Source organism: Ziziphus jujuba, chromosome 12, assembly GCF_031755915.1.
Source record: "Ziziphus jujuba cultivar Dongzao chromosome 12, ASM3175591v1".
Classification (NCBI taxonomy): domain Eukaryota; kingdom Viridiplantae; phylum Streptophyta; class Magnoliopsida; order Rosales; family Rhamnaceae; genus Ziziphus; species Ziziphus jujuba.
In genome coordinates, this window is record NC_083390.1 from 18,284,521 (window position 1) to 18,356,609 (window position 72,089).

Here is a 72,089-nt window from a genome sequence, read left to right on the forward strand (position 1 = left end):
AGCATCTGTTCATGTTCATGATGAAGCTGCTGCTGTTTTGAACTTGCTGCTGCTGTGTTGCTGCTAGTGCTGCATTGTTGCTGCTGGTTCTGTTGCTGGTGCTGCTGGTGCTGTTGCTGATGCTGCTGGTGCTGCTGTATTGTTGCTGGTGCTGCCGAGCTTGTTGTTGCTGCTGCCGAGCCTGCTATGTTGCTGCCGAGCTGCTGTTGCTGAGCTACTGTGTTGCTGCCAAGGCGCTGCTGCTGCCGAGCTATGTTGCTGCCGATCTGCCGAGCTATGTTGCTGCCGAGTTGCTGCCGAGCTATGTTGCTGCACCTCCATCACAAACATCAGTGTGCAATCCGAAATTGGAACCACTTTCAGTGCTAGATATGCTCATGTCATTAAAGCTACTCTCAATTCTTCCAGAGCGCTCATCGATTGTAAAGATATAAATCCTCCCTTATCACCTCTATTATTTTCTACCTGCAAAACATATGACAGTATTTTAAAAATGATCCCCTTAAAAAACACCTTGCAATTTTGTCGATCTCACTGGCTTTGCGTTTCATAACATCCTTGGTTTCATTTTATCTTGCTCTGCATTATTACCAGCTTGTGCAGCTTCTCTTCATGACTCTCCATCTCAACAGTACTGCTGCATAACCTGTGCAACTGTGACATTTTCCTTGTTCCCAAGAGAGATGTCTCCATCAAAATCAAAAATCAGCTCGAAAGCTGTCAAGCATATTGCTTCTTCATCTAGAGGCATAGAATATTCAAGTCCGAAACCAACCTTTTTCCTCATACACATTCAATCAAGGAATGCCCTTTGATTTCTCGATGCTCCTAATCCAGAAATCATGCCAATATACTAAATTATAGATCTTCAATTGTTAAAAGTGTCCATAATAATATAACAAATAAAAATAAAGACAAAAAGCTTCTTTTTATTTTTAAAAGTGTCCATGATAATATAACAAATAAAAATAAAAATAAAAAACTTTTTTTTTTTTTTTTATGTTTACCAATTGTTTTTGACAAAAGCACTAAAACTTACCTTTACCAAACTTGCTTGCAATTGAAGCAACAAGAACAAACTATGCGATGGATAAAATGTTAAGTGAAAAGAATACTCAAAAAGCATAAAAATATACTGGCATAAAAAATCTGTAGGTAAATATAAACAGTATATGAAGGTAAATATAGTCAAATAAACAGTATACTGATTTATAAATTAAAACACAGTACGTTATAGAGTAATATTAATCCACACCATTTAACGAAACTAAGCCATTAAATCATTAAAATTTATAAATTAAGCTCAATAGCCAACAAAGTAATATCAAATCAGTTTGTAAATTGATGTACGTATATATATATATATATATTTCATATATAGAAATTTTGAATTAACTAAGAAACCACGTCAGCACAGTAAAGATTTCAAACAGAATAGAATAAAATAGCCAATCAGCTCCTTCTTACGGGAATCTAAAGAGAAAGCATCGCATTTTGGAAAATCGCATTATTTTACAATTGAACACCTACTTTATTTTTGAAAAAAATAAAATAAAATGAGAATGCTCTTCCATGAATATAGATATTTATTTTAAAAGGCAAACTAAAAGTAGCATTATCGATATACAAAAGCAACTTTCAAAAAGCAAAAACAAAGGCTTTTGGTAAAAATGGACGGCAAATAATAATAATAAAATAATACTAATAGTGGTAGTAATTATGCAAGAAAGCATGGTGAAATAAAGTAATCTGGTCCAAACAGTACCACGCAAAACACATGTTGTCTGCTGAAAATGGAGATCAACTTTTACTTCGTTCAATGTTGAACAATGTTGTCATTTTCACATCCATTAAAGTTTCAAAACAATAGCATATCCACAAAAATAATATATTAATAAATAAAAGAATGCAAATCCACACGTAGACTAACCATTGAGTCTTTCTTTAATAATATAATATGAATCATGCCCATGTTAAGTCCATGGAGAATTTCCCTTTTTATAAATTGTTAGATTATTTTAAAAGTTAAAATTAAACTATGCATTATTAGTGTTATGCATAAACTACTCAAATTTTATAAGAACCAAATAAACTACTAATACATTTTAAAATCTAAAATCTTAAAATTTCAAAACAATATAAAAGCTAATAAATAAAATCATGTCATCACCTCTACCTAACACGAATTTATATATATATATATATATAGCTTCGCCAGACATAGAATTGCTTTGAAGTGCTAGTCATAGTGAGAGCAAATTAATGGCAGCCTTCATTTCCACTTCGATTCTCACTGTTGTTGCAGTATCCTTCTGGGCTACCTTCATTTTCTGCTTATATGCTGCTGCAGAGTCACCTGAAAGAGAAACAAAGACCCTGCTTCAATCTGGTTGGTGGAGACATGAATATCTCAACTCCACCACCACAACTCCTTGCAACTTGTCTGGTATCACTTGCAATGTTGCTGGAAGCATTACACATATTTCTCTACATAACAATTATTTAGAGAATAAGAAGCTCGGGAGATTTCTCAACCGCTCTTCGTTTCCGAATTTAGTTGGTCTAGATCTTGCTGGAGCTGGACTTGTTGGTACCATCCCACCAGAGATAGGTTCTCTTTCAAACCTCATCCATCTTGACCTTTCAGATAATCAACTTACAGGTCAGTTACCTCTTTCATTAGCAAACCTCTCCCAGCTTGAGCTACTTGATATTTCTTACAATGAAATAAGTAGTTCGATTCCATCAGATTTAGGCAGCTTGAACAATCTTGTTTCATTGAACTTGAGCTCTAACAGCTTGTATGGTCCAATACCTTCATCAATCGGTCAATTGATCAATCTCACTCATTTTTATATTGATGACAACCAAATCAATGGCCAGTTACCTTCTTCACTCACAAATCTCACCCATTTGGTGGAGTTTAATGCTTCTGTCACTGAATTAATGGTTCCATTCCATTGGACATTGGAAATGATGTGTAAAATCAACTTGCAAGTACACGAATCATTTTCAAGTAATAAAATGGAAAAATAGGATTGTCGTAGCCAAGGAATTAAGAATTAAGTACTAAAGATAATTAGTTTTTGATAATATTTGAACTAGCAATTAAGATGGCAATTGAAAATTAATAGACTAAATTAAACAAAAACAAGAAATTAAAATTAGACCAATTTCAAGTAAGAGAGTGAGTTTAATAATTATAAATACTAGGGCATTTGATTTCACCATTAAATATTCCAATTTAATTACTTAAAAATGTAAATTTAATTTACTAGTAATTTTGTTAACCACACCTAATCATAAAATTAATCAAAAGTAGTTTCCATTCACAATTGATAATATTCACATAACCTAATTTATTCCTTCTGGCCTATAAATTAAATCTTGCAAATTCATTAAGCATAGATTAAGCAAATAATATGGCATGAGACATAACTATTTTCCAATCAATTATGCATTCATGTAAATCATTGAAGATCCATAATATTATTCTTTTCCAAGCTCAAATATTATTAAAATCATTCATTCCTTCCGGCCTATGAAAGCATTAAGCATACCAATGATTTCTTAACAAAACATATTACTAATTAAATAAAACTCAACATATATTAAAATAATTAGACCTTCATAGTCAGGGCTACATCATAGCCTTAGCTATGAAATTAGGTCATGGCAAAAATAATTTCAACATCCATAATAAGATAATTTCAACATCCATAATAAGATCATTTCTTAATGTTTCAAACCTGTTTCTTGGAAAAGCTTTCGTCAAAATATCAGCAAGCTAGACCTCATAACTGCAATGAACCAGCTTCACTCCACCATTTCTTTTAGCTTCTCTCACAGCATGATATTTGACTGGAATATGCTTTTAGCTGCAGAATAATGCATATGTGATGGAGCATGCATAAATCTGGAAAGCAAACTCACAGAAAACATAATGTCAGGTCTAGAAGCACATAAATACAGCAAACTTCCAATTAGGCTTCTATAGGTTGAAACTTCAATCTTGGCAGCACCATCTTCAAGTTCAAATTTTTTATTGTAAACCATTGGAGTGTCAACTGGATTACACTTCTCCATGTCATACTTTTTGAGCAGTTCCACAGCATACTTTTTTTGGGATAAGAAAATACCATGACTAAATTGATATATCTCCATGCCAAGAAAGTAGTTCATCACTCCTAAATCTGACATTTCAAATACCTTTTGCATTTCAGATTTAAACTCCAACACACTTTGTGAATCTCCTCCTGTAACAAACAAGTCATCAACATATAGAGAAACAATCAATTTTTCATCATTTGAACCTGACTTCACGTACAAAGTAGGCTCATTCTCACTCCTTTTAAATCCTTTTCCAACAAGATGTGAGTCAATTCTGCTATACCAAGCTCTGGGAGCTTGTTTCAAGCCATAAAGAGCCTTATGCAATTTATAAACTTTGTCTTCCTTTCCTTGAACAACAAAGCCTTCAGGTTGTTCAACATATACTTCTTCCTGCAGGTAACCATTTAGAAATGCAGATTTCACATCTAAATGGTAAACTTTCCAGCCTTTTTGAGCGGCAAGTGTTAGTAGAAATCTGATTGTTTCATGTCTCGCAACTGGTGCAAACATATCTCCATAATCAATACCAGGTTGCTGCACACAACCTTTAACTACCAATCTTGCTTTATGCTTATTTATTGTTCCATCAGCATTGACCTTGGTCCTAAAAATCCATTTCACTCCAATGGCCTTTTTGCCTTGGGGTTTGTTCATCAATTCCCAAGTTTTGTTTTTGCTTATCATATTGATTTCCGTTTTCATGGCCTCTCTCCATATCTCAAACTGATTTGCGTCGTTGAAAGTAATTGGATCACACAATGCTAGGTTGCATCTTTCATATTCATCAGTCAAGGGTCTTGTACCGCGAACATCGGCCAGAGGACTTATAACTCGAACATCGGACAGAGATCTTGTATCTTGGACATCGGACAGGGGTCTTGTATCTCGGACATCGGACAGGGGTCTTGTATCTCGGACATCGGATAGGGGTCTTATAGCTCGGACATTGGACAGGAGTCTTGTATCTCAAACATCAGACAGGGATCTTGTATCTCGGACATCGGACAGAGATCTTATAGCTCGGATATCGAACAGGGATCTTGTGTCTCAAACATCGGACAGGGATCTTGTATCTCGAATATCAGATAGGTGTCTTGTATCTTGGACACTTCTCTCGGATGCATCAATGAAAGGTCTTGTGCCTCGGATGCTTATCTCGAATGCATTAGTCAGAGGTCTTGTACCTCGGATGCTTATCTCGAATCCATCAGTCAGAAGTCTTGTACCTCAGATGCTTTTCTCATATACATCAGTCAAGGATCTTGTACCTTGGATTCCAACAGTATCTTCATCATTTGAACCATTCTCATCCTAAATCTCGTCATGTTCTTGGATAAGATTCTTTTCTGAGGCTTGACCTTCAGTCTTTTCCCAATTCCAAACAGCAGCGTCATTAACTTTAACAGTCCTACTAACAATTAGCTTGTTAGTTTTCAAATGATATACTCTATACCCTTTTGTGTTGCTACTGTAACCAACAAAAATTTCCATATCAGCTTTTTGATCCAACTTATCTCTCTTAATTTCAGGAACATGTGTATAACAAATGCTCCCGAATATCTTCAAATGCTCCACAGTAGGCTTGACCCCATACCACACCTCATATGGAGTTTTAAACTCCAATGCTTTAGTTGGTAATCTATTTAGCAAATACACTGAGGTATTTACTACTTCAGCCCAAAACTTCTTTGGTAATTGCTTCTCAACTAACAAGCATCTACACATCTCCATAATAGTCCTGCTCTTCCTCTCACTAACCCCATTTTGCTGAGAAGTATAGGAAGAGGTCAGCTGATGTTGAATTCCAGCTTCTTTGCATTGCAACTCAAACTTTTGAGCTGTATATTCAGTCCCATTATCAGATCGTATCACCTTGATGCTACATTTTGCTTGATTTTCTACCATGGCTTTAAAGCTGGTGAAAATCTCAGCAACTTCAGATTTTTGTTTCAGAAAATACACCCAACACATTCTGGAGAAATCGTCTATGAAAGTGAGAAAATATCTACTGCCATTGATAGAATTCTCACTCATAGGTCCACATACATCACTATGAATTAACTGAAGCTTTTCAGAGGCTCTCCAATCGCCTTTCGAAGGGAATGGCAACTTTTGTTGCTTACCAAGCTAACACACTTCACACGCTTCCAGGTTTTTGCTAACAGCAGGCATATTCTCCACCAATTTCTTCTCATGCATTTGATTCAAGGAGTCATAGTTAAAATGACCAAGTCTTTTATGCCACAACTTAGATTTATCACTAGTTTTGGCATAAAAAATATTATTTCCCTTCTTGTTCCACTCTACCACAAAGCTTTTATCTTTCATTCCAACATTTAGAATTTCACTTCCATGTTGATCATATATTATGCAAGACTTATCTTGAAAATTCAAAGAATATCCATTTTCAAGCATTTGTCCCACACTTAACAAGCTTTGATTAATTTCGGGTACATATAACACATTTGAAATGAGTTTAGTACCTGTTGAAGTTTCCACAGCCACTTCTCCTTTGCCTTGAACTTGAATAAAATCTCCATTTCCTATTTGCACTTTGGAAACAAAGCTTCTATCCAAGGTCTTGAAGAGATCAGCATCATGAGTCATATATTGAGTGCAGCCACTATCTACCAACCAAGCTTTCTTGCTGCCGTTTTCTACATAACATGTAGCAACAAACAGCATTTCTTCACTTTGCCGTGCTTCATCAACAACTTGTACTTGGTGTGCTTGTTGCACTAGTCCTCCTTTGTTTTTGACTTTTTCATTATGTCCCAATTGTTTGCAAACTCTACATTGAACATTTGGCCTAAACCAACAATATTTTTCAGGATGGTTGTCCTTTTTGCAATAAGAGCACTTCGTAAACTTCTTTCTTTCACCTTATCTACTTGTACCAGCACCATGTTTTCCTTTGACATTACTTCCTCCACCTTGCTGCTTCTTTTGATTATTGTTTGCTGGAGCCTTACCTTTTTGTAATGCTAAAAAATCACTTTCTGAGGTTTATTCTTGTCTTATAGATCTTCTTTGTTCAGTTGCTTGTAAAGCATTAACAAGCTCTAACAAGGAAATCTGATTCAGATCTCTTGACTCCTCCAAGGATGATATCTTTGCTTTGAACTTTTCTAATAAGCTTACCGGCACTTTCTCCACCACTCTTCTATCTCTTAGCTCCTCTCCAAGAATTCTGATCTGGTTTACTACATTCATAAGTCTATCAATAAAGTCTTTTACCAACTCAGAATCCTTTATTCTTAAAGTTTCGAGCTCCCTCCTCAAGTTCAATACCTACATTTGTCTTGTTCTTGCACTTCCCTGGAACTCTTCTTTCAACTTGTCCCAGAACTCTTTAGCTGTAGTGCAAGCCATAATTCTGGTGAACATCACTTCTGAAACACCAGCATGTAAGGCAGATAAAGCTTTAAACTTTTTAGCAACCTTCTCACTACGTTGTTTTATTTGAGCAATAGTGGGATTTGTTGTCAAAGGGGGAGGATTTCTTTCGGTCTCTACTACTTCCCACAAGTCAAAAGCTTGAAGGTAAGCTTTCATTTTTATAGACCACATGGCATAATTTTCTCCAGAAAATATAGGAGGTGATAGAGCAGAAAAATGAGTTGAAGCCATTTAGAAGGAAGGAAAGGTAGAAGGAAGGTTTCTTGTATTTTTTGCTATTTCACTCACAGCCCCTCTAAGATCATTAGGGCTCTGATACCATTTGTTGGATTTTTAAAACAAAAAACACAGCAAAAACGAAAGAGAAAGAAGCTTAAACTAGTGTGGTCTCAACACCCTCGTTCATTATGGACATGGCATATAACCACAAGTTTTCAAAAACAGTAAACCACCTAATTTTCACCTACTACTGCGGTAATCATATTGCCAAAAGACAAGTTATACCTTGGCTACCTAATACAAGCAGTGTTTTTATCAAAAGCTGAAAGTACAGTAACTAATTATTACAAAGCAACTTATGACAGCAACAAAAGTGACATTACACTAACAGAAGCACAAGAAGTATTCTCAGTTTTATGCTATCATCATCAGGTTACTTGAAGGTGCAGATTCAAAAAAAGATTATTTATTTTTTTCGTGGTAGTTATATTTCATTTATATTTTATTATATTAAATAAATAAAAAATGAAATAAAATATATATGTTATATCCATATATATAAACATCACAGACTTAATCATTAATACAATGCCAGTTATCATTTTGCGCCGGCAACATTCCAGCCAGCTAAAAGCAAAAAAGAAACTGAGTTTCTCACCTCCATTTACCATCAATGTACCTTACACCTGGACCCTCGTGGACTGCTGCATTGGGTACTGAGACCACAACATTTCGCAGATCAAACATTGCTGAAGCTTAATAGTCAATGCCCATATAAGAATTGTGGGATTATTGTGGCCCACTGACAAGCTCAAAACTAAATAAGCCCATTGACTCATAGCCCATAAAAGCCTCTATAAATGGCCATGGCTAGAACCATTTCAGATATGACCTTTACCCTATACCACTCTTTCTTGAGTCTCCCGACTCTCTTGGTATATACATGGTACTTGAGCGTCGGAGTGTGATTAGGCAGGGCACCACATCGGTGTCAAGCCTACTCTGTTCACTCTTTACCGGATTACAAATAAAGAGGAGTCCAATTTAGGAAGAAACAGGACAGTTTTTAACCCAAACAAGTTTCAATCGCAGAAACAGATGGCCAGCAATTGGCTGCAAGAAACAGGCACATCAATGTTCTAAGCATACAGAGTAACTCTAGAAACCAAAATTTTGAGAAAAGACCCTTAAGATGCTTCAGGCGTAGAATATTTTCATTGGAAAATAATTCTTTGTTCATGTAAAGGTGAGTTTGAAAAGGATGCTAGGATTGCCACCTGTGAGTTTTGAAAAAAAGAAAAAAAAAATGCACAAACCTTTGGACTCAATCTAAAATGACTCAACATCAGTTTGCAATCCGAAATTGGAACCACTTTTAGTGCTAGATATGCTCATGTCATTGAAGCTACTCTCAATTCTTCCAGAGTGCTCATCGATTGTAGAGACATAAATCCTCCTTTATCACCTTTATTATTTTCTATCTGCAAAACATATGACAATATTTTAAAAATGATCCCCTAAAAAGTACGTTGCAATTTTGATGATCTCCCTGGCTTTGCGTTTCATAACATCCTTGGTTTTATTTTATCTTGCTCTGCATTATTACCAGCTTGTGCAGCTTCTCTTCATGACTCTCCATCTCAACAGTACTGCTGATTAACTGTCACATTTTCCTTGTTCCCAAGAGAGATGTCTCCATCAAAAGCAAAAATCAGCTCGAAAGCTGTCATGCTTATGCCCTCTTCATCTAAAGGCATAGAATATTCAGCTACCTGAAAAAAAGAGTTTAAGGAACCAACCTTTTTCCTCATACACATTCAATCAAGGAATGCCCTTTGATTTCTCGATGCTCCTAATACAGAAATCATGCCAATATACTAAATTATAGGTCTTCAATTGTTAAAAGTGTCCATAATAATATAACAAATAAAAATAAAAAGCTTCTTTTTTATTTTTTACTTTTTTTTTTTTTATGTTTACCAATTCTTTTTGACAAAAGCACTAAAACTCACCTTTACCAAACTTGCTTGCAATTGAAGCAACGAGAACAAACTATGCGATGGATAAAATGGTAAGTGAAAAGCAATACTCAAAAAACATAAAAATATATTGGCATAAAAAAATATGAAGTTAAATATAGTCAAATAAACTGTATACTGATTTATAAATTAAAACACAGTAATTTATAGAGTAATATTAATCCACACCATTTAACGAAACTAAGCCATTAAATCATTAAAATTGATAAATTAAGCTCAATAGATATTTATTTCAAATCAGTTTGTAAATTGATATATGTATATATAAATATATATATATTTTTTATATATAGAAATTTTGAATTAACTAAGAAACCACGCAGTACAGTACAGATTTCAAACAGAATAGAATAAAATAGCCAATCAGCTCCTTCTTTCGGGAATCTAAAGAGAAAGCATCGCATTTTGGAAAATCGCATTATTTTACAATTGAACACCTACTTTATTTTTGAAAAAAATAAAAAAAGTGAGAAAGCTCTTCCATGAATATAGATATTTATTTCAAAAGGCAAACTAAAAGTAGCATTACTGATATGCAAAAGCAACTTTCAAAAAGCAAAAACAAAGGCTTTTGGTAAAAATGGACAGCAAATAATAATAATAATAGTGGTAGTAGTTATGAAAGCATAGTGAAATAAAGTAATCTGGTCCAAACAGTACCACGGAAAACACATGTTGTCTGCTGAAAATGGAGATCATCCTCTACTGCATTCAATGTTGAACAATGTTGTCATTTTCACATCCATTAAAGTTTCCAAACAATAGCATATCCACAAATCCACGCGTAGACTAACCATTGAGTCTTTCTTTAAGAATATGATATGAGTCATGCCCATGTTAAGTCCATGGAGAATCTCCTTTTTTTTATTTTTATAAGCTGTTAGATTATTTTAAAAGTTAAAATTAAACTATGAATTATTAGTGTTATGCATAAACTACTCAAATTTTATAAAAACCAAATAAACTACCAATACATTTTAAAATCTAAAATTTTAAAATTTTAAAACAATATAAAAGCTAATAAAGAAAGTCATGTCACGACCTAACATGAATATATATATATATATATATAGCTTCGTGAGACATAGAATTGCTTTGAAGTGGTAGTCATAGTGAGAGCAAATTAATGGCAGCCTTCGTTTCCAGTTCGATTCTCATTGTTGTTGCAGTATCCTTCTGGGCTACCTTCGTTTTCTGCTTATATGCTGCTCCAGAGTCACCTGAAAGAGAAACAAAGGCCCTGCTTCAATCTGGTTGGTGGAGACGTGAATATCTCAACTCTACCACCACAACTCCTTGCAACTTGCCTGGTATCACTTGCAATCTTGCTGGAAGCATTACACATATCTCTCTACATAACAATGATCTAGAGAACAAGAAGCTCGGGAGATTTCTTAACCGCTCTTCGTTTCCGAATTTAGTCGGTCTAGATCTTGCTGGAGCTGGACTTGTTGGCACCATCCCACCAGAGATAGGTTCTCTTTCAAACCTCATCCATCTTGACCTTTCAGATAATCAACTTACAGGTCAGTTACCTCTTTCATTAGCAAACCTCTCCCAGCTTGAGCTACTTGATATTTCTTACAATGAAATAAATAGTTCGATTCCATCAGATTTAGGCAGCTTGAACAATCTTGTTTCATTGAACTTGAGCTCTAACAGCTTGTATGGTCCAATACCTTCATCAATCGGTCAATTGATCAATCTCACTCATTTTCATATTCGTAGGAATCAAATCAGTGGCCAGTTACCTTCTTCACTCATAAAGCTCACCCATTTGGTTGAGTTTGATGCTTCTTATAATAAAATTAATGGTTCCATTCCATTGGACATAAGAAACCTCAAAAATCTGGTTTCCTTGTCCATAAACGGCAACCAACTCGATGGACCACTTCCTTCAACTCTATGTCAATTGACCAAATTAACTTTGCTATCAGTTTTTTCAAACCATATTAGTGGTTCAATTCCTTCTCAGATAAGGAATCTGACCAACCTTAACTATCTAGACCTTGGGACAAATGAGCTTATTGGACAACTACCTCCAACTTTGGGTCAATTAACTAATTTGTCTTATCTTTACCTTAACTCCAACCTAATAAGTGGATCTATCCCTTTATCAATTGGACAGCTAGTGAACCTGAATTATCTCTACCTAAATGGCAATATGCTGAATGGACCACTCCCAGCGACATTAGGTCATTTGTCCAATTTGAGAAGCCTGACTATTGATTCGAATTACAAAATTAATGGATCCATCCCTTCAGATATTGGAAACCTCAAAAATCTTATAATATTGGGACTTGAGAATAACCAATTAACTGGTCCATTACCTTCTTCAATATGCAGTTTAACCAGCTTACAATTTTTGCACCTTAGTTCGAACCGGCTAAGTGGGTTGTTGCCATCTGGGATAGGGAATTTGAAGAATTTGACAAGATTGCAACTTGGTTCTAATAACCTCGTTGGTCCAATTGTGTTGTCTTTAGGCGGTCTTGAGAGTATAGAACATATTGACTTGTCCAGCAACCATTTCAATGGAAGCATACCGATGGAGATTTGTAACCTTTCTAGACTCGCTTTTTTGGACCTCAGCCACAACTCCATTGTTGGACAAATACCTTCTCAGCTTTTCAACCTCAAAAACTTGACCACCTTGAACCTTGCCTATAACAGTCTCAATGGTAGCGTTCCCTTTATTCTATTTCAATTCAAGAGCTATGCGCTCAATCTCGAGGGAAACAAAGAATTATGTGGTAACTTCACAGGTCTTTCTTCATGCTTTGAGTCAATCCCACCAAGCACTGATCATCAGGGTGCTGTAAAAGAAATTGAACCTCATTCCCACAAGATCAGAAACATTATTGTTCCTGGATCGGTTATCCTTCTCTCGTTGCTTCTTGTGCTATTGGCATTGTTCTACAAATGTTGGTGTAAAAATAAAAACCGCCAACTTGGTGAAGCAACAACAACAAAGAATGGAGATATATTTTCAATATGGAATTATGATGGGAACATAGCATATGAAGACATCATACAAGCAACAGAGGACTTCGATATCAAGTATTGCATTGGTACTGGTGGATATGGAAGTGTTTACAAATCACGACTACCAAATGGTAAAGTTGTTGCCTTGAAGAAACTTCACACCCTAGAAGCGGAAGAGCCTACTTTGATAAAGAGTTTCAAAAATGAGGTGAAAACATTAACAGAAATAAGACATCGAAACATTGTGAAACTCCATGGGTTTTGTTTACATAAAAGATGCATGTTTTTAATCTACGAATACATGGAAAGAGGGAGTTTGTTTTATGTATTGAACAATGATGTTGAGGCTGTGGAATTGGATTGGAGAAAAAGAGTGAACATTATCAAAGGAATAGCGAATGCGTTGTGTTACATGCACCATGATTGCACTCCACAAATTGTTCACCGTGATATAACTACCAACAACATTTTACTCAACTCAGAATTAGAGGCTGTTGTATCTGATTTTGGCACAGCAAAACTACTTGATCCAAATTCATCCACTCAAAGTACCATACTTGCTGGTACTCGTGGTTATATTGCTCCAGGTATGTTTAAAATCTTCATACTGCCTATTCTATTTTCATATTTAAAAGAGGTTTATAAATGCTGAATTGTTAACTTCTTTTGCTCTTCTCGTTAATTGTAGAGCTTGCCTATAGTATAGCTATAACAGAAAAATGCGATGTGTATAGCTTCGGAGTGGTGGCACTTGAAACGTTAATGGGAAGGCATCCAAAAGAACTGTTGTCGACCTTATCATCTTCCACCACACAAAGTCTGTTGCTAATTGAAGTTTTAGACAAACGCTTACCACCCCCGAGAAGTCGGTTGGCTGTGCGTGATGTTGTTCTTATTTCTACAATTGCGTTTGCATGTTTAAATGCCAACCCGAAGCATCGACCAACCATGGAAAGCGTTTCTAAACAACTTCTTGCTTGCAGATCAACATTGGCAGAACACTGTTTCCATGAAATTTCAATTAGGCAGCTCATGAACCCCACAAGTCTAACTAGACTTGACCATGATCAAAACTAGGATTACAAGTTCAGTTCAATGATGATAAACATGTAAAGATGTGTTAAATTTGTATTACAAATTTTCTACAACGATAAGATTGAAATTAATAACATTGCACATGGATCTTAAAACAAAAAAACAAAAAAACAAAAAAAAATTTAAGTCACAAATATTCTGTTTCTTGGGGGCCAAAGCAAATGTTCTATTTGTCCTCCTAGTAGTTCGGCCAAGTAATTTTTTTTTTTTTTTTGTTTTCACCATTAAATCATGATTAATTTTAACAATTTGACTATCATGGTAACTAATGGAGAAATTTCAGATTACGATTTATTCCATTTACATAAGATGAACCTATTACGGAAGTTGCACCTAAAAAGAGAGCACACAGCAACGCCCAAGGGCACAATGCCCAATGATTTAACCTATTCATCATAAAAGGGAAACTTACACAATAATCAAATGATAAGCATACTCGAGAAATGTAGGTACAAGTATTGATCGAGTTCGAAGTTTCGAAAATAACATCCGGCGTCATCACTTTCAAGTTGTATAATTGTAAACAATGAAAAAATCAAAAACATTTTGTCTAATACATTATGCCATATCCAAAAAGAGTTAACCGAGCTACACTCACACCACTTGGTAATTCTCTGTAACCAACTGCGTTCTTTGAGAAAACTTGGGAGGAGTTCCACCTCTGAGCGGGAGGATGTTCACAACCTGCACGTAAGAAGTTGACGTCAACAGTTTATATAAGGGAAAGAATATGACCCGAGTCAAACCAGAAAACAAAAACTTGGGAAAAGATAAATCAGAACATGAATAGCCATTTTATGCATAGAGAAATCTTGTATACAAAGCTTCTAATAGACGGAACAAGTAACATAAGTGATAAATGAAAGTCAAAGTCACAGGCAAAGGGAAAAGATTCGATTAAAATTTATCACGGGATATCATGTCAACGTTACCATGGTCCGTAGTGGCACTATTCAAGAATCCAGACTGAAGGACATGAGATGCAAGAGCATTACAAACCAACAACTTCTCCACTAAATTTGAGACATGGCCAAGTTACAAGTAGACCAAATATTTCAAGCAATAAAAATAAGAAATCTATTTTGAAGTGACTCATTGGAAATGCCAATTTTCTGTAATGCATTGAAATCTAGGAAGTAATTTGATATTGCAAATTAAACATATAGTTACTATATACCAATGCTAAAAAAATCCCTCACTACACAACACTAAACTTAATTAGAATTTAGCAGTGATACATTGTTGACACAATGTTATCAACTCATCGGTTTCAGTTTCAGTAGAAGTAAGGCAAATAGCATAAAAGAGAACTCAGCAGTGTAATTAGGAAGTGAAATCAAACAAGAAGGCAATGCAAACCTTGAGATCACTGAATGTATTGGTAGCAGAGAACCGCACAGAAATTGGGAAAAATATAGATGAATCAGCTGCAGGAACAACAAACTCCATCGATCCACTGCCATGGGTTTGAATCATAAAGAAAACACCTTAGCGCTAGTATACAAAAATATATATATATATATATATTAAATAAATAAATAAAATTTAAAAAAAAATGAGGGAAAAAAAAGTAGACAAAAAGAAAACAGACACTAAGAAGTCCAACAATCACAGACCTGCGGTTTGAGTTATCAATAAGAAGTATAGACCATTCCAAGATGGAATTCCTTGAGTCATATCTGCAGAAGATAAAATATGAAAAAAAAAAATGGATATTGGACTTGCAAAAAGGAGAATGTTAGAGATAGGACATAAAAATTAGTGAAACTGCCCTGCCTCATAAAATATTAGAATCATAAAGTTCTAAGAATATAAACTTAAAAACCCACATGTACTCCAACCTATTGAAAGTGGACCTAGCACCCAATCCATTTTAAAACAAATGAAAACAAAGTCCAACTTTTAAAAGATGATAGTTAATCTCAAATACAAGTTCAAAAACTAAATGCGGGGTAGTTTTCGTTCTGTATTTGTGCTCACTATAGTTTTTTCATCAAACTAAACTTACAAATCTTTCTAGGGCAACATGCAGTTACCAGGATATTCCAAAGAACATTTAACTTAAAACTTAATTCTGCGATCATATCATGCTCTCTTAAATATTTTAATTAACCTACAATTTTATAGCTAAATTTAGGAATTTCAACAAGATTATGATTTTGCAATCCAATACAACCGTATTATCAAATCATGTATCCAATTGTGCACAACAATAATTTTTATCGAAGACAAGTGTTCTCAGTTCAGAAAATATGAGGATCTATTCCAAATCCATTGCCCACAGCCAACATTAATATAACAACATATATTTAATCAAGAACTAAATATGTTACATGACCAGTTGTCATTTATTGCCAAACATACCAGCTGGAAGGAAAAAATTAACTGAAGTTCTCACCTCCATTCACCATCAATCTGCCTTACACCTGGAGCCTCACGGAGTGCTGGAAGAGGTACTGAGACCACAACATTTCGCAGATCAAACATTGCTGAAGCTTCATATTCAATGCTGACGTAAGTTTCACTACCAGAAACAGATGGCCAGCAGTTGACTGCAAGAAACATAAAAATCAATGATCTAAGCAAACAGGACAACTCTATAAACCAAAATTTTAAGATCATTCAACCCACTTGTCAACGGAACCATTGCCTCATCTGTACTTTGCATTCTCCACTTCAAAAGACCAACACCTGATGCATCACCAGTTTGACCAGTCGGAAAAGGCCTATTAGGATCCTTCAGGCCAAGAATATTTTCATTGGAAAATAATTCTTTATTCATGTTGGGGTGTGTTTTGAAAAGGATGCTTGGATTGCCACCAGTTTCAATCTGAAAATAAGGCATGCCATTTCACAATTGTAATAAGACAAAGCATCAAGCACTAATGTTGCGAGTTTAATAACTGCAGCAACAAAAAGCTAGCGACTAAACTTATCTCAAATGTGAGAAAAGGTGACTGACGTTTTTACTTTTAGTCAAGTAAGTGAACTCAAAAGCTGAGGTTACATACTATAATTGACATCATCACTCAATACTACCACTTGGATTTTGCCCATGGAAAGGCACCATTCACACAAGAAATACCTGGACTTGGATATGTGCATCTTCTTGGTTAAGAATTTGCAATGATAAGGTTCCCTGAACATCAAAGTTACCGACTCCGCCATCACGTTTAAGTGTAACATTGAGTTTCTCCTCAACAGTCAAGGTAACAGGATCAGTTGGAGGTGGGGCAGCTGATCTAGACTGTCCTGCTTTAGGCTGCACATCTTCAAGGATTACTTCCCCTTCCGCTTTCAGAGACTCCAAGAACTGGTTAGTCCTTTGTGACTTACCCAACTGCATGCCAAGACCTTTAGGAGGAGCAGTCGCAGCTGAAGGTGCACGACCTGACAAATGGATTAAATGAGATCTTTTAATTCAAGAAATATAAATCTAACCAACTGATACCGTAAAAGGTTAAAAACATCTAATGTCAGAAACAATATGATTACAAATCTTAAAACATTATGCACTTCACTGTGTTCAATACTCCTAAGCAGAGAAAGAAACTACTTCGGAAAGCTTAAAACTTGTAACAAACAGTTTGAAACAATATCAAAATACTAACAGAGTTTATAAATAAAGATCATAAATCAATAATGTCCCACTAATAAATATTAGCCGCAAACCATAAAAATTAAAATCATGCAAAAAAAATAATAAAAATAGGCACATACCTTTTGACTTAGTAGAAAATGAGTCAACTTCAGTGCTCAATCCAAAGTTGGAACCACTTCCAAAACCACTTCCAGTACTAGATATGCTCAAGTCATTAAAGCTACTATCAATTCTTCCAGAGCCCATTGATTGTAAAGACATAAATCCTCCCTTATCACCTCTATTCTTTTCAATCTGCAAAAAATATAAAAACGATTTTAAAAGGTAAGTCTACAAGATGAGTTACATAGTCATGAGCAAAAATGATCCTTGAAAATACCTTGCTTTTGTCGATCTCACTCGCTTTGCGTTTCATGACATCCTTGGTTTCATTTATCTTGCTCTGCATTACCAGCTTGTGCAGCTTCTCTTCATGACTCTCCATCTCACAGTACTGCTTAACCTGTGCAACAGTCACATTTTCTTTGTGCCCAAGAGCGATGACTTCATCAAAAGCGAAAATCAGCTCAAAAGCCGTCTTGCATATGCCCTCTTCATCTAGGGACATAGAATATTCAGGTACCTTAAAAAGACTTAAGGAGCCATTTTTCTCAATTCATCAAACCAACATGTCAACAATGATATAAACAGAAACCTACAATAACTTTTAAACAGATGGTATAAGAACATAAAACAACAGCATTACGAAAATATAAATCCAGACCTATCCAAACAAGACGTATCACAAGTATAACAAGTATGATGCTCCTAATCCAGAAATCATGTCGATACAAAAATGAAAAAAAAAAAAATCATAATAATGACCAATCAATTAGAAAAGGATACAAGCTTAGAAAGCGTTCGTAGAGTGTCTAAATCTTCCAGAATGTTGCTCTGTTTGTTTGTTACTAGTAGCAAGTATAAAGCTTCAATAGGCTGGTAAACATAGCGAACATTTTCTGTCTCGACATATGTATGTTGTTTTCCAGTACCCACCAACTTTGGGAAAGCAGCCAGAAGACCTTCAATTCGGATGCGAGACATATCCACAAATTGCCTGGAAACAAGTACTGCAGAAAAGGAAAAAATAATAAAAAAAATATAAAGCCCATCATGTCAATGTTTGAATAACTCTTATAATGTGATTTCTTGAAAATTAGGTTACAAACATATAAAAGCAGGGATATATATATATATAACAAGTTATCAAATATCTGATCATTGTCTAAACATATAAATAAAATATACATGTAAAAAAATATCTACACATAAAAAGCCCTATCCTAATTCAACCAAATTTTAGATTTTAAACATGTCCTTGGAAGCCGCTATGAACAATAATTTATAGATCATCCAAATGTTAAAAGCATCAATATAACTTGAACTTTCTCTTTATACTAAATTTATTCTCCTTTTTCAACACCTCGGGATACATTCCTAAAACTTAAGATATAAAACAGTGCGTATGTATGTGTAGATCAGGGGGAAGATACAAAACAGAAAACAAGCAATATAAGGAAAAAGCACAGGACTCACCTTTTCCAGACTTGCTTACAACTGAAGCAGCAAGAACAACCTATGTCACGGATGAAAGGCAAATGAGAAGCAATACTCCAAAACATAAAAATATATTAGCACAAAAATCTGAAGGTAGAATATAGTCAAACAAGGAGTATAGGCATTAATTAAATTTTAACATAATATTGTAGAATAATATCAACCAATATTACCATTTACTGAACTCAAATATCATTGTTCCACTAAAAGCAATACTCAAATTAAAAATACAAAAACAAAAAACTAAAAATATTACCATCTTGATTACTGGGAGATAAGAAGCAACAAGCACCAAGTAAAAGGCAGCAAGGATCAAACGGAGTACCAATCACCCTACAAAAATAAAGATTCAGTCAATCTTTTAAAAATTAAAACACGAAATATGAGTAAAGTCAATAAGGCATATGAAACGGAAATATCATCTGGAGTACAATTTTCTCATAAGATCACTAAGCAACTCAAGCATGCACTCCTGCCACTTGCACAAGTTTCATGGCGCGATCCAGACACATTTCCACTATCTAATTCTTCATACTTCACCAAAATCAAAACAGGGACCCATTCCAAGCACAATTTCTCAGAGATAGCTAGATTATCTAAATAGTCAGATTGAAGAGAAGTTTGGACCAGATCCAATAAATTTCACCCTTCCAAATGATTTGCATCAAATTGCTCATTAACTAAGACAAAATCTGTAGGTACTGCGTACAGATCACATTTGAAAAAGGTGAAAAAGCTTAAGGATCTCAGTAAGCCTTGAATAAAATTTGTGAGCAGATATCCCCAAAAAAAAAAATATATATATATATATATATATATATTCCTTAAAAGAAACAACACCATATCCATAGGTACTAAACTAAATCAAGCTAAAAGTAACAGATCTATATGACCAAGGTACCACCAACCTAAATATACACAACAAAAGTAGTGTAACGCATCAAGTTATCGCATGCTTTGATGCTCGGCACACATAAAAGAGGAAAATGTAAGCCTACGCATGGAAATGTCTTTCCCAAAAAAAAAAAAAAAAAAAAAAAACTACTACCGCAAGTGAATCAAATCAAAATATCAAATATCCCAAATTTTTTTCATTTTGGATCGGTTTTTTAAATAAATAAAGGATTTTAGATTAAATTACAAAATTTAAAATTGTTTCCATAGAATTCGAGGTGCTACAAATTTTCCCAATAAGCCCCTGAAAATTGAAATTCGGATCTCATAGAGTTTCGGATCCATAAAAATAAAAAAATAAAAAATAAAAATGGCGCAAATCTGACCTCTCTCAAATGGCCGGTTTCAACAAACCAATTTTTTTTTTTTTCAAACCCTAAAAACCAAATTTCAATTGCACAAAACTAGATCCAGACTGAAAAGTTAAACAAAGAATGCTAAATGAACCAGATCTAACATGTGCGAGGTGAAACCAAACCTGATTTGGTGAGGACTCTGAAAATGATCGCAGAGACTGAAGTAGTAGGAGTAGAATGCTAAACAAATTTGTAGATCCTTGGTTGCCCTTCTTCACATTTATTTATTTTCCGCTTAGTCTCGCAATCTTTCACCCTCTGTTTCGTATTTTATTTTCCCACTGTTTGATTTGAGAATATATATATATACACACACATTATATATCTGACGTGGGTTTATCTTATTGGTTTGTCTATAGCACTATTACATTAATATATACACTTTACTCGCACAACAGCTTCCGATATAGGAAAATTCTATTTCACCCAAAAAAAAAAAACAAAAACGTACATTCTAACTTCATCGAAAAAAGAAAATATATATCAAGATATATAAGTATATTCTAACAATTATTTTGCCCCAAAAAAAAGTAAATTCTAACACTAAACTAATATAAATTATTTATTTTTGAAGTACTTAATTTAATTTATGCAAAAAAAATAAAAAATGATGTAGCAAAATATATATTCGTAACAGGAGAGAGATCAAATACTTACCGAATATAGCACTACAATTTTTTTTTTTTTAAATTTGTTGATGAATATAGCACTGTTTATACATATATATATATATATATATTACTTGCTTAAAGGCTTCCGATATTAAGTAAATTCCAACGCTAAACGAATATAAATCAATTATTTATTTATAAAGTACTTAATTTAATTTAATGCCCAACAAAGAATAAAAACCTCACATAAATATTATAAAAGAATAAAAAGTAGTATTGCATGTACCAATGGTTTATCAAAACATTAAGTACCAAGTGACATGGAGGATATGATTTATTATTATCTTTGTAATTCACAAATAAATATAAAGTAAATATAGGGTAGTGAGTTTTATATCTGGATTAATAACCAATAAAATGATATCACATTATTTTATAAACCAATTGGTGAATTATTATTTAGTACCCCTAGCATTATTGTATTTATACATATATAATTAATCTCCTCCAATTATATCAATGTATTTTCTTTTTTTACTCATCTGTAATAATACTCCTTTAACAATTATAATAAATATTCCTATTCGGTGTTTTTAACCCACAACTTTCTAAATATAATTGTTTCTAAATATAATTGTGAGTAATATAACAATTGAAAATAGAACACTTACATTCGTTTAAAATAATTGAATTAGCTACTTTATAAAGTTACTTTCTCATATTAAATTTTTTGGTTTAAAAATTATATATATAATGGATTAGCCAATATAAGTTTCACTTTAATTGTTTAGTTCACTGTATCTTCCAAATAAACCAAGGGATAATTATTTTTATAATAAATATAAAAGATAACACTTGTATAGGGATTGTTTTCTCATCATATAAAAATCGTATTTTGTATAATATGACGTATTCAACTATCTTCTAAATATATATGTTTTTTATTTTTGAAAATTATGAATTTTTAACTTTTGGTAACTATTCTACTCGATTTTAATTAGTCAAAAGAATATTCGATTTTATTTTTACATTGATTTTCGATTGTGGGCTGAGAAATCTTAAGATTGGGCTTATAGTTGGGCTTTAGTATGGGGCTTGATAATGGGCCATGGATCTGGTAATTGGTATCTGGCAAACAAACCCCCCAGCTATAGCAAGGCAAAAGAGATTAGCCGGCCGAGGCCGTAATCAAAAAATTCCACATACAGTTGGCGGAATATACTGACATGGTCATGCAAAAACAAACGGCTCTGTCATTGGAGAAATTTGCTTAGTACTGATCTACACCAAACTGCCAAACTTTGTCTATCTCTGCCTTTTTCCATCATTATTAATTCTTTCATTTTTTGTTTGATTTTTTTTTTTTTTTGCTCATCCTCCTAAATAACCATATTAACTTCGTCCTCGTAGTCTTGGATTTTTCACATAGTTTTGTCCAAAAAAAAAAAAACACATATACTTTCATCAATGGCGCCCAAAAGTAGGAGCTACCAAATTTCTGCAACCCCAGTTACAGTACTTGCTCATTTGTTAGTCATAGCAATCACTACCCTTGTGCTCGTTTGGCTCCTACACTTCCGTGAGGGCTTCGCTTTCAAATCCATCAACAAGGAGAAGATATTCAATGTCTTTTCTCTATGAAATTTGCTTTGTCTTTCAGTGTCCATTAATTCATTAATCTCACACTTTATATATATATATATATATATATATTTTACATGGTTTTTGATTTTGCAGCTGCATCCTTTTTTTATGATAATTGGGTTCATACTCGTTGGAGGAGAAGGTAATTTAAGGAAGTTGATTAATTTCTGTATAAAATTATCTTTTCTTTTCTTTTTTTTTTTTTTTTGGGTGAATCAAAATTGATCTCCAAAAAGTTGTGATGATGGAGTAAATTTTGGTGCAGCGATCATGGCATACAAGTCGGTCCCAGGGCGAAGAAAGGCGCAGAAACTGGAGCATATCATATTTCATTTGATAGCTTTGCTGGCTGGGATTTTGGGAATATATGCAGTTTTCAAGTATAAACATGAAGCCGGCTTGTCGGATATGGTTACCCTGCATTCTTGGCTTGGTATTATCACCATCTCTTTGTATGGTTTGCAGGTATCTCTCTATGTCATTATTCTTTTTGTTTTTGTTTTTGCCTTCTTTTTTCTTTCTTTTTTCACAAGTTTTTAAATTCTGTCCGCATTTGGCTTAGAGTTCATTGCATTTTGGTACCTGTATAGTTTATAGAAGTAGTGTGTTGTACTTTAGGCCTTCAAGTTCAAAACTTATTACAATTCAAAGCATCAACTTTCAATTTGTTAAAATGCAGGCCAATTAATTTTTCTTGGCCAATATTGGTTAATGGTTCCATGCCACTGGCCAATATTTAAAAGAAAAAAAGAAAAAGAAATCTAAGCCAATCAAATTAAAACAAACCAGGACCCACAAGAATAAGAAGTTTCTATTCACCCTTCTTCAGTATTTGGTTTGTAAAGTTAAAGATTTGAGAACCAAAAATGCAAATTATCACTAGTTTTAGAAGGTACTAAACTGCAAGTTACGTACCCTATAATTACAAAACTAACAAGTGCTATTATTTTTCGTTTTTCAGTATTTACTTGGATTCTTTACGTATTTCTTTCCGGGCGCAGAAATGTCAACAAGAGGAAACTTTCTACCATGGCACGTATTTGTAGGAATTCTGATATTTGTTTTGGCAATATGCACCGCTGAAACAGGGCTGCTTCGAAGATTCCTTTTCTTAGGCTTAGGGAAAAACCAAGAAGGACTTATAGTCAATTTCACTGGCCTCTTGCTTGTCCTGTTTGCTGTCAGTGTTACGCTTACTATCCTCCTCCCAAGAGGTTTTAGGAATTGATAAGTAAGAGGCCAACAAGTCTCTTGAGTTTGTCAATTGAGAGCTGAGCTAGTTGTAGTTCTTTTTTTTTTTTTTTTTTTTTTTTTTTTTTTTTAAATTAGTATTATTACTATTATTGTTAGTATTATCATTATTATTATTATTATTATTATTATTATTATATGCTGATGTTTGACAAGCTAGACATATAGACTTGGGATTGTACTATTTGGCCAAAAAAAGATTGTAGGATAGAAAATTCACGAATTTTGTAAGCTCATTTTAATATCTTGGAACAATTTTTCTCCAATTACTAGAGAAGCTTAAAACTGAATGAGGAACAGGGACAAGCCAAAATGAATGGGTTCAGATGAAAAAAAGTTGGCATTGACAAAGACTGAACCTCACAACTCTAGGGGAAATAGAATTAGCTACTAGTAAAAACTTTTTGGATGGAACTTATAATCATAAATTGCTCTAACTCTGTTAGACAATTCCCTTTTCTTTTCAATAGATATAACTTACAAATTAAACTAAATTGCAATCTCACATAACAGGACAACTAGCTAACACTGCTGAATCGGAAATTCAAAATCCTTGCTCTTTCATAAAACTTTGTAAGCATATTTTCTACTCGAAATGACAAAATCTATAAATCTTGACAGGGGTGACTAATAAAACAATCAATTTTTCTTCCGGTGCTTTTTCCGTTTGGGGACTGATTCTTGATTCAGTTCCTGAGTTGCTTCTACATTCTCAATTGGGTTTTCACCTGTGGTCATGTGGCCACTGTTGACAATGTCAGATGTGTGCCTTTTTTGCTTTTTCCTTTTGGGTACTGATCCTTGACTCAGTTCTTGAGTTGCTTCTACACTCTGAGTTGGAATTTGACCCGTGGTCATCTCTCCATTCTCCACAATGTCTGATGCGTGTTTTTTTCGCTTTTTCCTTTCTTTTGCTGATCCTTGATTTAGTTTTAGTTCTTCAATTCCTTCTACACTCTGAATTGGACTTTCAACTGTGGCCATCTCTCCATTGTCCACAATGTCTGATGAGTGCCTTTTTCGCTTGCGATCTGATCGAGCAGTTTTGAGTTCCTTTTTAAGCTGCTTTAGCTCCTTGAATGATGCCAAAGTCCGTCGGAGGTATGCGCCAATTGCTTGGGAAGCACCTGTATCAGTGGAAACAAACATCGATAGAGTGGCAGTCGCTTTGGAGAGAGAAATTGGCCTTGATGAGATAATACTTCCCGAAACTGTCTTCATCTTCAGCTTTGTGTTCTACAATTTAAAGATCCTATTCAATAAAATCAATATCAAAATATATGCAAAATCAAGAAGGCATACGAAAGAAGCTAAAGCAGCTCAAAAAGGAACAATTCCACTATCTGATTCTTCATATTTCACCTGGAGTACAATTCCACTATCTAATTTTTCATATTTTAGCAAAATGAAATAGGAGTCCCATTTTACAGCCCCATAACTAAAACAATGTTCTCAGAGGTAGCTAGATTATCTCATAGTCAGATTTTTTTTTTTTGGGACGTCAAGATGTTGATTTCATTAGGAAGAAAACAGTACATCATCAGCAAGGATCTTATTGAACTCTTAAAGGATAGGAATCCATTCCTGACACAGGAAGATTTCTACCCAAAGCCTGACAAGCAAACCAGTCAGCTGCTTTATTAACAGTCCTAGGAACATAAACCAAACTACATAAAGGAAGACTAGACTTAAAATGCAAAATATACTGAAAAATGGAATGAACTCTTAAAGGATAGGAATCCATTCCTGACACAGGAAGATTTCAACCCAAAGCCTGACAAGAAAACCAGTCAGCTGCTTTATTAGCAGTCCTAGGAACATAAACCACACTACACAAAGGAAGACTAGACTTAAAATGCAAAATATCCTGAAAAATGGAATGAACTCTTAAAGCATAGGAATCCATTCCTGACACAGGAAGATTTCTACCCAAAGCCTGACAAGCAAACCGGTCAGCTGCTTTATTAGCAGTCCTAGGAACATAAACCACACTACACAAAGGAAGACTAGACTTAAAATGCAAAATATCCTGAAAAATGGAATGAATTCTTAAAGGATAGGAACCTGACACAGGGAGATTTCTACCCAAAGCCTGACAAGAAAACCAGTCAGCTGCTTTATTAGCAGTCCTAGGAACATAAACCACCCTACACAAAGGAAGACTAGACTTAAAATGCAGATATCCTGAAAAATGGAATCAGCTTTCCAAACACAAGAGGTAGAACCACAACTAAGTTCATGCACAAGCTGCTGACAGTCAGTCTCAATCATAAAATGCAAAAAGCCCAATCGATAAGCAAGCAAGAATCCATGAAAGACAGCCAAGAGCAGGTAAAACTAAGTGATGTATGAAGATAGCCGCACCAAGATTATTACAAACAACACGACCAAGGCCACATTTACTTGCATTTGGCCTATAAGCACCATCACAATTTATTTTCACGCACCCAGCCACCAGTCTCACCCAAGTACCTGAAGGCAACAGCTCATTGGAACGAGACAAACAAGGCAAAGTAAGTATATTAGAGCTGGCACGTCCATGAGAAAAGAACTCAAAAATTGGCTTTCAAGGAGGTTGTATTACAAAGGAAGGATCACGATGCAACACATAAGTGACAATAAGGCACATAATTTATCCTTCTCAGAACCACAATTTGAAGATCCATAAACCTCTCATATAACCAGACCCTAAAATCACTTATAGCCACCCCTTTAACTCAGAATTGAAAAACTGAACCAAACCATACAGACCCTTAAAATCCGTATTATCTCATAGTCAGATTGAAGAAAACTTTTGACCGAATTCAATCAATTTCAACCTCAGAGAAATTTACATCAAATTGCTCATTAGGTTCTAAACTAAATCAAACTAAAAGTTAAAAACCTATATGACCAAGGTTCCACCCATCTAGATATACTCAAAACACACTAATAGTGTACTACATCATGTTTTGCATGCTTTGATGCTCGGCATACATATATAAACGACGACATTGTAAGCCCAAAAACCCAAATGTCTTCTTAAAACAAATAACCAGCACTAACAGTAAATCAAATCAGATATCAAAATTCTCAATTTTTTCATCTTGGATTGATTTAAAAAAAATAAAAAAAATAAAAAAAAAAGGATATTTTAGATTCAATTATAAAATTTTAAAATGTTTCCATAGAATTCGAGCTGCTATAATGGCTGGTTTTCATACTCCTTTCCTCATAGAACCTTAAATACATGACAGAGTTTTTGGCTAGGAAAGAAAAATCTTGCTTTCGATGAAAAAAAAAAACACAGTTCTCATGGAAAATCAAAGAAAGCGTCTTCAAATCTTACATACCCAGAAATTAAAATTTAAAAAAAAAAAAAAATTGTTTATCTTAACCGCAAATTAGGCAACCCATATAGAGCAAAAGCAAAATAAGAAGGATCGAGATTTTACCTTCAGAAATTGCAGTCCTCGCGAAAGAGAGAAGTATAACTGTCGGTAGGTATAGCTTGGACGCCGGTCGGAAGCCCTAGCTTGGTGTTCGTGTTCAGCTTCCGGAGGCGATGCAGTGAGGAAGAAGAACCAGTGTTAAAGTTGCGAGGAAAAGATTGGTACGTTTTTAGGTAAATTAACTTTTATTATTATTATTTTTTTCACTATTTTTTTTCATTTTTTCTTTTTCTTAATTTAACGAGTTTTTGGCAATTTTAGCATTTGAAATTGTGAGGGATTTTATACTGATTAAAGCACAATTAATTAATTATTTGTCTATTTATTCTTTTAAAAAATATTATTAAGCCTAATAAACTTTATAAAAATAAATTTTCACTATAACAGTCCCTACTTTTTTAATAGATTTTTGTTTTGACATTAATTTTTTTTTTCATACATATAAATCTTTACATTCGAGATGAAATCAAAAACTGTTTAAGACCATTTATTTGTTGCTATTTTAACTATTGAATACATGGCATGATATGAATGGATTTGAGATTCCTTGCTCTTATAAAAATGTAAATGATTCAAATACTTCAATAAACGTGTCACCTATTATTTTGCCTATTATTTTATCATATCTTAAAAAGTGATTTTAATGCTTATAGCATATATTTGTACACAATATACTATATTATCTTGTTGTATACTAAATAAAAAATCTTTTTTATAAGAATTTATTCTTTTAAATGACAAAACTCTATTAGTTAAAAATAAGACACTATTTAAATTATAGATTTTTTTTTTTTACAAATAAAATTATTGTCTTAATTAAATTAATTAGTAGACATTGGTGTAACTATATATTAAATGATTGGTGATAACTTTTTAAAAGGAATGATTAGTGAAAAGTTTTCATATTTTTATATGTATATATTTCCATGATAAAATTTAATGAATATTTAATTTAGTTAATATTTATAGGAATTTTCGTATTTTATTTGAATTTCTTCAATTTCTAATTAGTCTTATTTATTTATTTATTTTATTAATGCACTCTTGTAATTTGATTATACTGTTTTGTTTAATACCTGACACTTTTGGGGGTCTTATTCCATTTAGCTAAATAAATAAATTTTATAACATATATTTGAATAATTTATGAAAAATAGAACTCATCTTATTTTCCAAAAAAATAAATAATAAATATATATATATATATATAATAGATCCAATATAAATGATATATTGGAGAATTATACAAAACTTTTCTGCTATTAAATATTTAATTATTAATATACAAAACTTTTATGCTATTAAATATTTAATTATTAATAAAGATGCTATATAATATACTGAAAAAAAAAAAAATTTGATAATTTATGGTTTCAACCCTTAATTTGATCCTATTTATCTACGGCTCCCTATACTTATCCTATCTCCGCCTTTGTCTGCTCTCTCTGATTTGGTATCCCAAGACTATTCTCACAGTTCTGCCCTCACATCCTAATTTTTTTTTTTTTTTTCTTGTCAACATTTAGTAATTATTAAGTTCCAAATGTTGAACAATACTATCTCGGTATCTTACTATGTAACCAAATTTAATATATTTTAGTATTTTTTTAAGACACAAAAAATGTGAACTACTAGTTTTTTAATATATATTACATGTATATGTATTTTATTATGTAATAAGGAGGCAAATTAAATATGGTAGACTATAAAACTAATAACCAATCAAACCAATCAATTTTATCCAAGTCCTCAGGGAAATATTCCATCATCAATATTTGTCATCTTTATTAATATTTTCATTTACAAAAGAAAAAAATTATTAATATTTAAACTTATTCAATAGGTTGATATTTAAAATATTAACTTCACGGCATATATCTTAATTGATCTGTACTCATATCTTTTTTTAAATAATTATACAATAACAAATGTAATAAACCAAATAAAATTGAAATCACAAGAACTGGTCAGAAAACTAGGACATGTAGGCAGACCAACCTTACCACCACGAGATCGACCTTGCCAGAACAAAACCATTATCAATATTATTTCTAATTCAATACATTATCAAAATGGCCAAATAATCTCCCTAATGGCTGTGAAAAATAAAAAAACAAAACACTACAAAAAGATTTTTGTTGTGGTCCCTCAAGAGTACATGATTAGCAGGAAAATTCCCTCTCATGGCCCATCGACCAGCCTCATTATTCTCCCTCCACCAGTTTTCTCTCATGGAGAACTTCCAAGGCTGTCTATTGGTTCATCTTATCCTCCATTCAATTTCTTTATTACTTCATTCTTTTTCACTCACCAAGAAAGAATGATAGTATTATTACTATTGCATTAGTGATGAATATGTTAATGTTATCATGGCACACCACGAATAAAAGAGCAATAATTCTCTTCAAATTGCTTGGCACCTCAAAATATTCTAATCCAATCATGTGTTGGATTAGAGGAGGAAAATTTTGCTGATAAGAGCATGAATTTTCCATCCAATCCCACATTTACAAAGCAAAACCAGATTATTACTTGGCATTTTTTTATCTATTAGATCCATCAAATCATGCTGCTTCTAGATCAACTTTGTAACCCAATACCGCTAAAGAAATTTTGAATTCTGTTCTGCTTTTTATGTTCTGTCAGATTGTCCAAGGAAAAAATAGCTGAGAAAAAGAAAAGGTAAAATCTGGAAAATCATAACTAAATAACCATTCATTTTTAATTTTAAATAACAAAGCATTGTTCAAAATCGAAGTAAAATCAACAACTACATACAATTAGCAACATTGTTAATAAGAGAAAAAGAAAATTGAAATTACACCCATTGTTGTTTTGTAGCCTCCATTCTCTCCAACAGCCCAGAAATCTCAACTTGCATTCTCTTCTTCATGTTGTAATAATCATCATGTGAATTTTCCAAAACCTTGAGCTCTTCGAGTTTCTTCCTCCGCCTTTCATCTGTTTCCTGCAAACAGAGTTTGGCAAGCTTTTCAGAATATTCTTCTTCCAAGTTTACGGTCTTTGTCCGTATAATCCGTCGGTACTCCTCGGCTTCTCTCCTTGCTTCATCTGCCTTACTCTGGAACATTCTCGCTTCTGCTTCCTTGATCCTCACAATGCTTTCCAAGCTGTCATATCCAGCTGATTTTGGTATCGACCCAAACCTGAAATCATCTTCAGTGCTTACAATGGAAGCTTTGAGATCATTGCGATGGAGATCATTCCGGTGGAGATCACTGCGATGGAAATCACTTGACAATAAATCACGTTGTATGCTAGAACTACTGTTGTAAACACCATATTTTGCAGGTAGAGAAGTGGATTGCGGTAGAGGGATCATGTCTTTCTGCAATTTAGCTTGAGTTGCCACCAACTCTTTTGAGGATATACCAGAAGCAGGAAATTCTGATGCACCATCTGTGTCTGAATCAGAAAAACATCCACTGTTAGACATGCGAATGTTAAGAAGCAACACATACACAGAAATATGCATTCAAAACCACAAAAACAATACAGCCATTGTCATCATGTACCCTAAATAGTCAGATGGTGATAGAATGGTCTTGGTCTAACAAATGACACTCTCCAAAGGGCACAAACCTTGTACACATAATGTTATTTATGTTTGTCCACAACGGGACAACCTAGATGGCAATGAGCATCTGTTTGCAATATCATGTCCTAGTTTGATCAGGCCTAGGATCCCCCATCCCCAGTTTAACAAACATCTAAAAAGAAAAATGCATTTATATCCGGATTTATCTATTCATTTCTCCTATAATGCAACCACGATCTTGATCATAGCCATCATGACATTTGATTTAAATGGAAAATTTAATTCTAATGCCACTTAACTAAGTGGCTATGCTATTGAAGTACAGCACCAGTTATATATACAAGACTTCTAATATATAGGGTACATTGACTAACATTATTAATTAAAATCCACAATAATATATAATTCACTCAATACTACTCTATGTCACTGACTCTAACATCTTCTAACATCCTACATTGCAAAATTTATTTGGTCCTTTTGTTTTTTTGCCTTTTTTTTCTTTTTTCCTTTCCCCAAGAACAGAATAGTAGCCTTTTAGATGAAAAATAGCTAGAAAGGACACTCTAGTGAACGTTTGGTACTTTGCAAATAACCTGGTAGATTTTTACACGAAAAAATTCCCAAAGTAAATATCAAGTCCAAGCTACACCAGAAAAATGACTCCTCTCAGATTCTATACCAAGAGGAAGAAACAATACTTGCATTTCCCCGATTAAAAGAGAATTCTTGCTTTTCTTTTTCACTAACACATAATAGATCCTACCATACAGATCCTTGAATGGATATTGTGGTATTAAAAGGCCAAAGTAAACCAAGACTCTAGTCAACATGCTTCCTTTGGTGAAATCTATCTGAAAGACAAACCGGTTCTTTCTTCAAATTTAAATAGTCCACAAGCGGTTCAGTTCCTAAAAATGTCGAAGTCATGTGCTCCTAGTTTCACTTGTAGACATTGCTAGGAGATTCCATTGTGTCTGGCCTAGTGACCTATGTTAATCAGCTTCTTTTCTCTTTACCACATTTAGATATCTTAACTTTTCATTAGTTCTATTCACTCTTTCTCCTTTTAAACAATTTATAACAGCAATTTATGCATTAAAATCCAGTCAAACACAAATCACCAAACAATTTCAAACTTAGCTAACCACCACTGTTCAAAAAAAAGAAAAACTTAGTCAAACATCTCTGATAACACAAACAACATTCAAGCTTCTCCATTTAAAATACACTCCCAACAAGGAACATTTCAGTTTTCCAGATAAAGTTATTTTCTTTGAACCCAAAATGGTAATATGTGATTATTTAAAATAATCCAAACAAACAAACAAACAAAAAGTCGCACACAGTGAGCCGGAGTTATACATAGTGAAGCAAGCAGGAAGGCAAAGCAATAGAGGAAATCAAACATATAAAAATGAGAAGGCAGACATGAAGTTTGAGACTTACAGTTAAAGAATTGAGTAATAAAATTGCAAGCATCAGCAGGAGACAACAATTTCCTTTCGAGCTTCGAAATAATCTCCTCGGCCTTGACATGCAATTCCTTGCCTTTGAAATCATCACTTTCGCTAAAAATCTTCCTAACACAGTCAAGTTCCTTGATCAGAGTTTCTAGACCCCAATCTTTTGCACAACAAAGGAACACATCCTTAACAAAACCAAACATTTCCGAAGCATGGCCACACCCAATGCAATGAAACTGCATCTCAGTAGTTCCAGAGGGTCCCTTCAAGCTAGGACCAGGCTTAATAAGATTCCTTTGAATCCCACAAGCAGCATGGCACCAATGAGAACAAACATCGCAGCCAACCCAGCTACAGGTATTGTTAGCACAATCGAAATTCAAACACACAGGACACATACAGGAACTACAAAACCCCTTGTTCGCTGAGCAAATCTTGCAGTCACAATCATCAATAGGCAACAAACTCTTACAATTTACATTTCTACATCTCATGAACAAGAAAATCTCCACCAGCTCATTTGTGGGGAGGTGGTTTTTGCCAGATACAAAGCACTCAAGACCCATTTTCACCGCAACCAAGATTTCCAGCTGACTTTTCTGGCACTTTGAGAGAGTTTCCTTAGAAAGATCCGACCTTCTCTCAAGCCTGCTTTGAAGACTCATCAACTCCTGTTTCTTCTCAGGCATGGAAATTAGATTCTTCAAGTACTCCCTAGTTGAAACAAGTGTTTCATCAGGAAGCTCCTGAACTATTTGAGCCATTACAGGCACAGACTCGGTAACAATCTCCTTCAGAATTCTCTCAGGTCTAGAAAGCGACCTTACCCTCCCACCACCACCATCCACACCTTCCAAACCTCTAAAACTCTCTGAAGCTTTACCTCTAGAATCCCCTGACTGTGTATCAATCTTAGGCCTAGCGGGAAGCTCAGAAGGAAAAAACGAATGGTTATCAGAGCTTGTCGTCCTATATAGACTATTATTACAAGAATCTTTACGATTTCCCTGCATCAGTGAAAAAATCCCACCACCGTGATTCGACAACGTAACGCCGCCATCTCCAATCGGCTTGAACCGACTGTGCACAGACCCATTAGTCCCTTCCCCGCAATTCCAAATTTGGTCGTCTTTCCCAACCGAGTACTCGTAGTTTTCAGTCGAATTTCTCGTAAGCGAACAACTCGGATTGTGTGAAAAAGCGTGGGAATATGAGTAGGATAGTGAAGCTGTGGTGTAATCATTGGAGTACGTGGTTTGGGTATTGGCGGATGGAGGCAGAGATTGCATGCTCCGAGTGGGTTTTGGTCTACCCGTATTGTGATTGCCATTTTGAAGCGCATCCGAAGCATTGAGCGAAAGCGAAACGTTAGGCAAAGCTAGAGAGAGATTGAGTGTCTCCAGCTTCGGCCTCTTGTCTCTGTTTTCTCTCTCAGCCTCCTCTTCAACCTCTCGTTTTGCGGAATCCACCCTGGTTTCATTTAGATTGAGGAAATCTCTCTCTACCCACTTTTCATCTTGGTTTGAATTCTCAGAGACCAGGACTTCTTTCCCTTTGTAACTAAATTTCTCAAAGGAATTCAGCAGATTTTTCCCGGAAAACTCTTTCTCGGGAAAACCCAGTTTTGAATTATCGCAGAGATAGCTAAGGGTCAACTCTTGTGAACCAGGATTCCCGATTTTTGTTACCTTTGATTGGAACCCATCAGAACCCATCTCTGATTCTCTGAGAAAATCGATACCCTTTTCAGAAAAACCCATTTTCTCTTCAGAACGATTCTTGTTAAACTCAGAGATATGCCGAGTAAGCTTGCTCTGAGAACTTTCGTCCTCAGAAGCAAGACCATTAGAGAGATCTTTCTCACCAAACATAGCCTTATGATACAAAAGCACGAAACCTCAAAGAGAGAAAAGAGAAGCAAAACCAGATGTGAACAAAATACAGAAAAGGAAGAGAGAAAGAGAAGCAGAAAGAGAGAAGAGAAACGAAACTGGGAAGAAAGAACCAAGGGGTAATTTCGAAATTTGTGAGAATCTGAGGGTGTTTTGTGCTCAATTGCTTTGATTCTTCCCCCTGCAACGGCCGTATCTTTTCAAGCCGTTTGCACGAATAACTACGGCAGCATCAAACACCTTTTTCTGCAAAAGAAAATTACCAAAAGGACCAGCTGAGTTTGATGAATTTTCGAAAATGGCCCTTTGACCCTCTCTCTCTCTCTCTCTCTCTTCGTGGAGAGTGGGAAGAAGACGACTTTTTCGTTGTGGCTCTCTTTTTATTTTTATTTTTATTTTTCATTTCCTTTTCTTTTCAAATTGGTTTCTCAGGCTTGACTAATTTTTAACGTTTACCTTCCAAATAAAATAAAATAAAATTTCACAAATTTTTTTTTTAATTTTAACTTTTTTTTAAGTCCAAATTAGCATTCTAGAAATCAAAACAAAAAAGGGTTTTAAAAAGTTCAAATTCAAAATATTTCTAAAAATCACTTGCGTTTGTCCTCTTTAAGGTTTTTTTTAGTTCTCTAAAAACATAAATATTTAATTCCTCATGGTGTTTTACATGGTAAAAAATTATTATAATCATGCTTTAACAAAAAGAAAAATGATTATCATCATAAAAATCATAATTTTCTGATTATTATATTTTAATTAATATATATTTAAAAAGTGGAAGATGATTAACTAGTATCTCAATTAAGATCTTCTTCTTTTTTTCAGTCCAGAGCAGATTACACTCATAAAGTTGATGCACAACTAAGCCACTAATCTTAAACATTAATTTTAAATTATAAGTCAAATGCAATATCATCACATGCAGCTTCAAATATAGGTTTCTTCATTGTTCATATCTTAAATACCGCCCAGGATATAATAATAATAAAATTATAAATATAATATAACGCTATAAGTACTAAATCATTTGAAAAATGCTATTTATATCATTGGTAAACAATTATTAATAAAACCTAATAACATATCACAATTTAAATAATTTTTATTAAAAAATAAATTTTAATATAAAAATAACAAAATTATATATTTTTAACTAAAATTTATTATATAAATTAATGATCATCAATAATAATAAATAATAAAATTTAAAACATTTATTAAATAATATATATTGAAATATTATTTATTTAAATATGAGCAAGTTAATGCTTAAATAAATTAATAATATAAACCTATCAAACGTTGCTAAATTGCCGTCATATCATTTAGTAATTTAAAACAGTACTTTGTCTAGCTAAATCATGTACAGTTTAATACTTCAATCTACAAAAGCTCTCTTTTTTGACCCAAAAAAAAAAAAAAAAAACTACAAAACTCTTACACTTTTCTTTAAATTATTATTTAATCATCGCATCATATGCATTACATAAGAATTAAATAAAATAAAATAAATCTGCAGACAAAATTACAGAAAATTAGTGTGATTAAAAGAACAGTTAAGTGATAAAATGTTTTAATAGTTTGAGAGATAATGTGCAAAAGTATAACAGTTTCAAGCGTTTGTTTATTCTTTTTAATAGTTTTCTTTTATAGCATTTCAAATTTGAAGTGGTATTAACTTGTTCAGTTTATACATTAAAAATTATATAAATACTATTATCTTAAATGATAATTTCTATTAATTTTTTAAAAAAACATTTGTAAGGATATGATAAATATTACAAAAAAAAAAAAAAGGAAAAAGAAAAGAAGAAACAAGTAATGACATTAAGGAGTGTTATTTAGGACATTCCAACAATGAAGTCATTGGTTCCCAAAACAATAATTTCAAATTCAAATTTCTACACCCTTATTATTTGAAAAAAAAAAAAAAAAAAAGAGGAAAAGAAAAACAACATCAATAATACTGAGAGCAGAATTTGTGTGTGGGTAATTTTTTAGAATTGATAGTAATTATATGTGGTTTATCAATGTGGTACGCAACTGAAATAGTTGATGATATGCCTGAGAGTCAACATGATTTTGTTTGGTCCTCTTGCACTTAAAATTAGGCAAAAACTAATTCTTGCCGAGAATAATATTTTAGAATATTTATTAGGAGTTTTCTCACTTAAAAATTTAAAACGTATAAATCTGGAAAATTATAAGTCAGTAAGTCGACCACAACATATAGTTAAACTATTTTTTGTTATGACGGCACAGTGTCAAATTATGAAAAGAAAACTCAGGCCAAAAAGAAATTATGAATGAAATTGTTATCAACTTTTGCTACCAGAGTTCAAGTATAAGACACTAATTAATAAACGGTGGATTATAAACAAACATATATAATTTTTATGAAACTTTTTTCAATTGAAAATTTTAAATTTTAAATTCCCCATTTTATTTGTTTAGTTTAGAGAATCTACAATAACTTTGTGCATTTTGTTGCAATTTTTTTCTTTTTACCAGATTATAAATACAGATTCCATTTAAAAAAAAAAAAAAAAAGATATTCTTAAGAAGACGGTGCATTTTCAAAGTGTTCATTTAGCAAAATAATCCTTATGAAAAAAGGAATTTGTTTTTTTAAAAGAAATATATATATATATATATATACATTATTATCAATTTTATTCCTTATTTTTTTAGGAAAAAGATAGATTTACGTATCACAGATTAATTAGAATTTGTACAGTATCAATTTTTTTTGGTTGAGACATTTATGCCACATAAACACGGAAGTCATTCCAACTTTTATGTCATGCAGATATTTTTAAAGGTGTTTTTAATCTAGTTAATAAATTTGGGAATAGTATGCATATAATATGTGTAATATGTACTTTTGAAAAAAAAAATTCCATTTTCCATATCGATTTCAACCTTATGGAAAATATATGCAATTTTTTAAGGAAAAAATTTAAAACACGTATTAAACGTATTGCCAAATTATACAAGTGAAAAAAATACATATTTTTGGAAAAATAAATAATTTCAATTACTTTTTTCTCTTTTTAATATCTATATTTTTCTGCCATATTTTTCTAATTTATGATGTATTATACACTTACCTATTGAATTTATAAACTTTTTGTTTTCGTATTTTTAGTCAAAATTTTCTCCATATATTTAAAAAAATAAAATTATTTATATACGTACATATTGTTTATGTATTTTTGCGTATTTACTTTAACTAACTATGGTTTTTAATGGCTTGTAATATTATATTAGAGTCAAAACTTATTTTCCCTTGTAGTTGGATCATAAAGATATTTTGGCTATATTTTTGAAGACTAGAAAGCCTATAAAAAATTGAAGAAAAATTGAGGATATAATTTTGTTATTTTACAAGTATCAACTATTCTACCAAGACTTTTATGAAGAAGATGTGATATGGTAACATGTATTTATTTTATTGATTGAAATTTTAATAATCCCTAAATATATATAGGTGAACCGTTTTAAGAATTACGTATAATTAAATATAAATTATTCTCAGCAAATTTATTGGAAGATTAGCTAATACATCTAACATTATTCTTTATTTTTTCTAAAAATTTTACAAAAGTACTTCTTGAACTATTATTTATGTTTCAATTTCCCCGAAAACTTTTATCTAAGACCTCATTATGTAAATGGTGAAATCAATGAGACTCTAAATCTCTAATAAAGATGGAAGCTTTTATATGTTTGGATCAAAAATAGATGTAAATATTATTTCTACTATACAGATGTCGTTATAAAAATTCATGGAAATTAGTTATATGGATTTTTTTCTTTTAAAAAACATCTTTAATCTTTATTTGTAACAAAAAAATAATTTAATTACTTAAGTCCTAAGATTATTTTTAATAATCAAATATCATAAAAGAAAAATCAATTCCAAAGAAAGAAATTGAAGTTCTCATCAATAGTTTAACACTTTTCAAATATGACCTAAACATAATGATATCAAATTGCCTTTTTTATATATATATTTTTATTACAAACACAAAAATGTTTATAAAAAAATTTACCAAATAACATACATTAATATATTAGTAGTTGACATATTCATATAATTTAAATATGAATAAATAAATAAAAAATTAATTAAATATTTTCACTTCGTAAATTTGATGAATATTTTAGTAAATCTAGTATTATTGAATTTTTTTTAATTAGAATTTGATAGAATTAAACAATTAAATTTCAAACAATGTATTTCTAAAGTATAGCTTTTTTTTTGGGGAATAATATTGATAGAAATATAACATAGAAAACAAATTGTTTGATTTCATTCTTTAATAATATTTTTTAAAGAAATTTATGGTTAGACATGTTAGGCTTCATATCAATTTTGATTGGTCAATTTTGTAAAATTCTGATAACAAATTTTAGAGAGGGGACCATTTGAAGCCATGTCATAATTAAAGACATTGGGAGATACAAGGAGACCTTTTCAATGCATATATTAAATTAAAAGATGAAGATTTTTCAACAAAAAACTTAAATCAAACTCGAATATTAGACACAAGTAGTCACTAGTTTTGTTATTTTGATTGAATATAACTTTCTCAAATGCATAGAATTTCTATTTTATAAAATCACCATTAATTGAAAATAATTATATATTTCAAAACATTTTTTACTTTTTTTTTTTTGAGTGGATATTTTTTACTTTAAAAATAAAGTTAATATTAGTGTGATATTCCATACAACCAAATTTTTAGTTGATTGCCAAGTAAAGTTGACTTAGTTGAAATGACATTCAACTCATATTAAAAAATTGTGGATTTGAAACATTAGAATAGGAAAAATTATTGTAAATAATAAAATAATTAAAAAATCAATAATTTGTTTCAATATTTTATAATAATTTCAACTTTTTTTGTCATGCAGTGTATATGTATGATCGCATGATCACAATAAAAACAAAATAATAAAAAACAAAACATATTAACAAAATTGTTCAAAAAGATTCTACTAAAAATATATTATTTTCTTTTAGAAAACTATATAAAAATGTTGTACTTTTGTTTTTTCAAAAAAAACTCAAACGAATTAGACTGAGTGTAAATTAAACTCGAACAAATACTCTTAGAACTTATTACAACACTTAATCTTTGATAGCAAGAAGAATATAAAAGCTTGCACATTGGACTTTTAAATTTAAAACTCTCCATATTGAACTCTTAAGTTACAATTTCTTACATATTCTTACATATTAATTCAGTTTCCAAACTGACAAATAAAAATTAAATTTGAAAAATCAACTAGTTTCTTATTAATTAAATTTTTTTATCATCTTATTTATTATTTTTTTTATTAATCAATTTAGAAATAAATTTGTAGACTGAATTAATATGAAATAAATTAAAAATTGAGGACTCATCGAACATTTTAAATTCAAAAATCTAATATACAATTTAGCAAAATTATAAAATGAAAATGACCCTAAAACAAAAAAGCTTAAAGCTTTTTTTCTATATGTGTGTGTGTGTGTGTGTGTGTGTGTAAATAAACAAAGAACCCATATATCCCCGGCAGCCGTAGAATAAAATAAAATGTCATTTTCTTATTTTTTATTTTTTTGGTAATGGTAGAATAAAATGTCTTAGAATTTAATTTGGCCACTTTGAAAAGTTGCTTGAATCTGAATCTGAAACCAAGTCTTGAAAGTGTTTTGAAAACTGCGGTCCCAATTGAATCCTAATAAAATGTTTGATGGAAAAGGAAAGAAAAAAAAAAAATTGACAATTTTCTTCATTTCAAGTTTTCATAACAATTGCAGCCGACCAACTACTCTTTTATATAATATATATGCCGTGTCGCATCGGTTCAAACGGGCCAGTTTTTTTTTTTTTTTTTAAACTAAATTATATATAATTTTTTAAATTAAATTGTTTTTTAATTGATATTGAATTTTGCAACTGGTTAAAATGTTTGCTTTTGTTTTTTTTTTTTAACTAAATTGTATGTGTTTTGTTTGTTTCAATTGCTTGTCAATATTAATTAATAATAGTTAAAAAAATAATTTATTAATTAACTATGAATGTAAAAGAAATAAAAAAATAAAAATTTAATATAATTTTAAATTGTATTTTTATTTTTTTATAATTTTTTATATAAAAATTAAATACAATAAGAAACGGTCAAGAAGAAAAAGAATAGTTTTGTTCCTTTTTTTTTTTTGGTGGTGAATAGAACATTTTTGTTCCCTAGACCATACTAACAATGACTTCAATAATGTGAGAAAGCGAGGGCAATAAAATCAAAAATTTCAAAGATGATGTCATCATTGAGTATTTCGTTGACAAATAAAAATAATAAAGTTTAAAAATGCACTGATGAACTTTTTGAAAAAACTAAATATATATAAATGTAAATCAATAAAATAATATTATATTGATTTATCATATCATTTAATAAATTATTTATAGTATTATTGATATATAAATACAAGTAAGCTGCAATTATTACATTTTTTTTTTTGGTTTTTGTCCTGTGACCAAGTTTGAAACTTAGACTAATATTAATAAATTACTATTAACAATATTATTGCAATCCAAAACATAAACAGCCAAATTAGAATACATCCAAATTAATACCGTTAATAAAGGTACTAATTTGATCGAGCACATGGTCTCCCCAAACAAGTGGATGCAAGAATCTGTGTAAGAATTTTTATTTTATCAATAAAGGTTTCAAAAACATTCCGTCAAAATCTACATTTACATAAGAAAAACGGTATATGTCAATTATCAACTAATAATAATAATATTAAAAAGTCCTTATCCAATTACTTGTTGATACTTTTAGTAAAAGGTAATGTAAAAATTCAAAAAAAAAAAAATCCAGCTAAAAAAAAAAAATTGTCCTCTATACATTGAATCTTGCTCATATCAGGCACGGGTCCACTCTGCCAATATCAATCGGCTATTTAGTTTAGAAAATTTGCTTTTGTTTTTATATGCTTCATAAGTTTTTTTTTTTTTTTGAAAAATGCATGAAAATTTTAATTGGTTGACCAAGTCATGATATTATAATTTTAGGGACATAAATTGTTTGACAATTAAATATAGAAATAATGTTACAGGGACCAAAAAAATTATCAAAATTATAAACTAAATGATATATTATCCGATATGATTATTTATTATTAAATGTAAATTATAGTATTTTATAATCATTGAAGGTAAATACCAATAAAATAATATCAATTCATCGACAATCAAAATTTTGATTAATAAATTTGATAAATGTAAAATTATTATTAAACATATTATATCATAGCATATACTATATATAATTAGAGCATATTTAAGTTGAAATATAACATGGTAAATGCTAAAACTTATTATATTTCCAACTATATTTTTAGATAACCGGTTAAAAACATGCTTCCAAAATATATATTTGTCTTCTTATTAACTTTTTGGTGATACTTGAAATTATTGCTTTAAATAGTTACAGTTTTTGGACTCGGTGAGATATTTACGAAGTTCAAGTTCAGGACTTTGAGCCTAATTATATATAATGCTTCCAAAATATATATTTGTCTTCTTATTAACTTTTTGGTGATACTTGAAATTATTGCTTTAAATAGTTATAGTTTTTGGACTCGGTGAGTTCAGGACTTTGAGCCTAATTATATATAACTTTTTCATGTTGACTCACTCTAAAGACATGTCATGTATTGTTAGGAAAAAAAATTAAAAATAAATAGACATGTGATAGATGTGCGGCAAAACTGGAGTGTTCCAAATGACACATCAAGGTGATAAAGTCTTTAGGTTTTTGGCCTGATAATAGTTAGTTAATCAGATAGATGTTGTAGTGTGGTCAATTTTGAATTTTACATAGATTGTAAAACAAACATGCAAATGCAATTAGAGGTTAATAGGATATAAATTACAAGATAAAACCAATAATAATAATAAATAAATAAAACATTGATGCATGTTTGTCTAGATAAATATCATTTTGTACTTAAAATGCAATTGATGTTTGTTTTCACCAAAAAAATAATAATAATAATAATAATAATAAATAAATAAATTGTCACATGACTCACCACCCACACTTCCAATTGCAGAAGATATATTAATTATTTCTGGAATTTTAATTTTCTCTCCCTAAATATCTTCTTTTTTTTTTTTTTTTTTGGGGTGAATACTACCTAAATTTCTATCAGTAAGCTCTTTCTGTGTACGAATTAATCACTACAAATTCATTTTAATTTATTAATTTGTTGTAATCTTCTCCATAATGTGTTTTTTGATAACTTTCTTCATAATGTGATTGATGAGGCATCACGTGGTATCGAAGTTCCAAATACTTTTGGTGGTAAGTTATTAATAAATATTTGGGCAAGAGGATGGTGCCCCAAAAAAAAAAAAAAAAATTCTCTCTCTCTCTCTCTCTATATATATATATGGAAGCAAAAAAAAGAAAAAATAAATAATATATATATATATATATTAAACAATATTGAACTTTATTAATATTAATAATGTATAGAAAAAACGGACATCAATTAACTTTGACGTTGTTTTAATTATAATTTGCACATCATTTCATGAAGGCTAAGGATATTTTTTTTCTTTATTTCTGTCGATCAATGACATAATCCCATCCTAATATAAAAAATAGTTTTTTTATTGGATTTATTTTATTTTCTTATAATAATTTAAAATGAGGTGGCATCATAATTAATCATTCACACATTTGCTTTCTTTATCAAAAAATAATTAAAAAACACGTCTTTGCTTTCTTTGAAGATATGTTGATTTATAATTGCGATACATTAATTCAAAACGAAAAGTTAATGTATATTTCACAATTTGAAGCCTCTTAACTTTCCTAATTATATTACTGTGTATATGCAATGCATTGACTTGAAGTTACGAGCCTCTTAATATTTAATTATAGTCTTTCTAACTAATAATGAGTTATAAAAGGACAACAATATTAGAATTATGCTTTATATAATTTTTGGTAACAAAAAAAGATATATATAAAATATATATATATATATATATATATTTATATTTTCTATTCTAGATATATATAAATATTTTTTTTCTATTCTATTGACAACATAGTTAATACAAAGCTATAAAGAGTTTATATCATTTGTATTTGTACTCAATGTAAATTTTTAAGGATGAGGTATGATATTCTATACAATTCGCATGATGACTCTGAATTGAAATTATATATATATTTATATATATTTAAAAAAAAAAAAGGCATGGCTATGGTTTTTTTTTTCTCTCTTTTTTTTTTTCTTCTTCCTTTTAAGGTATATTTTAATATAACTTCTATTTTAGAATTAAGCTTATATCCAAAAATTGAAAGGTTATGGATTCAAAAAGAAATAAAACATTTGTTGTAAATGATTAAAAAACAAGTTAAGGGCGTTAACATGCATTAAATGATTTCTAAATAAATAAGGTAATAAGATTTTCAGAACAATCATAAATAAAGAAATAAAAACCATACGCGTCGAGTGTGGTTGTTAAAGTCAACGAACGCGGAGTGCCTTATAAGTCTTCTTAATTAACCCCTAGCATGCATGCAACCAAATTTCCCATCGTTTTCTGCTTTATGTATCAATATCTTCATTAATTGCTTTTGTTTATAATATCTTCGTCTATTTTCTTTTGGAATATGATATAATATCTTTGCGACCGAGGTTGTAGCTGAACTAATAAATTTAATGCTTTTATTTTTTTTCTGTTTAAATTCGAATCTATAATAAAACGGTAATATCAATTATTATTATAAAAAAAAATATAATATCTTCAATTACTTTCTTATTTTAATCTAATTTGGTTTTCCTTTCAAGGTTCATGGTCAATTTATAGTTCACGACCAAGAATACTCTCCATCAAAAAAATAATTAGTAGAGAAAATATTCCTTACTGCATCTCCAAGTTTTTATTTTAAATATAATAATTTTTAAAATAGAAAGGATTTGAAAATTTTGAAAAACTAAAAGGTGAGATTTTCTATAACTTCAATAATATACTCTATAATTATTCATTATTTTTATTTTCCAATAAACAATTACGATTTACCTTTTTTTTCTTCCCTCCAACAAAGTGATATTTAGACAAATAATATGAAATTATAATTAGTAAATCTAATTATAATTGTAAAAAAAGAAATTGTATTATAATAATGAGTTTATTAAAAGTTTTATATAGAAAGTAGATTTGATTTTCTACATTTTGAAAGCTAAATTTAACTTTTTATTTTTATTTTTCAAAATAGAAAATTTTAAAATTATAAAAAAGCGATATAATTCTTTAAAATTTTTTTTTTAAAAAAAGACAATATTCATAAGTTATTGATCATATATAAATTAGTAAAGAAAAAACATGTAGAAGGAATACTTATCAACGCAATTTTTCGTTGTTTTATTCTTGCCAACTATCAATTTAAATTATTTAATCTACAATTTTTATTTTTTATTTTTTTGGGGGAATGTTTCCACTTATAAAAAATGTTTTCCCAAAAAAATCAACTTAGTAGGTATTAACTTGGGTTACCTGAGTTTATAAAAATCTTTTCCTTGATGAAATAGCGTGTGCTTATTTCTTGGGTTTGAATCTTTTAATATTGGGAAGGAGAGAGCTGTGAAAAACTCCAAAATCATGTGCTTTTTTTTCTTTTCTAAGTAAATACAGAATGGGAAAATTCTAATTTATGATATTTCTACAAGAACAGTCATGTGCTCTTCCCTGAGTAGCAAATTAGTGATTTGGTCAAAAAGTGAGGGTATAATGGAAGACGGGAAGGCTTAATTTGTATTTTCATTATCCAAAAGGCTGATTTAATTTGTCTGCCCCGTCAAACACTCATCCCTAATCATTTGCATTAACGCGTTGTCTCTTTGAAACGATCAACCTTCATAAACTAGTAATTTTATTTATAATTATTGTTAACAAATTTTATCAGCTTCTTTATAATAAAATTAAGCAAATTGACTCTATATAAGAATGCAAGCTCAGCCTTCAAAAGTTGACAAAATGGAGGAAATATAGCAAGCTGTTTACTCAAATTTTCATGTAGCTATGTGTTTTTCAAATTAAGGAGGATGCCATGGATGGAAAATCATGTATTTTAATTACTAACTTCATTTGCAAATTGGCAAATTAAAAAATATAGATCTAAATGATGGTGGTGGTAGAGTTTTCCAAATAATTTTGTAGAAATCAGTCAAAAGTAGAACAAAATACTTTTTTGTGAAAATGCTTACGTTGGTTGTTGGTAATTTTCTAGTGTTTAAATTGACCAATTAATTAATAAACACTTTCGGAGATAAAAATTGATGTTTACTAGTCTTTGGAGCGAACAATATTTTGCTTTGTAGCTTTTTGATACGTAAACCTTCAAGATGGGTCAAGGGGATATATATATATATATATATATAAGGTACTCTTAATTGCCTCAAATAAATGACAAATTCAGACAAAACTAATGTTTAATTAGAAATTTACAATAAGTTCAATTCACAGTGTTGATATTTTATGTTCTTAATTAATAAAACAATAATTAAGTAAATAAAGAATAACTTTAAAACAAATTCGACAAGCCAAAATTGAAGATCTTTAATCTCATTTCAAAATTGTATTAAAAAAATTAACAATATTTTCTTTTTGGCTTTTAGAGTTTTAAGAGCACAAGGAATCCCAAAATCAGGGAGACCTGTGGAGCCTCAAAGGGACATTGTGCTTTCCACTAGCCCATCCCAAAGTTGATATGAACTTTCATTTCTGTTTTTAACTTTTACCCTTTCTTTTTTCCCCATGCTGTAGAATTCCTTTGAGCCCAAAAGTTATTCTAAACAATGTTTGAATCTCAAAGTTTCACCTTCACAAAGGAAAACATAAAACGACGACAAAAAATCAAAGACAAAAAACTGCCACATTGTTAAATTGTTTTAAAAAGGAAGCCTAGCTAGGGGCTTTTGTTCTGTTCTCTTCACCAAATACATGAGAAAGAAGTTCCTAGCTAGTGAAAAAGAGAAGTGTAAAAAATAAATAAATAAATAAAAGGATGGTCTATCATCATGCCCATTTTGGGCTGCAATCATAGAAGGGCAGTGGATCAGCTTTACGATAGTGCATGAGATTCTCTTATCTTCCACCTTTATCAAAGTATTTGCATCGGGATATATTATATATATACGGAAATTCTATGGTGAGGATAGTCTACATGAGAACCGTAGTATTAGTGATAATTTTTCATAGTATTAACAATGATTTTTTAGAAAATCATCATCAATACTATAAAAAATCATCACCAATACTATGATCCACATTAAAACCATCCGCGTCATAGACGGACTGTATATATATATATATAACAAAAATATATATATTGTAATATATATATATATATATAGATATTTATTTATTTATTCGATAAGGAAAATGATTGCCTCACTTGAACCCAAAATTGGGTTTCAAAGCCATTTGTAAACACACATACCAGTTGCTATTGAGGCTGTACAACCTTGTATTTCTCTTAAAATTAATTTGTCACAGAAAAAATATTGTGTGGATTAATGGAAATGAAAATTAAAAAAACAAAAGAAGAGGCTTAGAATTTTAGTCATAAGAGGGTGAAGATGAAAAAGGCATGGCCACGAGGTATCAAAAATGATTGAAAGAAATGTGGGCAACTGGCAGATTCTTTGGGGGCAGAGAAAATCAGGGTTAGCTGGAAAGCCTTTTTACTTCGTCTTTTCAAGGTCTTTATTTATTTATTTATTTTTTTAATCATTGGAGGTATAAAGATTCAAATTCAAAATCATAATGTCAAATAATGGTTTTGTCATGGAATTTATTTGTTTGATGCATCGGGAAAAGCAAATGGTTCATTATATATATATATATATATATATATTTTTTGGTGACACCAAAAAAAAAAAAAAATTGTTAATGCTCAGAAACATTCGAAGAAGAAAAGTAGGTGCATAATGGGCCACCAATGGGCGTTATCCTGATACGTTCTAACTTGGGCCGGCCCACGCACTAAGTTTTAATTTTCTGGTTTTGGAACCAGCTGGCCAATGGAAAGAATAGATCTTTCAACTAGTCACAGGAAAGAAGAAAACATATCATAGAACTGCAAGTTCCAAATTGAAAGAGAGAGAGAGAGCTTGATAAATTATTCCAACACAAGCTTTACCAACCACCATTTTCATCCTCCTAAACTTCTTATACATAATCAGAAGCAAATTAACCCAAAACCCAGTAATTAGAATATGAAAGAGCTTACCGCCGATGCAAATTAAATATCTCAGCTGTACAAAGTTAACACTGTAACTGGCAGCATTTTCTAGAAGAAAAATATAATTTTGAATGAAAAATCTTACAGCTTTAATGTAAGATCAGGCGAAGACGACGAACTTGTATTCGTCGACGGCATCGTTGTTCCAGCATTCATATCTGAATTTTGAGCAAATTGAATTTCCAAACCGCCATTCATTCCCTCGCCCACCTGTCGAAAACTTCCAGGCCAAAACAGACCAACATCATCATCTTCCATGAACATTGGCAGTCCGAAATATCCTTGCTGAAACCTTGCAACACCTACTGTGTTATCTGGCGGCCTCTGATCAGACGGTGTGATTCTTTCATGTACAGCAGCATGAGCTTCAATCCCAAGGGAACGAAATGCAGAGCCATGAAGTGGTAGAGATGCCAAGCTTGTATACCTATCAGAGAAAATTCCCATCCGCATTGCACGCTTCGCCATTGTTCTTTCCCTCTTGTGAGCATTTTGATGACCACCAAGTGCCTGTGAGCTGTAGAACTTGCGCCGGCAGTAATTGCATGAGAAAACTCTTGGAGCTGTAGGCATTGAATTGTGGGTGGCAACTTCATTACTAGTTGAAACCCTGGCTTTCAGTTCTTCATCGATGCTGCTGGAGCTGAACTGTAGCGTCAAGTCAAGGGAAACCCGACCCGAATCTTGTTGCAGTTTATTGAGATTTGTGAGACACGAAGAAGTGGTGGTGCTGTCCTTCGATGATGGATCAGGGGATGCGTCTTGCAAAGCTATGTTGGAGGCCACTTGGCTGCTGACTTCTGAATCATTCTCTGCTTCCAAGTTGAAGTCTGGTCTTATCATGTTTGTATGGGACACAGAATTCAAAAAACTTGTTTCCTTCTATGTGAATAACCAAAAAATGAAGAACTCCCAAATAGTTATTAAGCTTCCAATTCACCTGCAGGAATCATTCATGATTTCCCATGTCAAAACGATGAAAGAGATTGAAGTGAAAAAAAAGTTAAATAGAAATTACACCAATTTATACTGAATGCTTTCCGACTTCAAATGCTTCAAGAGAATGTGAAAAAAAGTTAGCCATTTTATGTAATCTAATTAATTAGGATCCATGAATTGACTATTTTATGTAATCTAATTAATTAGGATCCATGAATTGACTAATTTAAGCCCTCTAAAAATGGTGAAAATGCATAATTTGTCTAGTGAGAAATTTTCTTATAACAGGCAATGGTATTTATAGTGTCTACTGCCAAAAGCCAACCCCTGGATCTTCTGTTTTACACACTCATGGAGAATGGTCCTTCTACCTCATGTAGTATATAAAACAAACATGTATATGATACCAAAATTACATGAACACAAAAAAATTTGTGGCATTTATCTGGCGCAAGTGCGTGCATGTGTCGACATTCTCCATCAGGTGTTAAGGGAAACTACTAGCCAGGAAGATCTCCAAGAACAGTGAGATTTAACCATTCCACAACATAGGCTCCAATTTTTCTCATATTTGAAATTTCTACGGTGATCAAACTTTAGAAAACCAGTTTAACACCCCCCCCCCCCCCCAACAAAAAAAAAACCCCAAACCCCAAAAAATAGAAAATTAAAAATTAAAAAAATGCTTAAGTACCTCAAAAACTTACAGATAATGTTCTGAGGGACACAACTACAAACAACCAGATGCATTCAAACACATGGAAAGCTTCTGAAACTACTTGAAACAGAAAATTTTTCACCGGTGGCCAACTTTAGGAATTTATTTGAGCATTCATTATTCTTGGTTGAGTTTCATAAAACAAGCTGTTCCTTATAGACACCCAAGTCATAGTTTACATCCTATTAATGACCAAAATTAACCTCCCAGGACTTCAATCCTTCAACTGCTTAGCCCAAAAAAAAAAAAAAAAAACTGATATTGGTTATTAAATTAATGTAGTGTGATAGTAACTGGTAAGTTTGTGAAAGAAAGGTTAGTTTTGATGCTCCTAATGGGCTAGACTGTTGAGTACAGCATGAAGGGCAGCAATAAATGCTATATGCCGTGAACCATGTGATTTGTGCAAGTTTTCCTTAATTTCTCAAATTAAATTTTCCATGAAATGATTATTAAAGAACATACAAAAATTGAGATCTATCACTACATAATTGCAATTCTCGTATTTGTCTCAACAACATACATTAAAAGTAAAAGAACGAGAGCAGAAGCACTATAACTACCATGGAAGTAGATAAATGTTGGACTAAATAATACTGCCATCATGATAGATTGGTAATCAAAAAGAAGGAAAAATTCATTCAACAAAATATATAAAAATATGAAGAATCTTGCACCTTTAAGAAAAGAGAAATTAGGGGAAAAAAATGATGGAAAGTTGTATAACATTAACAAAGGGGATTATCAAAGAAATAAAACGATCTCTAGGAAGGGGATGAGAAGAAACATGTCTCACAGACAATCAAAATTTACCGTTCCAACACAGATACATCACTGGCATAAAATTAATGCAGAGAATACGTAATTACACTATGGAGATATATTTTCTCCAATGTGTTCTTCATAAAGGTGTAAGAAGCAATTAGACTTAACCTGCTAATGGGCAGCTGGTGAACTCTTCAGTTAACCTTTATATGTCATTAAGCTTAAGTAGCTCAAGGGCACTCTGTTTCATACTTAGCAATTATTTTTAAGTCTCTTCATGTTTAGGCCATCTTCTAAGAGCTCACATGTAGGCTCCATCTGTTGTTGAAACCAGATGAGAGATTGTGGGCCTAGGATACAAAGACATGATCTTCTGCCTCGCAAACAATGTTTATGTACCGGTTACTTCAAAAGGTTAAGCAATCAGTTAACATTGTAATTTATGTAAACTTATAAATTTCAAGCTCATGTGAAAGTTCATAATAACTAAAAATAAATGATGGTTTAATGCTTGTAAAGATACAACATCGATTTTCCACCTTTTAGTTTACAGCTCAATATGTTGTAACCTATGGGCTCATGACAATACAAAATGCACATAAAATGGCAAACAAATACTTGAGGATTATCATTTAGGAGAAGTATAGTACTTCCTTTTGCTTTAGCTTTTGCTATAAGCTTTGTAGTACAACAGGGCTGTAACTTCACAGCTCACTTGCAAAGTTGCAATGATTTGCCGGATATTACTAACAACTACTATTCCCCTAGAATACAATGATTATGTATTTATACATGGTTCTTGACGTATCATTTAGGAAGTATAGTTAAGGATTTTGAAAAGTTGCAAACAAATACTTGAGGATAACCATTTAGAAAGTACGGTACGTCCTTTTGCTTTAGTTATTGCTATAAGCAAGGAAATTTCAACCTCGTAAACAGGACTGTAACTTTACAGCTCCCTTGCAAAGTTGCAATGATCTACCGGATATTATTACAGCCTACCATTCTCCTGGAATACAAAGATTATGTATTTATACATATTTCTTTGGTTAAAAAGATTTTTAAAAAAAAAAAAATTATGTTTTTACATCTAAAAGTACTAGATCAGCATATCCAAACAAACACCCCATATGATATAAAACAAAATCAGCAAAACAAAGCTGGAATTAGAGATGTTTATCGATAATTCTTTTCCTCTGAGGATGAAGGAGGAGACATTGAGTGTGAATTTAGGAAAGAAAACCACTATCAAAATGGGATAATCCAATTGTAGCATAATCAGCCTCATCCATCAGAGAGAAAAAGAAAGATATCTCAAAAATTGCACAAAAGAGAAAACCCAAAAAATTTGAATTAAATATGCAGAAAATAGCCTGAAAAAATAGAACCAGAAAGAAATTCCTAAAACATCAACAACCACAAGAAGTCATCAACCGTGTAAAGCAAAACCAAACCCATAACAAGCCACTGACTAGCTGGAAAAAAGGACAAAAATTCCACAACCAAGCAAACCTAAGGAGCGTTCCAACAGTAGGTACAAGCCCAGAAACACCCATCCACTCTCCTCGGCCAAAAGATTAAAAAAGAAGGGGAAAAAGAAAGGAGCAATACGTATATAACCCCTAAGAGGCAGCAAATAAAAAATTCAAAAAAAAAAAAAAAAAAAGCAGAAAGAGAAAAATCAAAAAGTTATCTTTGAGAAACAAAAAGCTAGAGCTGAGGCTAGCAAAGAGTTCCATACATAGTATCTCGAAGTTGCAGACGATGCCTCAGTGATAATTCCACTTAGGAGAGTTTGAATGAGTACCAGAAGACTAAAAGTGTAAGCGGGCTCTTAAAAGTTTTTTATGCCAGAAATGGAGTGGGTAAGAGGAACTAAAAGAGAAATAAATGGAGATAAGATCAGGAAGAGAGGGAGAGTGAGAAAGCGGTGTATAATTATGGGCAAAGCAGTGGTAGGAGAGATGGGGATGGTGGTGGAAGTCAGAGAAGTCAGAGAGAGAGAGAGAGAGAGAGAGAGAGAAGAAAGAAGAAAGAAGTAGCTAACGCGAAGTAAAACACTTGAAAACTTTTATTTCTTTTATGGGTGTTGAATTTTGGGCTCATCCAGTCCCAAACAGCTACTCATCAATGAGAGAGAAGCATACAAAGAGACGGACAAAAGGAAAGAGTGCTTACTGTAAGTCCCACAGAAAGATACTCTCAATTCCAGTGTCTGTTTGCTCGCTGCCTCATTCTCACTCAAAATTTCAACTTTAAAAAGGAAATGGGCCAGATTCTTCCCCATAATTACCACCCTAAAAACCCACCTTTCTCCTTTTGTCAAATCAATGAGACTCCCCCATAACCCCCCCTCCCATCTTTCTTTCCCCACTTGAGCATTCCCACAAACATCATCCCTTCTCTTTCACATTGCCCATAACATTTGTTCTTCAATACCATTTCCGTACTTTTTTTTTTTTTTTCAATTTATATATACAATAAAATAAATAAAATTTCTTATTGAATTTCTTTTTCTTTATTGGTTCCAATTTCCAATATTAGGACAGGCATATTATTAAGTCATATCCACTTTTGGTGTTGCTACCAAGACAAAGGCTTAAGAAAAAGAAGAACCATTACTTACCTCAAAAGTGGACCAACCAGATGTTGAAAAACCACATCTTGAAACTGTGGAGCGTCCAAAATTCCATTCTTAAAAGATAAATTGAACCCTCTAAAATGCTTTCTTTGTGGGTTTGATAGCGACATTCCCATTTTCCACAAAAATGGAAACAAGAGTCACCCCCCATATCCACTATATTTCAATGGCAAAGCTCGTCCTTTTTGTTTTTTTCTTTTTTTTTTTAAAACAAGGTTTATATACATATTTACATTATATATATATATATAATTTTTCTTGATACTGGATGTAACACTTAGCATGTTATGTTAAAAAATATATATATATATATATGTAATTAATATATTTTTTTGGACAATATATTATATGATATTATTATTTTACCATACACATTCTTAGATTGAAAATTTACCGATAGCCGCAATTTCACAGAAAAACTATACGCACGTATGAGTTAAAAATGGCATCATATTTTTGCGATCTCCTTTGCTGCACGTCATCAAAATTCTTCCAATATCTTCGAACTGTAATTTGGTGATGTGGGTCAGATCAATTTAAACAATCTATATACTGTGCTAGTGTGTCACCTAGTATAATACATATATATATATATATATATGTACACACACACACACACTGTTTTGTTTTTATATCAACATGATGAAATGAATAAGATCTGCTGCCTCATGTGTTTTACTATTTCACAACTATTGAGTTCATTGCCAGATGAATAATCAAGAAGTACTAAAATGCACCACTATGATTGATTGATATTGTTCAGTACAACTTTTTATTTTTTTTTTTTTTTTTTGTTTTTCCGTGAGACACGTTAAACAATTTCTATTGCTCCACTTAATTTCAACCCTATGTATGCTACAGTTAAGAGTTCAACCCAAAAAAAAAAGCTACAATATAGTAATACGGTTTTGAAATATTTTATTATATTGATTCAAGTTTTAAATAACTTGGCCTTAATCAATCCACCAAAAATTATGACATGAACAGCATTGGGTCAGTGGATAATTTTTTTTATTTTTTATTTTTTTAATGTTTCCTTCTTCTTTATTTGTTATGATTTATTTTGTCAAAATCTCGATCGCTTGGAAGCTCCTAATATGTTGTTTTCCAACGACTTTCAATACTTATTTAAGTCAAAATATTATAAACTAAAGGTAAGCTCATAGAAAGTAGGTAACTTGTAACTCTAAAGGGTTGCTTCTCAAAAAACAAAAAAATAAAAATAAAAATAAAAATACTCAAGCAAAAGCAAAAAAGCATCCAATTTATGGAAGTTTCCTGAATCTTATGATATAAGTAACAATTACTGTGATACCACATTCTTAGTGAGAGCATTTTTCCTTGAAAAGCATCAAAATTTTCACCTTCTTATCCCTAATTATTTTTTTTGAATTCCTCTTCTTTTTTTTTTTTTTCTCCTTTTTATGTGTTTTGGGAAACATACAACTAGATGATATGCATGTAAAAAAACTTGGTTGAGTTAGAACAAAGAGAAAATGGGCTTGGATATTTTGATATTAGTAATCAAGTATAACCAAATAATTCAAATTGAGATAGAAGATTTATCAATTTGGTAGTTGAAAGATGTCAACATAATATAATATATATGTTTAAGAATATCTATTAATTTCATGTGTCCCAATTAAAGAGGAATCTGCAAATATATAATATCACAAATTGAACAATAAAAATGAAATAGTCACACTTCTATTAAATACAAAAAATATACCAACCGTTCCAAACCTTGGGGGCATCAAGAAAAAAATGAAAAAAAATACACACACATACACACATATATTTTCCTTGAATACTTACTAAAATGGTTATTAATCTGTCGTAGTTATTAAATACTTACTAAAATAGTTATTAAACTGTCATGGTACTACAAGAAAGAGTGAAGAAAAGTGGGTTGTCTATTAGTTGATGATATGGCCATGGCCATTACCAAGAGACCCGACAGCTTCATGATGTTCACATTTCATGCTGCCATTTCTATTACAAACATTTGTCCCCATTGACGCATACACCCTAACTCTACTCTTTAATAGCTTCAGCACTTTTATTTTTTCCTTCTCTTTTATTTATTTATTTTTTGATTGAATTAAAAAATAAGACTTTCAAGTTTCAAGTTTAAGTTACAACCTTTTTGCATAAATTAATAGAGTTTCCGGGAAAAAAAAAAAAGAAAAAAAGAAAAAAAAGAATAAGGATTGTTGCTAAATAATGAGGAGGGGGGGCGGCCAAAAAAAACAAGAAAAAAAGGGCCCACCACCAACATTTGTTGGTGACACTTGTGTCTTTTTTTAACTGTAGAGCAAAACCAACAATTGCATAAAACAAGAATTATGAATATAACAGAGAAAGAGGTGAGAAAAAGTAAATAAATAAATAAAAGCTGGTGATCCTTTTGTCTTTTTTTTTTTTTAATTTTTTTTTTGAGTTGATTGGAAAATAAAATGAGATATATTAGTTATATATGTCCATTTTTAATAATTATGTTATTAAAAAAATTATTATTTTATTGGTTCAAGCATTAATTAGTCTTACTCTTTACTGCCCCCAAAAAAATAAAAAATAAAAATTCTTACATTTTATATTGGGTTTTCTTCTGGAAGAAATATGTAAAAACATAGATATAGAATATAAATTTTATTGTTTTATTTTTTGGTTGTTTAGTAGTGGATAAAGTTGGCTTCTCCCAAAATCATTAAACAATAACAATTATTAGAAGGCCAACTATAATCCATAGTGGATATGTATGAATCTGAGTCACCATTCTTCCCCATGGAGATAATTATTGGGTCTGCAAATCTATTCAAATCCTTGGAAACTCTATTTTTGTTTTTGTGTTTGTTTTGTTCTTTTCAAATCATCCCAATTAGCTGCTATGAATTGCTTTTTTTTCTTTTCCCCAAAACTCTTTTTTGTTGATTGATGTGTGTGTTCTTTTGGCTGTATATAATTAGAAATTTTTCAATGGGAATTTTAGTTGATATGAGCAGTGCTTACTTTTTTAATCTCCTGAATTGACATTTTTTAATATTTCAGGTTAATTACATTTTCAATAATACTATGAGCGAATAGGTTGATAACAAATTTTGTTTACCGAATAATGATATGTAATATTTAAATAATTTATTTATTTATTTTTAAATTATAAAAATATCAATCAATAAAATATTAGTATATAATAATATATTATAATACCATATTATTTGATAAATATGTTTGTTAAATAATTTGGTGCTTATGCTACCACTATTATATTTTAGATTTTATATTCTGTCTTCAAGTTTAAAGTGAATATATTGTCCAAAATTAAATAAATAAATAAAGGAATCTTGCATTTTCAATTGAAAGCCTTTAATTTTGATTTTACTTGTAGTTGTAGTGTAAGTTTTGTTTTAGTTATATATATATATATATATGTATATTATCTTGTTTTATGTTGATATACACTTAGACAATCCAAATGATAATGATCTACGGTAACAATTTTACTAGATTTGATCATATCTAAAACTAATTCTCCTTCATAATTTTTATTTTTATTTTTATTTTTTAAAAAACTATGCTTATATTCAAAGTTCGATCCTTTTATTTTTTATTTTTTCATAAAAAAAAACCATTTATCTTATTACAATATCCACAATGCCAGAAACATTCATTATAAATATTTATAAATTTGATCCAGCAATAAAATCCCATTTTGCATTAAGACGAAGGTTGGATAGGCCTATTTGCAATGGAATACAAATGATGGGGTCCAAATCTATAGGAATTGGGGGTTTTAATCCACTATTAATTTTTGTCCTAATCCTACCATATTTGTCTATCCAACATTTAAGCAACGTTTGATATCATAAAGGAAAAGTCTTTAAAGAACACTCCTGAGAAAAAAAAAAAAAAAAAAAAAGGGTCTACTTTAGCATATGGAATAACTATTCGTTGTAAATTAAAAATAATCATTTCTAAAAATAAAATATAAAAAAAAGGAACCTCTGACATTATTCCTCTGTTTAATTATGTTTGGATTAAAATCTAATTACTAGAATAAAAATATATTTTTTATTTTTTAATTCTTCTAATTTATTCTTTTGAAATTTTTTATATTTATGTTTTTATTCATTGTAATCTTATTTATGTATATGGAGGTGTTCTACTATCCGAACGTCTGAATTTCTAAACTTAAAGATAAAAAAATGTGTTAAAAAAATTGAACATATTATAGTCTGTTGGATTAAAGCAACGGCTCAGATGGTTTGGAAACAAAAAAAGGATTAAGTCAAGTTCCTGCTACTCCACTTGCAAAAGCAAAAAATAATAATAATAATAATAAATAAATAAATAAAAAAAAAAAAAAAAGAAGAAGAAGAAGAAGAAAGCACCTACCTGACAGACTAAAAGCGCCATGGATAGGGCTCGATCCAAGGGAGAGGAGTAAACAAGATTGAAACGAATGCCCTACAATTCAAGAACACGGCGAGGGCCTTAGTGTGTTTTTCTTTCCATGCACATTTCCCATTTCAGTTTAAGATTTTGTACTTATAAAAATAAATCTTACCGATTAAAAATTAAGGTTGAGTTAAGCATCCTTTTTCATTCATAGTGATACAACTTGAGTATGTCAAACTAGCTTATGGAGTCCATTTTCTCTCAACTTGTGTATGTCAAATTGGCTTATGGAGTCTATTTTGGGGAGGAGGAGGTGGTGGAGCTGGGCAGCATTATAAATTCTTTTTGTTTTGATCTTTAAGTTTTACCCCAAAAAAAAAAAAAAAAAAAAAATTGGCTGACACTTTTCTGGCAAAGCGTTGGCTTTTCTCTTAGAAAGCCGTCGCCTTTTCCTTTTACACAATAGCCAACGCTTTTTTTTGGATAAGTGTCGGTTTTTCTCTTTTTTGCGATGGCCTTTTTTCTTTTTCTTTTTTTCTTTTTTTTTTTTAATCCAATTTTAAACGCAAACCCCCTCCCCTTCTTATTTTGTTCATTGTCATATTTTCCTCCCAAATGCCATTCTTCCATTTCCTTACTTTCCCACCAGAAGCCACCGTTCTTCCCTTCCCTTCATTTCCTACTATTAAATATATAGTAGAAAAAGAATAGTCTTAGCTTTTCCCACACTTTCTCATCAACCAAACGAAAAATCAAACAACAAATAAAAAATAAAAATCCAAAACCAAAATATCAAAATGGCACCTGCTTTAAATTGCAAAAACCTTCATAGACCGAGGGCACAGATTCGAATGTCTTTACAAGAGAGAGCAAGGAAGACGTAATCTTTGATAAAAAAAAAAAAAAAAAAATCCAAAACAAATCCCATAAATAAATAGGAAACTCAATTCCAGTAATATACCAGAGAAAAAGAGAGAGAAATCTAAAAAAGAAAAAAATCAGTAATGGTGTCGAGCACATGGAGCGCAATGAGTTGGTCCCAGGCTTATCCATTTTGACAAGAGCCCACGTCAGCAACTCCCAGCTTTACAAATCCAACTTGACTCCCACCACTACCATAGTCTGGTTGCAACTGGTGAGGTGGTCATCGTGACCGGCACGTTCTAGTTCTCCTGCTGTACAGTCCTAGATCAACATCACTATAATGGAGCCGGAGCTGAAATCGAAATCTGAAACGACGTCGTCCTTTCATGGTTTAAGGCATTAGAAGACAAAGAGAAAAAGGGGGACAGAGAGAGAGAGAGAGAGAGAGAGAGAGGAGGAAGGTGATTTTCGTAGGGATCGTCAAGGAAAAAGAGCGAAGCCAAAGGAAAGGAAGGGAAAGAAAGGACGGTGGCTCACGATGAGAAAGTAATGGGAAAGTAAGGGAAGGACAAAACTACAATTGGAGAAAGAGCTTTTAATCTGGACCATCCATTTTAATCGAAAGGCTAACAAAACCCACATTAAAGGAACAAGTTTTTTATTCGGATACAATACAGTAAAGACGTCTTGACCTTAGCACTATTCTATGTTTATGTTTAATTAAATATGTGATTATTATTTTAAATTTAATTAATTTATATTATTTTTTATTTTATGTGATTTTTTAATTTTTTTTATCTATATATTTCAAATATATAGATAATCTATCAAATTTCAAAATAATAATAATAATAATAATTTTATAATTGATGTTTATCATAATTAAACCAACCAAACATAAATTTATGTAATTCTATGAAATAGCTCTAAACACTGAAATCTGAATAATACTAACACAACATTTACAAAACATAAGTATAAATACTTGAATAAAATAATGTTATTAAATGCACACAACTTAATTAAACTTCTCTTAAGATTAAGATTGTTTGAAAATAGTTTGAATTAAGCTAAAATTATACCTAACAATACTATAAAGAAATATGATAAAACTTTAATCAAAAAATGTAAAATATAAAAAGAAAATTTACAATATATGAAACTCAAATAAAAATAAATCAAGGTTACAGTTGGGCTTTATGTCTTTTAAATGAATTTAGTTTCACTTAGACATTTATGATTTTACTGTAATTATTTTCCAAGATATAACGATTTTTCTTGTAGACAGTATTACTACAAACCTTCAAAAAACATCAAACTAAACTTAATTAGAACTCCCTTCTATCATAACTGATATTATAAATGTATAAAACTGAATGAAAAGGAAATGAATAGAATAAATCTATTCATAAAAGCTAAAAAATATACCAATAAATATATATATATATATATTTATATTTTTGTATAAAGATATCTTATTAAGTATAAAATAGTTTAAAATAATTAATTAATAGACATTTCTTTTAAAATGTAACAATAAAGAACATATTTATTTATATTTTTGTATGAAGATATTTGTTAAGTATAAAGTACTTTTAAATAATTAATTAATAGGCGCTTCTTTTAAAATGCAGCCTCATGGTCGTCATTCCCATGGTTACCATCATTTTGAAACGATAGAAGCTTCTTTATCTATATATATATGATTTTTGACAGGTGTTTTTTTTTTTTTTTTTTTCATATTTTTTTGAACTCGGTAGGTGCTGTTCTTGTAACTCTTGTAACTGTAACTCTTGTAACTGTTACAATGATTTTTTTTGTTTTTAGTACAATCAGATAACAAGGGATTTTCAACCAAATTAAGATGTTAATTTATAAATCTAAAAATGCATTTTCAATAATTTTATTATTAAATCAAACCTGTAAATACTTATTTATTACAATGATTGCATACATTGATTTGTTACTGGTTTAGTTACTTAGTTAAATTATTTTTGTATGAAATTGGTGTTGTAGAACTATGAGAATAAATATTTAAAAAGAACAATGGATACTACTAGTAGTGCAACAGGAGAAAAAAAAATTACTAAATGATAAAGTAAAATTAAGATTGTTAAAGAAAAAAAAACGAGCCTAGGAGAATGTTAGAAAATTTTTAAAATTTTTTAAAATAAATGATAAATCAACAAATATTTTTTTTATTAATTTACAAAATATATATAATTTTGATATGGATAAATAATTTTTTAGAATAAAATTAATTATCTAAATCAATAAAATAATATTTACATTATTACTATATTATTTTATTATATCATTTAATAAATTATTTAACTAACTTTTTAATGTCTCAAACCTTGCTGTAAAGGTGATTAATTATAGTAATAAAGTGGACATCTGCTCAAAGACAATCCTATGATGTAGATGATCACAATTAAGGATGAATTTTGATTAAAATTTTAACTTAAACCATTTTTATTTTTTTCCCCTGTTAAAAAAAGGAAAAAAAAATTATATTTATTTTTTAATTTAAAATATTTATTTTGTTTTAGTTTACATGATACGAAATATAAATTAATATGTATCAATATAAAAGAAAAAAAAATTGTTTAGGATAAAAAATTATTTAAAGTGATTTTATTATTAGAAACTAAAAGCAAGGCCTTAATTATACTTTGTACTTGTACCATTGATGAACTTCCAGCTTTGATGGATCTGTACTTGTCCATTGATGGACTTGCACCTTTGATGGACTGGTACCTCAGCTGTAGTTGCTTTCAATCAACATTTTGTTTTTATTAATCAAAGAATATATATATTTTTTAAATTGGAAGACTATATGTGGCCATTAATGAGTACTGAGAAGAAAAAAAAATAAAACAGAAAGTCTGTGGATGGAGAGATTGAAATAAAGAATAAAGTGGAAAGATTTTTCATTTAAAAAACTCATTCAATTTTAAAAATCAAATTAAAGTCGGATGAATTTTGATATTAAAAAATGCTTTTGGTTTTGAATTTTGTGGGATGAGCAAATATTATTTGGTTGACATGTTGACTAAGGGGCTTAAGAAAAGGGAAGCTGGGCTCGTCCAATGCACCAAACGAATACGTCCATTTCTTCTTGTACGACTTGGGCTCATTTCACGAAGAAAATCGAATTGGGCCAGTTTTTTTTCCTTATTTTCCAGCTTTTTTTTTATTTTTTTATAATAAACACTGGCTGGCTGGAAATGGAAGAAAGAAGGGGAAAAAAAAAAGCAATGAATCTGGATAAAAACTAACATAAAAAGGTTTCAAACGCCACCAATATCGCTTTTAATTATTATGTATTATGTAAATTCAATAATTTATAATTTTGTGAAATGTCACACGCTTAAAACAAAATATATACATTACCCAAAAATATATATATATATATATTAGTGAAATCAATATGATAAAAAATTTATTAAAAAGGATTGTGATTGAGCATAATCTCATGCTATGATATTTGAATATATGAGTTTTACAAAATATTTATTGAATGTGAAGTTACAAATAACTATTGCAATAAATAACTCTTTTTTTTTTTTTTTTTTTTCAGTGAATTATAAACGACCACTGCACTGAATAACTTGTGCAATTGTCATTTATAAGTTTTTTGGGAGAGACAGAGAGCTTGAAATCCCAGAGTCCAAGAGGTGAAGAAGAATAGGAATTGAAGGGTAATAATGAAAAATGATTCAGAATTGGTTGAGTGATGCACTGTTTGAAGTCAGTCATATTTGTGTACGATGCAATTGGACTGTCAGTTTCAGCCACTCTTTTGCATGCATCACCAAACAAAATAAAAAATAAAAAATAAAAACACAGAAAAGAAAGAGACTTCTGTATTCTGAGCACTCAATCAAAATATTATTAAATAATATATAATATGAATATAAAATTAAAACTTTTGGAGATTATTTCCATCTTCTTTTCTCACAGAGCCAAATTAACAGTGACAACAATATTTTACTATCAAGTGGTAATGAAAAAGATAGTATGTGGGGGATGAAATACAGTAAAAAACAAATGGTAAAGTTAGATTACCCCAAAAAAATAAAATAAAAACAGACGGAAAAGTGAAAAGGGGTCCATATGTTTTCTAATTACTTTCGTTAACAATTCTATGCTGTGTACTTTTCAATTATTGCTAAACCTGCTGTACCCCTAAACAAAAATGCTACAGACAAGGTAGTTCTACTAGCATAGCACGCAGGACTTCAAATCCTGCAGCAAAAATTGAAAGTGACAAATAATAATACTTTATTTCATATATAATGGAGATATTCATTATTTAAAATTTAGAATTATTATAAAAAATAATAATAATGACAAAACCAATTGCTTTGGCCAACATAAACGATTTAAGTTTGAAAACTCCCAGATATAAAAAGAAAATAAAGAATTATTTTTGTTGAATAACAAAAATAAAGAAACTATAGATTATATTAACAGAAACATCAAAACATTAGAGGATGTTATTGTTGTACCATAATCAAATTCTAAAGGTATGGCCTAAGACTTGAGAAAATAAGAAATTCTATAACCAATAATATTAGTGTCCTTGTATAATTAATTTTTCATTTTCCGTTTTTGCCATTTTCCTTTTTCGACGTGTGAGGCATCCATATATATATATATATATATATATTATATAGGTTAGAGCAGTCGCTAGAGCAGCCTAGACTGTCTCCTCAACCGTACTGAAATGGACATTTGACCCAAACAACATTGACCTTAATGGCAAATTGTATGCTCACCCGTGACGCCAAAAATAGACCCTATATAAGTTAAAAGGAAGGGTTTTTACCAAATTTATTAAAAAAAAAAAAAAGAAGGTTAAAACGAAGGGTAGTTAGCCTATTTCTTTTAAATTGAATATGTTTTCTTTTTTTGGGATTGCATTTTAATCCATGAGTTGAAAACTTTTATCTTTAAAATGTTAAAATATGTTCAATTTAAAAATTATTTATGTAAATAAGATTTAAATTTTGAGATTAAAGTGTAAAATATATATATATATATATATTAATTGGTATTTAAAAAATAGATAGAAAAGTTAAAATGGACATTATTATTGAATTAAAAATGAACAACTTTCAATTTTAGTGTCATAAAAAATGCAACTTGTTTTAAATTTTTTTTTAAAAAAGAAAAAAAGAAAAAGAGTGAGAGACTCGTGACAAATCTTTAGAGATTGAAGAATATTGTTTGAAACCAGTCATATAAACATTATCAACCACTTGTGAATTGGAATATCTTATATATATATATATATATATATATATAACATGTCTTCAAAAATGATTATCAAGTGGAAACATACTAATGCATTAATATGCATTAATTAGGACTGCTACATTTATTTAATATTACGTTTTTAGAAAAATAAATGGTAAAACAATATTTTATTTGTTGAAAAGTTAATATATATTAAATTAAATTGGATTGAAAAATTTTAAATCGTATACAATCAAATTTTATTAAATATAAAATAATACAGTTTGATTGGATTAAATTTAAACTAATCCAATCCAATTTATACGTTAACATTTCAAATTGAGGGAAAAATATGAAACTCAAATCATTAATAAATTTTTTATATTCTCTTACCATGCCAATATCTCATGTTGGCTGACCAAGGAAGAACAAAACTTTTATATACGTCAATTATATTGGCTGGGCAGATAGATATGTTCTTTCTAACATATATACTTGGAAATCATTTTGATTTTGTATTTGTATAAACCATGATACGTTTTTCCAATTTCTTAATCCGATAATGGGCATCTTCTTATCGTGACATCGTACTAACTATGCATGATGTTCTTGTGCTTTTGAATTTGAGATTTGCTTTACTTTTTCTTCACAATTATTATTATTATTATTAATATTTTTGCTGGGTTCCTCACTGTTATTATTATTATTTTTTCTTTTAATGCAACGTATTATTCTTGGTTTTGCTAAGCAAATCAACATAGTCACCGGCCATATCAAGAATCACAGGTCAGTCCAAGGTATAAACTTAGCCATCCTAATGGTGTTAAGACTTTGTCTAGCCAATTATTAGTTTGTTGCACTGAAAAAAAAATAAAAAAAAAATAAAAAGAAAAAAACCCTCAATTGCTTGTTGCTTAGTCTTGCCAGTAATAAATCTATCTTACCCTTTATTCTTTCTTAAAAATCAAATATTTCAGGAATTTATTCTCGGGAGATCTAATTCAGGTGGGAATCGTTTTTTTGTTTTGTTTTTTGTTTTTTATTTTTTTCAAGATATCCTTCCAATTCAATATTCAACCTCTGAAAAATTTAATTGTTCAACAGCTTCCAATTTATCCGCATATAATATAGTTCTGTTTCCGTATTCAATCATTGTAATTAGAAACAGAGCCAGTCTCTGTGACCATTGGATGCTCTAGATAATGATGCTGAATTACGATGATGATTATATATTATCTGTTTTGACTTAATAAAGAATTTCTTGTTAATTTTGTGGTTCTAAAGGCAGCAATAGTTTAGCTTAATGAATAATGGTGCAGGTATGCATGATTTCTAAATCCGTTGGTAGGGCTCGAGGGTAAAAGCTGAATCATCAATCTACACAAAAGAGAAAGAGAATCAATAAAATATAATATTATATATATATATATATATATATAAAGTCTCAAATTTGATAATTTGATTTGTCTCGATGGAAAATCATTACAATCACTTTCAGTCGGATTATTTTGAATGTTGAATTTATATATTCATTTGGGTTTAAATATGTTAAATCCATACAAATTTACTTTATCTTTCTATAACTTAAATATCTTGATGAACTTATACAGTTCAAAATTATAATTTTAAATCTTAGCTCTTTAAGTTCATCTATCAACAACAAATAATAATGGTTATGTTTGTATATATATATATATATATTGGGATTTTTTTTAGATTTGAAGATTTAAATATGCATTTAGAAATTTATATGAGTCTTAAAAAGTTCAATTTGCTTTTATAAAATTTTAATATTTTAATACACTCATATAATTTTCAAAAATCTATTTAAATGTCAACTCTTTAAGTAATCCAAAAGCTAATAAAGATGAAAAATTTATCATAATATCTTATTAAGAGTTGATAAAAAATTAAACATCTAGTTGAGAGATAATAATCACAAGATTGCGCTTGAATCCCTTCAAATGTTCTGAGATCTCTGAGATCCCCATCTAGCTGAGAGATTTTTGTTGTGAGATTCGCATTAAGCCCTCTAACTTCAGAGGAGAGGGAGTCTAGTCTGGTGTCTGTAATAGCTGTTTGAATAGCTATTTTGTCCACTTTTGTGTCTATTCTTTCAAGTTCAATTTCTCATTGTAGGATTTTGATATTTTAATAAATTCATATAAATCTTAAATACATATTTGAATAACAATTTTTGATACCATCCAAAGATTCTAATAAAAAATTCATTATGATATTATAATAGAAAACTGATTATATATATATATATATAATAGAAGATAATATAAAATTAATTAACTAGTTGAGATTTGTATATAAATTATAATAGATGACAAACTAAAGGTCTGATTGAGAGATAATTATCACAAGATTAAATTTTTATATACCATTAACCACAATATATATATATATATATCTATATATACACACACACACAATAGGAAAATGACAAGTTTAACGAGGCTATAAAGAAAAAAAAATCTAATAATTGTTTGTTTGGATAATTACTAATAAAAAGGAAAGAAAAAATAAAAAATAATGAATGTGATTTATATTTTTATAAAAATACCTTTGCTACAAAATATCTCAATAAATTAGCTTCAATTAATAAAGATAATATTAGACTATTTTAGAATATTCAAATTAAACTTTTTTTTCTTTAATTCCATTTCCTATCAAATTTGAGTGGAAAGCTAAATGGTTAAAATAGATATAAGTTATTCCTTCATTCTCCTTCCCTTTCCTTCCTTATCCTTTTTTTCCCTCTCATTTTAACAACCCAAACAAAATAATTAAATAATACTCTTTTATTTCCCTCCTATTCTATTTATCCAAGTGCAAATTTCACCAAGCTCGAACGTTAAACATTAAATTTATATATGTATTCTCAATTATTTTATTACTGGACCAAAACATATAAATGCATGATTGTATAATATTGATTTTCAAAAAATATAAATGAATTCTTTTATGAAGTTGGAACGGAGATACACAAATTTTAGCATTTTCTTTTCTTTTCTTTTTTTTTTTTATCAATATTGATATTTTTGTCTTGAAATAACAAGATCAAAACCTTTATTACCAAATTTCGAAAAAGTTGTTCCTTATCACAAACCTTCCACTACAATAGAAAGTAGCAAAGCACTTTAATTACATTATTTTCTGGGGACATGAAGTATCCCTCTTATTAAAAACTTGTTACTTCCGTGCTTTTTGGACCCAATATTGCCTTTTCGCACATTTACTTTTTGACTTCTAACTCAAGCACCTTTTTTTTTTTTTTTTTCTTTTTTTATGGAGCGGGATGTTCTTGTTCACAACATTATATTCCATTTTAGTAGTTGGATGTGGATCCCACATGCCTTCATATATTATAGGAAGAAGGATTGGGACAACTCTTTAAAAGATTGTTAAATCTTGACTACTAATATCCATAGTTTTTAATTTTTTGGATCAATAATATTTATTAGAAAATTTATTTTTTTATTTATAAAAAAAAATTATTTCACTTAATGAAATAATTAAAATATATATAATTATTATTATTAAGTTGTATTTAATGAAGTTAGGCTTATCTTTTTTTTTTCTTCTTCTTCTTTTTATGCGGATGATATACAGTGTAGAAGCTCTAATGCTTTAATTAATCTTAACTTACTATATATATATATATATATATTATAGAAAATGATAGATGAATTAAATTAATATTTTTTATAGAAAATACTAGATGAATTAAATTACTATGTTTGAATGACGATTTCCAGTATTTGGTGTTGAAATGTGAAGTTTTGGGTTATATATACACAAATTTTTTAAAGTTCTTTTACCCCAAAAAAAAAAATTCTTGTAAGTTCTGTATTATTGTGTTTTTAATTACTTATTGCTTTTATAAATGGAAATGAAAGATGTGAAGATTCAAGAGAGATCTTTGAAAAATTTGTGTGTAGTCATCAAGCGGATATCGTTTCTTTTTTTCAAGATTTATTGGTCATTAATTTCTACATGGTTGGACCCATTTTCCTTTTTTTTTTTCTTCCTAGAACACGGATACCATCTTGACCAGCTATCCCTAGCGTTTTATGGCGCTGTTCCATCTTTTATCTCAAGATTTGACTAAAACTAACAGCAATACAATTATTTTATAATTGATAAGTATTAATTAGTTATCGCATAGATAGTAACACATGTTTTGAAAAACTAATAAAACTATATTTTGAAAAACAAATTAATAATAAATAACACATGTTTTTTAATGAATGGTTCTGATTTCAAGTTCTTTCATCTTCATTTTCTACCCAAAAAAAAAAAAAAGAAAAAAAAGAAAAACCTTTTATCTCCACTTTTTTTTTAAAATTAATAATTAATTAATTAAAAAAATTATATATGGTTGCGAGAAATATAATTAAATAAGTGAGAATTGCTCTAAATGGATCACGTTGCTCTCTAACTAGCTAGATTAATTGAAGGGATAAAGTAGAGTACTTGTCCTACTAGTCTACTAATTAAGCAATAATGAAATGTTTAGAGAAGAAACCATTTATAGCGGGAGAAGTCCTAGAGTCCTCCAACAATTTCGCATATATATATATATATATATATATTTTTTTTTTGGGTGCTTTCAAAAGTATATTTTTGTAAAGGTTAGTTACAGTTTAATACTCTCTAAATTAGAAAAGTTATACTTCTCATCCTTAAATTTTAAAAATTTCAATTTTAATGTTGAAGTTTTAATTTATAATATTTTAGTCCAATTGGATTTTTAACTAACAATAATCAAAGGTTTCATCATATTTAATCGGTATTGAAATATAATATTTCGAAATTTTGACCTTTTAATTTTAATTTGTTATAAGTTACTTTTTTTATTTAAAAAAATATATTTTAATACATTCAACTGTGATGATCGCTAAATTTTAATTGGATTAAAATGAAATAAATTGAAACTTAAATGTTTAAATTGAAACATTTTCAATTTGAAAATTGAAATTGTAAACTTTTTCAAATTAATTGGTACAAAATTAGTCCAATTTTGTTATAAGTAGTTATATAAATACTTAACGAAGAATAACATGTTACAAATAATTATGTATTTACCAAAAATTACATATAATTATGGGTTTTGGTTGTCTTAGTAGTCACTTAATTATCATTCATATATATCATGGTTAGTCTTTCTCAAAAACAAAAAAGAAAAAAAAAAAAAAGATAAACGTTATGAAAACTGGGTAAATTATTAGAAAGTTTTCAGATAAAAAGAAGGAAAAAAAAAAAAAAAAAAAAAAAAGAAGAAAAGGACAAATAGAGGTCAATGAAATCACCATCAAACGCGTTCACAAAATTCGTTCCTCTTCTTCAATAATTTCAAATGGTATACCTCATCTGTTTTAATTAAGAGTGCAGTTTATAAGTTCGACTGATTTGATGTCGTATCTTATAAAAGATCTTACAAAACAAAAAATAAAAAAATATATAAGATTAAAATGTTTCTAAATTTCACATCTTCCCTATGTTATTTTCAAACATCAAACAGTCAAAATATATAGTTGTTTATCTTTTTCAAGATAGTTTAGCAAACAATGATTTGATGTGGTGTATTAATATCGAGCTTGTGGATTAGATCAGATCAGATCTTCGAATAGAAAAATTTCCCACTTCCAACTTATCCCACCAAAAAAAAAAAAAAAAAAAAAAAAAAAAAAAAGGAGTCAAAATATTGTATGAGTTTTCTAGAAATAGAAAGGGATCGCAAGCTAGCGTTGATTTGGTATATAATTGGGACTTAAGGAGACAAGCTGTTAAAATACTCCTACATATCATTAATCTTTATTTCAATAAAAAGTAATAATACTAATAACAAATTTTAAACAAAACAAATGGTAAAAAAATTGTGAAAAAGATCCCAAGGTGAAATTATTATAATATGGGGAGTCCTATTAACCCTTATTTAAAGCATAATATATTGAAATTTTGACCTTTTAAATTTAATCTGTTGCAAGTGAGGTTTTTTATTTTCAAAAAGAAAAAAGTTACATTTTAATAACTTCAACCGCGATATTTACTAAAATTTTAATCGGAGCAAAATGAAACATGTGGACACTTGGAAGGTTTGAATTTAAATATTTTAAATTTGAAAATTAAAAGTGCAAATTTTTTAAAATTAACCGTACTAAATTAGTTCAATTTTGTAACAATTAATCATATAAATACTTATTAAAAAAGAATAAGATATTGCACATAATTATGTATTCACCAAAAATTACCCATAATTATAGGCTTTGATTGTCATGTAGTCGCTTAATTATCATATATATATATATATTATGTTTATTCCTTCACGCAAAAAATATATTATGTTTATTCCCTATAAAAAAATAAAAAAAAAGGAAAGCAAAGAGAAAACCAAAAACATAAACGTCATCAAAACTGGGTAAATTATTAGAAAGATTTCAGATTATTAAAAAAAAAAAAAAAAAAAAAAGGAAAGGACAAATAATGGTCAATGAAATCACACTCAAACGCGTTCACAAATTCCACAATACGTTCCTCTTCTTCAATAATTTGAAATGGTATACGGCACCTGCTCTAATGAAGGGTACAATTTGTAAGTTCGACTGATTTGATGTCCTAGCTTATAAAAGATCTTATAAAACAAAAAGCAACAAAATATATAAGATTAAAATGTTTCTTAATTTTACATGTTCCATATGTTATTTTCAGGCATCAAACCCAAAAACTAATTTAATGTGATGTATTAGCTTGTGAATTAGATTAGATCTTTGAATATAAAAAATTCCCTCTTCCAATTTATTAAATAAAAAGAAACTCAAAAAAATGAAAACCCAAAAAATAAAAAAACAAAACAAAACAGTCAAAAATACTGTATGAGTTTGGTAGAAATCGAAAGGGACTGCAAGCCAGCGTTGATATTGGCGTGTAATTTAGGAGACAAAGCTGCTAAAGTACTCCTACATTTCTTTATTCTTTATATCAATAAAAAATATGTATATAATAACAGCAAATTATAAACAAATTATAAACAAAACAAAGGGGAAAAAACAATTGTGAAAAAGAACCCAAGGTAAACTTATTATAATATGAGGTGCCGTATCTTTGCTCCATTGGGTTGGAGAAATTAACTTTCTAAGGAATTAGACTTTGAAAGTGAAAGGGCACTAGATATAGTCAATATGAAAACCTCAATTTTCTCCTTCCAGATAATGGCTCCCTTAGAACTTGAAAAGTCACATTTTGATCTCTACATATACAATTTTAATGTTTATATTGAATATACTATCAATTTCTCATCAAAATATTATGATGAAAAGTTATTAAAACTTTTATTATTAACTATTGAATTAATTTAAAAATTAAAATTTAAATATTTTAATTGTCTAAATAAATTGGGTAATATATTAATATTTTAAAAAGATAAAATAAACTCTGTTAGAATTTATTTAAATTCCACAAATAATTTTATATATCAATTTTTAAAAGAATATAAAAATTGATAAATAAAGTTCTTATAAAACGTTTTGATAGAGAAATTATACATTAAATATATATATTTACTTTTTCGACTTTAGAGAATATATGACTTGTTCAATCAAATCTATCAATTTTTAATGCCATGTATTGATTCATAGCTACAGTTACACCATCTAATAAAGAATATAGAATAAACTCAAAAGGTATATATTATCATAAAATATATAAATTCGAATCCAAAATAATAATGCAAAAAAAAAAAAAAGACTTTTTCATTAAATTCTCTTTTAAAGAAGAGATGAATAAAGTACATCTAAAAGGTATCTGCAAAATTTATCTAAAATAGGTATATCAAATGTGATAGTGGATGCGGTAAAGCAACATGTAAAAAATGGAAATAGGGCACCCATTAACAGAGATTCTTCCATTTAAAAATAAAAAAAATACAAAGATTCCTCGATAGAAAACAGAAACACAGGGAAAAATATAGTTGAATTTAAATGTAGGCTTTTGCCGTCTTACGTTTGAAGTTGACTCCCATTAAACATTAGGTTGAGGGTGATACAATGAAGATTGCATTGGAGATTTGTTCAAAGATTAGGTCGAAATTTTAAGATTTTTCCAACTTGAACACAAAAGTGTATGTGTGTTTATGACAATATTTTTTATTTATCAAAATTTTGACGTCAAAAACATATTTTGAAGAAAAAATATTATTCATTACTGTTAAAAAATGATTACCAATAGAACTTGCATATCAGATAATAAGTTAAACAGTTATCATTTAAAATTTCATTCATAAATTTTAAAATAAAAATAATAAAATTATTCAATTAAAATTTATCATGATGATAGTTACCTAACGGGGTGATAACTAGCAAATAGCAATATTCATTTTAAAGTTGGAATTCTAAATGAATTCTTATAAAAGTTTTTTTTTTTTTTTCTTTTTGGTAAAAGAATTCTTATAAAAGTTATGGCTAAATTTAGAATCTTTTATAGCATATGCAGCGTCATATTCATTATTCTTGTGTGCCACATCAAAGATAAAAGTGTTCCATTAGCTCTGTAATTTATCAAAGTTACTGTTAGGAAAGTATATGTTGTCGTATGCATTCCGGTTAAAACGGAATGATAAATTTCATGACTTAGTATTTGGAATACCCATTCTAAGTTGCGTTCATATGTGCATATATTTTTGGCTTTTTTAATTTGTTTCAATTTGTAGACCAACTAAATGATTGATGTTGGCTCAATAATATATTTCTCACATCTATATCTCATTATCTTTAAGGTTGTATTATGTTTGTACTGTTTTAGTTATAAAATATAATAAATTAATAATATGTTTAGGTTGATGGAATAAAAGAAAAAGATTTAAATTTTTTGTCATAGTTAAAATTAAGGTGAATAGAAAGGGAATGAAATTTTTTTTTTTTTTAAATCGTGATTTGTTTTTCTCTCAAAATTAATAGAAAAAGGATGGAAAAGAAAAAAA

At 30.3% G+C, this 72,089-nt stretch overlaps 6 protein-coding genes across 16 annotated transcripts; 2 read left to right on the forward strand and 4 right to left on the reverse strand.

Annotated features, from left to right (window-relative positions):
- The first annotated feature begins 10,698 nt into the window (after positions 1 to 10,698).
- Positions 10,699 to 14,438, forward strand: LOC107429209 (probable leucine-rich repeat receptor-like protein kinase At1g35710). The gene is made up of 2 exons (XM_048462566.2): positions 10,699 to 13,342; positions 13,444 to 14,438. The coding sequence occupies exons 1-2, from the start codon at positions 10,897 to 10,899 to the stop codon at positions 13,830 to 13,832; spliced, it is 2,835 nt and encodes a 944-aa protein (XP_048318523.2). The 5' UTR covers positions 10,699 to 10,896; the 3' UTR covers positions 13,833 to 14,438.
- On the reverse strand, positions 14,204 to 20,641 carry LOC107429210 (coatomer subunit delta). Its single transcript, XM_016039862.4, has 12 exons — positions 20,480 to 20,641; positions 19,304 to 19,380; positions 19,027 to 19,066; positions 18,337 to 18,560; positions 17,831 to 18,073; positions 17,571 to 17,745; positions 16,936 to 17,240; positions 16,482 to 16,680; positions 16,249 to 16,402; positions 15,467 to 15,529; positions 15,210 to 15,306; positions 14,204 to 14,534 (listed from the first exon to the last, which is right to left on the reverse strand). The coding sequence occupies exons 2-12, from the start codon at positions 19,304 to 19,306 to the stop codon at positions 14,445 to 14,447; spliced, it is 1,593 nt and encodes a 530-aa protein (XP_015895348.1). The 5' UTR covers positions 19,307 to 19,380; positions 20,480 to 20,641; the 3' UTR covers positions 14,204 to 14,444.
- A 1,555-nt stretch (positions 20,642 to 22,196) lies between these two features.
- On the forward strand, positions 22,197 to 24,135 carry LOC107429205 (probable ascorbate-specific transmembrane electron transporter 1). The gene is made up of 4 exons (XM_016039857.4): positions 22,197 to 22,594; positions 22,706 to 22,754; positions 22,878 to 23,077; positions 23,574 to 24,135. The coding sequence occupies exons 1-4, from the start codon at positions 22,436 to 22,438 to the stop codon at positions 23,838 to 23,840; spliced, it is 675 nt and encodes a 224-aa protein (XP_015895343.3). The 5' UTR covers positions 22,197 to 22,435; the 3' UTR covers positions 23,841 to 24,135.
- A 143-nt stretch (positions 24,136 to 24,278) lies between these two features.
- On the reverse strand, positions 24,279 to 27,526 carry LOC107429203 (uncharacterized). Of its 4 annotated transcripts, XM_025078640.3 has the most exons (3): positions 27,298 to 27,526; positions 26,228 to 26,335; positions 24,279 to 25,099 (listed from the first exon to the last, which is right to left on the reverse strand). In XM_025078640.3, exons 2-3 carry the CDS (start codon positions 26,288 to 26,290, stop codon positions 24,503 to 24,505), a joined length of 660 nt encoding a protein of 219 aa, XP_024934408.1. In that variant the 5' UTR covers positions 26,291 to 26,335; positions 27,298 to 27,526; the 3' UTR covers positions 24,279 to 24,502. The 4 variants fall into 4 exon arrangements, with proteins under 4 accessions (XP_024934408.1, XP_015895341.1, XP_015895340.3 ...); XM_016039855.4 differs by lacking the exon at positions 26,228 to 26,335 and having other exon boundaries at positions 24,279 to 25,115; positions 27,298 to 27,524; XM_016039854.4 differs by lacking the exon at positions 26,228 to 26,335 and having other exon boundaries at positions 27,298 to 27,522.
- A 2,468-nt stretch (positions 27,527 to 29,994) lies between these two features.
- Positions 29,995 to 34,566, reverse strand: LOC107429211 (protein OBERON 3). The gene is made up of 2 exons (XM_016039863.4): positions 32,303 to 34,566; positions 29,995 to 30,720 (listed from the first exon to the last, which is right to left on the reverse strand). Exons 1-2 carry the CDS (start codon positions 34,188 to 34,190, stop codon positions 30,113 to 30,115), a joined length of 2,496 nt encoding a protein of 831 aa, XP_015895349.3. The 5' UTR covers positions 34,191 to 34,566; the 3' UTR covers positions 29,995 to 30,112.
- A 12,820-nt stretch (positions 34,567 to 47,386) lies between these two features.
- On the reverse strand, positions 47,387 to 58,560 carry LOC112493172 (zinc finger protein 4). Of its 8 annotated transcripts, XR_009635223.1 has the most exons (4): positions 57,800 to 58,560; positions 57,165 to 57,677; positions 56,993 to 57,064; positions 56,264 to 56,490 (listed from the first exon to the last, which is right to left on the reverse strand). XR_009635223.1 is itself a non-coding variant. In XM_048462934.2 (3 exons), the coding sequence occupies exon 3, from the start codon at positions 48,378 to 48,380 to the stop codon at positions 47,619 to 47,621; it is 762 nt and encodes a 253-aa protein (XP_048318891.1). In that variant the 5' UTR covers positions 48,381 to 48,477; positions 56,993 to 57,064; positions 57,165 to 57,321; the 3' UTR covers positions 47,387 to 47,618. The 8 variants fall into 8 exon arrangements, 7 of the variants coding, with proteins under 7 accessions (XP_048318891.1, XP_048318888.1, XP_048318885.1 ...); XM_048462934.2 differs by lacking the exons at positions 56,264 to 56,490; positions 57,800 to 58,560 and adding an exon at positions 47,387 to 48,477 and having other exon boundaries at positions 57,165 to 57,321; XM_048462931.2 differs by lacking the exons at positions 56,264 to 56,490; positions 56,993 to 57,064; positions 57,165 to 57,677; positions 57,800 to 58,560 and adding exons at positions 47,387 to 48,477; positions 50,128 to 50,332; positions 52,138 to 52,300.
- Positions 58,561 to 72,089: the final 13,529 nt, after the last annotated feature.

What these genes read in the sequence shown, in the direction of transcription:
- LOC107429211 (XM_016039863.4), bottom strand. Translation starts at nt 34,190, where the DNA reads ATGTTTGGTGAGAAAGATCTCTCTAATGGTCTTGCTTCTGAGGACGAA. An exon ending in TATTACTCAATTCTTTAACT is followed by an intron (nt 30,721 to 32,302) that starts GTAAGTCTCAAA and finishes TTTCTGATTCAG; the next exon opens with ACACAGATGGTGCATCAGAA.
- LOC107429210 (XM_016039862.4), bottom strand. An exon ending in ATGCACATATCCAAGTCCAG is followed by an intron (nt 16,681 to 16,935) that starts GTATTTCTTGTG and finishes CCTTATTTTCAG; the next exon opens with ATTGAAACTGGTGGCAATCC. An exon ending in ATACATTCAGTGATCTCAAG is followed by an intron (nt 14,535 to 15,209) that starts GTTTGCATTGCC and finishes TCTTACGTGCAG; the next exon opens with GTTGTGAACATCCTCCCGCT.
- LOC112493172 (XM_048462934.2), bottom strand. Translation starts at nt 48,380, where the DNA reads ATGATAAGACCAGACTTCAACTTGGAAGCAGAGAATGATTCAGAAGTC.
- LOC107429205 (XM_016039857.4), top strand. Translation starts at nt 22,436, where the DNA reads ATGGCGCCCAAAAGTAGGAGCTACCAAATTTCTGCAACCCCAGTTACA. An exon ending in ACAAGGAGAAGATATTCAAT is followed by an intron (nt 22,595 to 22,705) that starts GTCTTTTCTCTA and finishes TTGATTTTGCAG; the next exon opens with CTGCATCCTTTTTTTATGAT. An exon ending in CATACTCGTTGGAGGAGAAG is followed by an intron (nt 22,755 to 22,877) that starts GTAATTTAAGGA and finishes ATTTTGGTGCAG; the next exon opens with CGATCATGGCATACAAGTCG.
- LOC107429209 (XM_048462566.2), top strand. Translation starts at nt 10,897, where the DNA reads ATGGCAGCCTTCGTTTCCAGTTCGATTCTCATTGTTGTTGCAGTATCC. An exon ending in TCGTGGTTATATTGCTCCAG is followed by an intron (nt 13,343 to 13,443) that starts GTATGTTTAAAA and finishes CGTTAATTGTAG; the next exon opens with AGCTTGCCTATAGTATAGCT.
- LOC107429203 (XM_025078640.3), bottom strand. Translation starts at nt 26,290, where the DNA reads ATGGTGCTTATAGGCCAAATGCAAGTAAATGTGGCCTTGGTCGTGTTG. An exon ending in TGTTGTTTGTAATAATCTTG is followed by an intron (nt 25,100 to 26,227) that starts GTGCGGCTATCT and finishes TTTAAATTGTAG; the next exon opens with AACACAAAGCTGAAGATGAA.